This window comes from Anomaloglossus baeobatrachus, chromosome 5 (genome assembly GCF_048569485.1).
Source record: "Anomaloglossus baeobatrachus isolate aAnoBae1 chromosome 5, aAnoBae1.hap1, whole genome shotgun sequence".
Classification (NCBI taxonomy): domain Eukaryota; kingdom Metazoa; phylum Chordata; class Amphibia; order Anura; family Aromobatidae; genus Anomaloglossus; species Anomaloglossus baeobatrachus.
In genome coordinates this window covers 354,554,601-354,626,689 of record NC_134357.1, presented here as the reverse complement: position 1 = coordinate 354,626,689, position 72,089 = coordinate 354,554,601, and the positions used below count along the sequence as shown (strand labels likewise).

At 48.5% G+C, this 72,089-nt stretch overlaps 1 protein-coding gene across 1 annotated transcript; it reads right to left on the bottom strand.

Annotated features, from left to right (window-relative positions):
* Positions 1–25,397: 25,397 nt before the first annotated feature.
* Positions 25,398–55,306, bottom strand: PIGT (phosphatidylinositol glycan anchor biosynthesis class T). Its single transcript, XM_075349925.1, has 12 exons — positions 55,063–55,306; positions 50,399–50,576; positions 44,708–44,835; positions 39,447–39,547; positions 39,275–39,361; positions 29,703–29,790; positions 29,398–29,492; positions 28,659–28,827; positions 28,202–28,402; positions 26,799–26,964; positions 26,622–26,705; positions 25,398–25,943 (listed from the first exon to the last, which is right to left on the bottom strand). Exons 1-12 carry the CDS (start codon positions 55,247–55,249, stop codon positions 25,691–25,693), a joined length of 1,737 nt encoding a protein of 578 aa, XP_075206040.1. The 5' UTR covers positions 55,250–55,306; the 3' UTR covers positions 25,398–25,690.
* Between the last annotated feature and the right edge of the window lie 16,783 nt (positions 55,307–72,089).

The following is a 72,089-nucleotide window of genomic DNA, read 5'->3' as shown; positions in this document are numbered from 1 at the left end:
ACTGAAAACAATCACTGGGCTCAGTGGTGATGCCGAAGTAGCGGGCGTGATACTGCTGAGCCTAAGTAGACAACTCTTAATATGTATGAGCAACATGTGCTACTAATATTATTTTACTTGTGTTGTACTTGAATACTGTACTAAAATCCAGAATCAGGTAATAAGATACCTACTATTACTTGGTTAAACTCTACCTGAAAATATATGGCTGACAGAGTGCATACGGGCATACTATATGTATATTTAAAGGGAACCAGTCACCAGATTTGGGGACTATTAGCTGCGGCCACCACCATTAGGCTCTTATATACATCATTCTAACATGCTGTATATAAGAGCCCAGGCCGCTGTGTAGAACATAAAAATCACTTTATAATACTCACCTAAATCATCGGTGCGGTGCAGACTAGTCGAATGAGTGTCTCCGTTCTCCAGGTCCAGCGCCTCCTCTTTCGGCCATCTTTCTTATGAAGCTGGCGTGCATGACGCGTCCTACATCATTCACACAGGCCGGCATTAAGGTCCTGCGCAGGTGCTCATTGATCTGCCTTGAGCAGGACAGATCAAAGTATTGTAATGCGCATGCGCAGGACCACAATGCTAGCCTGTGTGCATGCTGTAGGATGCGTCATGCACCCAGGCTTCAGAAGGAGGAGGATAAAGATGACCGAAAGAGGAGGTGTGACGCCCTGGGCAAGCCAGGGGTCACAGGTCATAACACCACCACACCCTACACCCCAGTTAGGAACACCTAGGCTAACCAAAAATCCTTGTTGCCTTCCTCCAGGAGCTGGTGTCCACACCAGGGGGTGGGCCAGGCGGTTGCCTCCACCCACCGAGGAGTTCACAGCTCTGGAGGCGGGAAAACCAGGCAGATAGAGTTTGGAGTTTGAAGTGGAAGGAGTAAACAGTGAGGTGGAAGGAGGAAAAGTAGAAAGTGAAGAAAGTGACAGTTTGTAAAGCCTGAAGCTGGTCCGGGTGTGTGCCCCGGACTGAGAGACAGCAAGGTCAGCAGACGGCGGTGACTGTCTGCAGGGGTGACTGCTTGGAGGTTGCTGGAAGGACCGCGGACGGGTGGTGGCCTGGCGGTACCGGAGCGGTATACGAAGAGCAGTCAGCACCAGTGGCAGGGGCCTTTCGGATCCCGGCAAGGCTAGGAGTCGCCATAATTTGCCAAATCCGTCAGTGAAGGGGACGTCTGTCTCCCAACAACCAAGTCCCGATTGAAGGCAACAGTCCAACCGTAACAGAGAGACACCGCCACCGCCAGGGCACCAGTTTCTCAGGGCCAGCGCCTGTGGGCAAAGTAGGGCACCTCCGGCCCATATCCAAGCCGGGGAGCGGGTTACCGGTGGGAACCCATCGCAACCATCATCATCTTAGGTGCAGGAAAAAGGGACCGTCACCGTCACCTACTGGAGAAAGCAAGTGCAGCCGTCCGTGGGAACCGTCTTTCCAGCCGTGTGTTTTACCGAGAACTGTGTCATCGTCTCAGGCTGAGCGAGTACCACAGTGCCGCAAGGCACGGAGCTGCCCCCGCGTCCCTGCACCCCACCAAGCCCTGCATCACCCATCGCATCACTGGGCCCCGGGACAACTAACCCCCTACCCACGGAGGGGAGGAATCACATCTAGCTGCGCCATACCATCACTCCCGGGATCCCCATACAGAGCAGCGGTGGTGTCAACAAATCACCACAACCGTGGGTGGCGTCACGGACAATAAACAATCCCCACACCCAAAACCCCCCTTTCACTCACGGGCGAGGAACGCCGCTAGAGTCCCCGGGATCCGGCCCATCGCTCGAGCCACCGAGCAGCAGCGGGCCGCAGCAGCCGCGGCAGCCGGACCCGAGCAGTGGGAGAGCGCGGCGTCCCCTCCTCCGCCCGCGACAACTTGGCGTCACGAACAGGATCTTACCACTCTGCCGTTGGGTAGAGGTGCGCCTTGTGACCACCGGAGGTGTCCGGCCAGAAAATTTCAGAAGCCGCCATCTTTGGCGCGAAGAGTTCCCGCTCGAGCGTCTTCTCGAGTAGCGGAGGCGCGAAGGCCAAAACCCCGCCCCGATAGAGGAGGGGCCGAAAAGAAGCTAAGGGGGACTCGATGGCGGCTGGCTGCATGTGAACGCAGCTATAAGGGCAGGGACGCCAGGACTCTGCAGACATCTTGTTCCTGGGAGAGGCCGCCAGCAACATGTTCATGCCGTCCCGCAGCACCGTATCCCCCGCGCCGTGAACCGCGGCGTGGGTGGACATCCGGACCGCGCAGCTCTACCAAAGGCTGCAGGTCAAGATGCAGCTCCTCATGGAGGAGTGGGAGGCCGACATGGCGGACGTGATCGCGACCGTGCGGAGACGCGAGGAGGAAGCCGAGGAAGGGAGGGTGAGTGACCCACGCCCCGATGCCCTTGAAGGGCCGGTCATCGTGGCTGCGGGACCCGGTCCAAACCCTCTCCCCCTGCTGCCTCCCTCGCCACCCGTCCCGGAAGCCGTGACCCCGCCACTAGGCCCGCTACCACCGCAACCGGTAGCCATACCCAGCATCCCCGCCCAGGCGGGCCGACCTGCAGCCGGAGCCCGTAGTCGACCGGAGGTGTTGCCCTGGAAAGCCCCGAAAACCGAACCAGAGGCGTCTCCCGAGAAAGTCCCCGAGCCGGAGCTGATGACCCGTTCCGAGCCGGAGGCCCAGCAGCGGAAAGCCCCTGTGCCCATCCCCCACAACTCGGCTGAGGTAGCGCCGGGTTGTCGCTGCAAGGCGGCGCCCAAGGCCAAGACACCGTGGGACCCGCCGCCCAGATCCCTGACGGTGGGCAGCGTCCAGAATGTCCCGCGGGGCCCGACCCGTGCGCCGGAGCTCGCAGCAGCGCCGTATTGGGACAGGGAGCCGGTACCGCTGGGCCTGGAGATCGGTGAGAGAGAGAGGAAGAAGGCGGAGCTGGTGGCCCGAGCAATCAAGGAAAAAGAGAGCCTCCGTCAGGCAACGTTCCATGTCCGGGGCCCGCTGTACGAAGGGCAGGTGAGGCGGTTTGATGAACGCCGGGGCTATGGGTTTATATATGAACTGGGCCCGGAGGCCGAGGTGTTTATAGCCCGGCGGGATGTGAATGCCCACCTGCCTGATCAGCATCCCGGCCATAACCTGATGCCGGGTGACATCGTGCAGTACACCCGGCACTGTAAGGAGAGGGGGTGGTGCGCGCCGGACGCTAAGCTAAGCTAAGGGGCAGCCAGGAGTCCCGTGTAAGCGCCGCGCCCCCTCCCTCAGGTGATGTTGAGGACTCGGAGTAAAGGCAGCGGATGCCCGCTGCAGGAATCCCCGTAGGGACCATCAGTGAGTTTTGTTTGAAAAAGTTTTAAAGTTGCAAATGATAAGTAAAATGAAACTGTGAAGTTCACCTGATTCAACCGTGATTGGGAACCGGCCGTTGCCGGCATTGTTGTCCCCGTGGGGACCGTTTAAAAGGTTGCATGGATGACTTTCCATGGACAAGCCCGTGAACTTGCAGGGCAACCACAGACGCTAGTGGCTTGTAAATAAGTTGTTTTACCGTTACCGTTTCCGCAGTGCCGCCTCCGGAGAGGCAGGTTGGAGGGAGGGCCCGCAGTAGAGCCGGCTGGGGCCCAGCCACCACAGGAACCGGTGGCTACCCTCTGGAGGGGAAGGACAGATCCCGCTCGGGTAACTTGTGCTAGACTGGGGTCAAGGGGTGCTGCCTGGGTTTTAGGGGCAGCATCAGGGCCAGGTTGCTTGGGTGGGAGAGAGCGGAGACCGTAACCGTAAACCGTTTGCAACGTTTAAGAAATGTGCCTCCCGATGTGTTATGATGTCATAAATTGTTATGTTTACCGTTTTACCTTTTATATATTTTCAGAAAATAAAACCGGTGTTGGACGGGCAGCCCGCGGACGGTCTGCATTTTGCTAAGGGGGAATGTGACGCCCTGGGCAAGCCAGGAGTCACAGGTCATAACACCACCACACCCTACACCCCAGTTAGGAACACCTAGGCTAACCAAAAATCCTTGTTGCCTTCCTCCAGGAGCTGGTGTCCACACCAGGGGGTGGGCCAGGCGGTTGGCTCCACCCACCGAGGAGTTCACAGCTCTGGAGGCGGGAAAACCAGGCAGATAGAGTTTGGAGTTTGAAGTGGAAGGAGTAAACAGTGAGGTGGAAGGAGGAAAAGTAGAATGTGAAGAAAGTGACAGTTTGTAAAGCCTGAAGCTGGTCCGGGTGTGTGCCCCGGACTGAGAGACAGCAAGGTCAGCAGACGGCGGTGACTGTCTGCAGGGGTGACTGCTTGGAGGTTGCTGGAAGGACCGCGGACGGGTGGTGGCCCGGCGGTACCGGAGCGGTATATGAAGAGCAGTCAGCACCAGTGGCAGGGGCCTTTCGGATCCCGGCAAGGCTAGGAGTCGCCATAATTTGCCAAATCCGTCAGTGAAGGGGACGTCTGTCTCCCAACAACCAAGTCCCGATTGAAGGCAACAGTCCAACCGTAACAGAGAGACACCGCCACCGCCAGGGCACCAGTTTCTCAGGGCCAGCGCCTGCGGGCAAAGTAGGCCTCCTCCGGCCCATATCCAAGCCGGGGAGCGGGTTACCGGTGGGAACCCATCACAACCATCATCATCTTAGGTGCAGGAAAAAGGGACCGTCACCTACTGGGGAAAGCAAGTGCAGCCATCCGTGGGAACCGTCTTTCCAGCCGTGTGTTTTACCGAGAACTGTGTCATCGTCTCAGGCTGAGTGAGTACCACAGTGCCGCAAGGCACGGAGCTGCCCCCGCGTCCCTGCACCCCACCAAGCCCTGCATCACCCATCGCATCACTGGGCCCCGGGACAACCAACCCCCCTACCCACGGAGGGGAGGAATCACATCTAGCTGCGCCATACCATCACTCCCGGGATCCCCATACAGAGCAGCGGTGGTGTCAACAAATCACCACAACCGTGGGTGGCGTCACGGACAATAAACAATCCCCACACCCAAAACCCCCCTTTCACTCACAGGCGAGGAACGCCGCTAGAGTCCCCGGGATCCGGCCCATCGCTCGAGCCACCGAGCAGCAGCGGGCCGCAGCAGCCGCGGCAGCCGGACCCGAGCAGTGGGAGAGCGCGGCGTCCCCTCCTCCGCCCGCGACAGAGGCGCTGGACCCGGAGAACAGAGATACTCATCCGACTAGTCTGCACCGTACCGACTGTTTAGGTAAGTATTATAAAGTGATTTTTACGTTCTACAGAGTATTCTAGAATGCTGTATATAAGAGCCCACTGGTGGTGGCCGCAGCTTATAGTCAGCAAATCTGGTGACAGGTTCCCTTTAAAGGAGTTGTTAGGTGAAAACAAGGTATTGCATATCCACTGAACAGGTGATAACTCATTAATGTGGTTGTCCGACCTCTGGGACTTGCACGGATTGGCAGAACAAGCAACTTTTATCCCTGTAAGAATTAGTGACCGTGCGCATGCTTGTCTGCCCCTTCATTCATTTTCTATGGAGCTCTTGGAAAAACTGTACGAAGAAAGGAAAAAATAGACATCACACCCAGTGCAAATGAAAATTGAATGAAGGTACGGTGCTTGGATGATTCCTGGGGCAGCTACCAGGCAGTAAGCAAGAAAGAAAGGAAGGGGGTGATCCAGCTACCACAAGAAAAATATGTAAATTGTGAGTTCTTCTATAAAAATATTTGTTATTGCTACTTTAAAAATTCCATAAAATAATTCAGAAACTTTTCTACGCATTGAGCATTATACTCTTAGTGATAACTGATTAAGAGCATGTAACGTTTGAAACGCGCCGGTCAGGGTTTCTGAATTTTTTCATGGAATCTTTAATGTACGAATAAAGGATGTTTTTATGTTTTTATAGAAGAACGCTCACTTTTCTTTTTTTTGCGGAAGCTGGGTACATCCTTCTCCTTTCTTTCATTGCTCTTGTAAAAAGTCGAGACTCAGAAGGAGTGTGCGCACTGTCGCTTGATAAAAGTTGCCTGTTCTGTCAATTATTCAAGGTCCCAGCAGTCAGAATCCCACTGTTCAATAAACAATTCAGTTTTTACGGTCTAACCCCTTTAATTACATAGAAACCTGAAATGGATGTGAGGGGAGGTGACTGCCACCTAGTGTTCACATTTGAAGAACGCACGCCATATATGAAGCTAGAATGTAGCAGTAAAGTTGGCCTTAGGTCGGAGTCACACTTGTGAGAGACTCTTGCAAGTCTTGCATCACATTACCCGACATAGCCTGCAGCTCTCCGGACAGGAGCATCTCAGCTGCATAGAAATACATGCAGCCGACCCGCGCCTGTCAGGAGAGTGTGTGGCCATGCCGGGTAATGCAATGTGAGACTCGCGCGAGTCTCTCGCAAGTGTGACTCCAGCCTTACACATAAGATAGCTGTCGGATGAACGTTCATTTGGAAGACTTATTTCTCTCCTGCCTTCCTAATACACATGAGCTCATGTGTTTTCAATGGGGAGAGACGCCAGTGTCAGACAGCCTTGAAGTCAAGAGTATCAAGCACTGCAATTTCAACTGGCTGATCTTTCTATTCCTTGACATCATCTGGCAGGGGTGAGTTGGGAGGACCCCATACAAATCAGAATATCAGCCAGTTTCACCAAATCGGACAATTCCAGTGTATTGCAGCAGTCATCTAAGGCTGCATTCACACATGCAGTTTTCTTTTAACCCAAACAAAAGGATTTTTGTGGCTTTAGTTTACAAATGATTGGAAGACCATCTGAACAGAGATGGAACATACAACACACAATACTTTTTTTTTCTTTTAGAAACTGAAAATTTGTTGATCCCTTAATGAAGCAGAAATATTAAAGGCGAATAATGTCACTTACGGTGAGTACAAGAAGACGGGGAAAGGTGAGGGTCAGTAAATATACCTACTGCACTAATGTAGAAAATATGGATTTAATTACTGTATGTACCAGCCATAGAAAACATCTGATTAATCCTTTCCCCCGATTTGTAGGTTCTGTATTTTTTTGTGTTGGGCTGTGTTCACACATTGCGTTTTTGATGCATTATTCTTTTGATATGGAAATTAAAAGTTGCTTTTTACAGTACCAGCAAAAGCTATGAGATTTCAGCAATCTCATGCACACAATTGCGTAAATTAGGTTACTCGTTTTTATGTTTTTTGTCAGTGCGGTTTTTTTTAATCTCTTTTTGGTGTCTCATGTTTTAAAAAAAAAGCTGCTGTTTATGATACTTCCTGATATTTGGCTTGGACAAAACTTTGATATAGTAATGTGCGGATGACTTTCCGCAGCAGAAACACACTAAGGCCCTGTGCGCAGTTGCCGGTTTTTGCTGTATGTTTCGCTGCAGAAAATGTTCATAACATCTCTGCAGTGAATCACCAGAAAAACCTATGGAAAAAAATGCTGTGTGCACTAAGCGGAATTTGACAGCTGCATGTTTTGCTAGGGGATTCTCGCAGCAAAAACAATTGCATGTCACTTCTTTTCCGCACGTCGCTGCGGGATTTCACTCCCTTGACTCCAATGTAATCGTGAAATCCCGCAGGGAATAACGCAGGCAGCAAATTCTGTGCGGTTCACTGCGTTTTCCTGCATTATTCCCTGCGGTATTTCGCGGTTTACCTGCGGTAATGTACATCGCTGCCTGCGGTTTGCATGGAAGTGATGTCATTATGCCAGGAGGAGGAAGCGGAGCAGAGAGTAAACACACAGACATCACAGAGACAGAACACAGACACAGAACACAGACACAGAACACAGACACATAGAATACACATAGAAAGCAAACGGAAATATAGAAAACAAAACACGTGGGCTCCGCCGTATTTTTACCATCCAGCCGAGGTAAGCACACAGCGGCGGCCCAGTATTCTCAGGCTGGGGAGGGCGAGGGGCAGGGTTAATGTCCCCTGCCTCCCTCCCCCCTCCCGCAACCGAGAATATCAGCCGCAGCTGCCCCGGGACTGTCACATGCATTATGCGACAGTCCGGGAGTGTCCCCGGCTTTTCTTGTTACCGTGATGCAATGGCAATCAAGGTAATGTAAGGAGTTAATGGTGGCGGATCGCCGCCACTAAGTCCAGGCTTGATCATGGCAGCGTCTATGTGACAGCTGACATGATCAGCCCGTAAGTAAAGTGAAAAAACACACAAACCGAAAAATCCTTTATTTGAAATAAAACACAAAAAAGCTCCTGGTTCACCATTTTATTTACCCCCCCAAAACACACAGCTCTGGCGTAATCCACGTCCTGCGATGCTTGCATCCAGCCGCGACTGACTCTGACACAGCGCTGAATGCAGCCTCGCAGCGAGACAGCAGAGAGTAACCACAGGGCATTTCCCTCACTGTGAACTCACTGCCGACCGTGAGAAATGCAGAGTGTGCTCACAGGGACTCTATCTATTCTTTTATCTATTCTTCTGTCTATTTCTCTATCTATCTCAGAATGAAATGACTTTTTTTTTTCAATGTGCTTTATTGCCTTGAATGCAATAAAGCACATGTACCAACCCGCATGCGGCAAAACCGCAAACAATACCGCGGTAAAACTGCAGCAAACCGCATGCGGTTTTCTGGTGCGGTTTGCCGAGGTTTTTTACCGCGGGTGCGGTAATCTTTCAGACCCTGCGGAATTTTCTTGAGAAACCCTTGTGCTTTTTTTTACTTGGGGATTTTCAACATCTAATGCAAGACTGTGGGGAAAATCTGCACAGAAAACGGAGCACAAGAGAAACACACACACACAGCAGGTCAGTTTACGCTGAGTAAAGATAAAGCCCAGTGCGCATGTGAACCTACTCTGAGGTAAAGAATAGATCTACCATGTGATTATTTTTTTTTTTGCGAGATAAAGGAGGTCTATTTCTCTGGTACCTTCACCTTTCCACCAGGTACTGAAATTCCCTTTAAGGCCCCATTCAGACGTGTTTTAGGTATGTATTTTTTAACACGGATGCCACACGTACCCATGTTATTTTCTGGAGTTACGCACACGGCCGTGTTTTCACATGAACCATGTGACACCTCGTGGCCCCGCACGCACACACTGAGACTTGTCCGTTTTTCCACCAGCAGCACTGATGTGCTCCATGTGACAACAGTGGGACACGTACCTGCTTCTGACTGACACCCACCCATTAGTGCGCCAAGTGATATCAGTGGGACACGTACCTGCTTCTGACCCCCGCTCATTAGTGCTCCAAGTGATATCAGTGGGACACCTACCTGCTTCTGACCCCCGCTCAGTAGTGCTCCATGTGACATCAGTGGGACACGTATCTGCTCCTGACCCCCGCTCATTAGTGCTCCAAGTGATATCAGTGGGACACGTACCCGCTTCTGACCCCCGCTCATTAGTGCTCCAAGTGATATCAGTGGGACACGTACCTGCTTCTGACCCCCGCTCATTAGTGCTCCATGTGACATCAGTGGGACACGTACCTGCTTCTGACCCCCGCTCATTAGTGCTCCATGTGACATCAGTGGGACACGTACCTGCTTCTGACCCCCGCTCATTAGTGCTCCATGTGACATCAGTGGGACACGTACCTGCTTCTGACCCCCGCTCATTACTGCTCCATGTGACATCAGTGGGACACGTACCTGCTTCCTGACCCCCGCTCATTACTGCTCCATGTGACATCAGTGGGACAAGTACCTGCTTCTGACCCCCGCTCATTAGTGCTTCATGTGACATCATTGGGACACGTATCTGCTTCTGACCGCCGCTCACTATATTTATTGATTATTCACTGCACTGATGACCTGGAAGCCGGAGCATTGCAGTGACAGAACCGTTGACAGCACCTCTGAGGAGGACAGCATCCCGGAAAACAGCATCGCCAGTGACAGGTGAGTATTGAGCAAGCAGTGTGTGTGCAGTGACGTCCAGGAGGTCATTGGAGTTCCCAATCAAGTCTGATGAACCCATGAAGTCACCGTCATGACACCTGCTGTAGCGCGGGGGTCATCAGGAGATCATCAGAGTTGATTGGAAACTCCAATGACCTCCTGGACGTCACTGCACACACACTGCTTGCTGGATACTCACCTGACACCGCTGTCACTGCGATGCTGTCACCGCGATGCTTCGGCTTCCAGCTCCTTAGTGCAGTGAATAATCAATGAATATAATGAGCGGCGGTCAGAAGCGGGAGGCAGCAGAGCCGAAGAAAACAGCATTGGATAGAGGTGAAAATAAAAAAATCTTTTTATTTACAAGACCCGTATTTTCTCTGGTACGTGTCACACATATGCAAACACAGATGTCACACGCGTGACACACGTATGACCATACCGATGCGTATGCGTTGTACCTGATTAAACATGGACGTCTAAAAGGGGCCTAAGGGTAGGTTCACATGACAGTATTTGTAAAAAAAAATTTTTTATGAGACTTGACAGAACAAGTTACTTTTATCCCTGTAAGAATTTAGTTCCCGTGCGCTTTAGTGCACTTGTCATCTGTATACAGTCCGTAATTTTCTTTTACAGCAGCCACTTAACATTTACAGTTTCCTCTGTTACAGAACTGTAATGTATCCATAAAAATGTGTTCTCTCGCACCCATAGAATTGAATGGGCGAGTTTCATCGTATTTCAGGTTAAAATTGAGCATGCTGTGATTTTTTTTTTCACAGATTGTCAGTGAATAAAATCGGACATTAGCACTGTTCCATTGAATAACAGGGGTCAACGTGCTATCGAATAATAAAAATCGGATAGTAAATATCCAATTAATACAGTCGTCTAAACGAGCCGTAACTTACACCATTTCCACAACTAGTGTTTGGTAACTTAGAAAATCGGTTTTCCGATAGGACTTCTCTGCCCCCACGAGGTTTCCTGAATTTGGCCTAAAACATTTCTTCTATTGCCTGCAAACCTTTGCAGATTGCATGGAGCTCCCAAGAGTTTACATTTTGATTCCTGACATTCCAAGGAGTAAAGTGTGATTTACACGTTGCGACATCGCTAACGATATATCGTCGGGGTCACGTCGTTAGTAACGCACATCCGGCGCCGTTAGCGACATCGCAGCGTGTGACACCAAGGAGCAATGCTCAACGATCGCAAAAAAGAGAATTTTGTTACTTACCGTAAATTCTTTTTCTTATAGTTCCGTATTGGGAGACCCAGACCATGGGTGTTTAGCTTCTGCCTCCGGAGGACACACTCCCTCTGAGCTTATACACCCCCTGGTAGCCAGTCCTAGCCAGTTTAGTGCAAAAGCTGAAGGAGAATAGCCACCCACAAGTAGAACCGAGTAAGAACCGGAACAACCGGAGACTCTGTCCACGACAACAGCCGGTGATAACACACGGAACAAGAAAATTGCCAACAGGCAACAGGGAGGGAGCTGGGTCTCCCAATACGGAACTATAAGAAAAAGAATTTACGGTAAGTAACAAAATTCTCTTTTTCTTTATCGTTCCTTTGGGAGACCCAGACCATGGGACGTTCCAAAGCTGTCCCTGGGTGGGAATAAACAGAAAAAACTAAGAAGTAGGCGGAGCCTAATTTCACAAGTGGGCGACAGCCGCCTGAAGGATGCGTCTGCCCAAGCTCGCATGTGCCGAAGCATGAGCATGCACTTGGTAGTGCTTCGAAAAGGTATGCAGGCTAGTCCAAGTGGCAGCCTGACAGACTTGTTGAGCCGTAGCCTGGTGCCTAAAAGCCCAAGAGGCACCGACAGCTCTGGTCGAGTGTGCTTTGATCCCCGGCGAGGGAGGCGTCCGAAATGGTCGATCTAATCCAACGGGCCAAGGTCGGCTTAGAAGCAGAGAGACCCTTGCGCCGCCCTGTGGTTAGCACAAAAAGAGAGGTGCATCGCCTAAGCGCAGCGGTGCGAGACACATAGATCCGGAGAGCACGCACCAGATCTAGAGTATGCAGAGCTTTCTCAAAGCGATGAACAGGGGCCGGACAGAAGGAAGGCAAGGAAATATCCTGGTTAAGGTGGAAGGGAGAGACCACCTTAGGAAGAAAGTCAGGGGTCGGACGGAGAACTACCTTGTCTTGGTGAAAAACCAAAAAAGGTGACTCCGAGGAGAGCGCAGCCAAATCAGAGACTCTCCTGAGAGAAGTTATGGCAACTAGAAAGGCCACCTTTTGAGAAAGACGATACAAAGAAACCTCCCTAAGGGGCTCGAAAGGGGGTTTCTGCAATACCGTGAGGACCAAGTTAAGGTCCCAGGGATCCAAGGGCCGCCGATAAGGCGGAATGATGTGAGACGCACCTTGCATGAAGGTGCGGACCTGAGCCAGCCGGGTGAGACGCCGCTGGAACAGCACTGATAGAGCTGAGACTTGTTCCTTGAGAGAGTTGAGGGACAGTCCTAGCTGCAGACCGGACTGTAAAAAAGACAGAAGGGTCGGCAACGAGAATGGCCAAGGAGAATGGCCGGAAGAGCGACACCAGGACAGGAAAATTTTCCAAGTCCTGTGATAGATCTTGACGGAGGAAGATTTACGGGCCCGAGTCATAGTGGAGATGACTTCAGGAGGAATACCAGAAGCCGTCAAAATCCAGGACTCAAGAGCCACGCCGTCAATTTGAGTGCCGCAGAAATCGGGCGGAAAAACAGACCTTGCGAGAGCAGGTCTGGACGGTCCAGAAGATGCCACGGCATCTCCACGGACAGTTGGAGCAGGTCCGGATACCAAGCTCGCCTGGGCCAGGCCGGTGCAATGAGGATGACTCGACGGCCCTCCATTCTGATCTTGCGCAGGACTCTGGGCAAGAACGCTAGAGGGGGAAACACGTAGGACAGACGAAACTGGGACCAGTCTTCAACCAGAGCGTCCGCGGCGAAGGCCTGAGGATCGTGGGAGCGAGCCATGTAAACCGGAACCTTGTTGTTATGACGGCCATTAGGTCCACGTCCGGAGTGCCCCACTTGCGGCAGATTGACTGAAACACTGCCGGGTGCAGGGGCCACTCGCCACCGTCCACGGATTGACGGCTGAGATAATCTGCCTCCCAGTTTTCTACGCCAGGGATGTGGACTGCGGATATGGTGGACTTGGAGTCCTCCGCCCATTGAAGAATGCGTTGGACCTCCAACATTGCCAGGCAGCTGCGTGTACCGCCTTGGTGATTGATGTAGGCAACCGCTGTCGCGTTGTCTGACTGGACTCGAATGTGCCTTCCCGCCAACAGGTGGTGAAAGGCTAGAAGAGCTAGAAGCACAGCTCTGGTTTCCAGCACATTGATTGAAAGGGCTGACTCGGACGGAGTCCAAGTGCCCTGTGCTCTATGGTGGAGATGTACCGCTCCCCAGCCGGATAGGCTGGCATCCGTGGTGAGAATCACCCAGGACGGAGTCAGGAAGGAGCGCCCTTGGGACAGGGAGAGGGGTCGAAGCCACCACTGAAGAGAGCTCCTGGTCCGTGGCGACAGAGCCACTAACCTCTGAAAGGAGGAAGGCCGCTTGTCCCAACAGCGGAGAATGTCCAGCTGCAGAGGACGCAGATGGAACTGGGCAAAGGGAACAGCCTCCATGGAGGCCACCATTTGACCCAGCACCTGCATCAGACGCCTGAGGGTATAACGGCGGGGCCTCAGGAGAGAGCGCACCGCCAACCGGAGTGACAGCTGTTTGTCTAAGGGCAACTTCACAAGTGCCGGCAAAGTCTCGAACTGCATCCCTAGGTACGTGAGACTCTGGGTCGGAGTCAGAGTGGATTTGGGAAGATTGACAATCCACCCGAATTGGGCTAGGGTGGCGAGAGTGAGCGAAACACTCCGCTGACAGTCTGCGCTGGATGTACCGTATTTTTCGGACCATAAGACGCACTTTTTTTCCCCCAAATGTTGGGGGAAAGTTGGGGGTGCGTCTTATGGTCTGACTATAGGGCTGCGGCTGGGAATGAGGGTGCTGCAGGTCATCGGGGGCACGAGCAGGCAGCAGCAGCGCCTGCTCGTGACCACGTGGGCCCGCTCATTACATATGCACGCCCATCCTCCCGCCCATCTCTCAGCGCAGAAGCCGGCGCTGACAGGTGGGCGGAAGGATGAGCGGGGACGCGCGCATTGCAAAGAGCCGGCATGATCTCCCCTGGCAATTACAGCCTGGAGTGATCATGTGCGGCTGTATTCACTGCTCCCCGCGCGTCATTACCAGCGCGGGGTGCAGTGAATCAGTACACTCACCCGTCCCCGTGTGTGGAGCCGTCTCCCTGCAGCACGCGATGTCTTCCTGTCTGTGCCGGTCAGCTGATCTGTGCTGAGCCGGTCAGCTGATCGGCACAGACAGGAAGACATCGCGATGAAGCAGGGGAACGGCTCCACACACACACAGGTCAGCGTGCCAGAGAGGAAGATGTGATCGGTGCTGCAGGGAGTGAGGAAAAGGTGAGTATAAACGTTTATTTTTTTTCTCTGTGCTATAGGATACAGGCCATATACCAGGATGGTATATGAGCACGATGGGAGTATATGAGCAGGCTGGATGGGGGGGCATGTGAACAGGCTGGATGGGGGGGGGGGCATGTGAACAGGCTGGATGGGGGGGGGGGCATGTGAACAGGCTGGATGGGGGGGGGCATGTGAACAGGCTGGATGGGGGGGGGGCATGTGAACAGGCTGGATGGGGGGGGGGGCATGTGAACAGGCTGGATGGGGGGGGGGGCATGTGAACAGGCTGGATGGGGGGGGGCATGTGAACAGGCTGGATGGGGGGGGGCATGTGAACAGGCTGGATGGGGGGGGGGGCATGTGAACAGGCTGGATGGGGGGGCGGGCATGTGAACAGGCTGGATGGGGGGGCATGTGAACAGGCTGGATGGGGGGGCATGTGAACAGGCTGGATGGGGGGGCATGTGAACAGGCTGGATGGGGGGGCATGTGAACAGGCTGGATGGGGGGGCATGTGAACAGGCTGGATGGGGGGGCATGTGAACAGGCTGGATGGGGGGGCATGTGAACAGGCTGGATGGGGGGGCATGTGAACAGGCTGGATGGGGGGGCATGTGAACAGGCTGGATGGGGGGGCATGTGAACAGGCTGGATGGGGGGGGCATGTGAACAGGCTGGATGGGGGGGGCATGTGAACAGGCTGGATGGGGGGGGGGGGGTATGTGAACAGGATGGATGGGGGTTTATAGCAGGATCATATACAAGGCAAGAGGATCATTACCAGGATGGGGTACCTTAGTAGAGAATTTGGGGACATTACCCCCATAACAGTGTCAGCAGCAGATCCTCGCCCTATAACAGTGTGTCATGACCACATTTTTTGCTTAAAGTTTTATTTTCCCATTTTCCTCCTCTAAAACCAGGGTGCGTCTTATAGTCCGGTGCGTCTTATAGTCCGAAAAATACGGTACCCTTGACTAGAAGGTCGTCCAGATAAGGAAGCACTGCTAACACCTGGAGGTGCAGGACCGCAATCACTGCCGCCATGACCTTGGTGAATACCCGAGGGGCCGTGGCTAACCCGAAGGGGAGAGCCACGAATTGGAAATGATCCTCTCCTATCGCAAAACGTAACCAACGCTGATGTGACACTGCGATTGGCACATGTAGATAGGCATCTCTGATGTCGATGGACGCCAGGAACTCTCCTTGGGTCATAGAGGCAATGACTGATCGCAGAGACTCCATGCGAAAATGCCGCACCCGGACATGCTTGTTGAGAAGCTTGAGATCCAGGATGGGCCGGAAGGTACCGTCCTTTTTTGGAACTAGGAAGAGATTTGAGTAAAAACCTCTGAACCGTTCCTGAGCGGGAACTGGGACAATCACTCCGTTTGCCTGCAAGGACGCCACGGCCTGCGAGAAGGCGGCGGCCTTGGAGCAGGGGGGAGTTGAGAGAAAAAAATCTGTTTGGAGGGCTGCAAGAGAATTCTATCCTGTAGCCGTGAGATATGATGTCTCTCACCCACTGATTGGAGACTTGCTTTAACCAAGCGTCGCCAAAGTGGGAGAGCCTGCCACCGACTAAGGACGTGGCTGGAGCGGGCCGAGAGTCATGAGGAAGCTGCCTTAGTGGCAGAACCTCCTGCGGTCTTCTGCGGACGCGATTTTGGGCGCCAGTTGGATTTCTGATCCTTGGCTGAGTTAGCGGACGAGGCGGAAGGCTTAGAGGATGACCAGTTGGAGGAACGAAAGGAACGAAACCTCGATTGATTCCTACCCTGGGCGGTTTTCCTGGTCTTGGTTTGTGGCATGGAAGTACTCTTCCCGCCAGTAGCTTCTTTAATGATTTCATCCAGCTGTTCACCAAACAGCCGTGAACCAGCAAAAGGGAGCCCAGCAAGAAACTTCTTGGAAGAAGCATCTGCCTTCCACTCTCGAAGCCACAAAATCCTGCGGATAACAAGAGAATTAGCTGAAGCCACCGCAGTGCGGTGAGCAGCCTCTAGCATGGCAGACATGGCATAGGATGAAAAAGCTGAAGCCTGAGCAGTTAAGGTAACCATCTCAGGCATAGATTCCTTGGTGAGGGAATGCATCTCCTCTAGAGAAGCAGAGATGGCTTTGAGAGCCCACACTGCTGCAAAAGTCGGGGAAAACGCGGCCCCCGCAGCTTCATACACAGATTTGGCCAGAAGGTCAATCTGACGGTCAGTGGAATCCTTAAGTGAGGTGCCGTCAGCCACCGACACAACGATCCGGGCTGATAGCCTAGACACCGGAGGGTCTACCTTTGGGGAGTGAGACCACTCCTTGACCACCTCAGGTGGAAATGGAAACCGGTCATCAGAACCACGCTTTGGAAAGCGTTTGTCAGGGCAGGCCCTGGGTTTGGTCACAGCGGTCTGAAAACTGGAGTGGTTAAAGAACACACTCGTCACTCTCTTAGGCGAGGTAAACTGATGTTTTTCTGCCAAAGAGAGTTGCTCCTCTGACACTGGCGGATTGAGATCCAGCACAGATTTAATAGAAGCAATCAAATCACTAAGATCTGAGTCACCCTCAGAGAAATCGATGGGATACATAGCCTCCGAGCCCCCAGTGAGGGCATCCTCCTCATCTTGAGAGTCAGCTCTTGAGGCAGAGCCGTGGGATGGGGAGGGGGAGGAAACCCTGCGCCTTCTCTTAGAAGGACGGGGTCTGGGATCAGATGATGAATCCTCCGTGAGCTCCGATGGACGGAGGTCAGAGGATAGGAGTCCTCTGTCAAGAGTATTAGAGGCACCCTGTGAGGGGGGCTGATGCATATTCATCAAAGTCCTGGACAAAAGCCCCATGGACTCAGCAAATGACTGGGATATGGACCTAGAAAAGGACTCTACCCAGGCCGCGGGTTCAATCACAGGTGCAGCAGCAGCCTGAGAGACCACTGGGGGTGAGACTCCAGGCTGTGGCACCGCCAAGTTAGAGCAGACATCACAATGTGGATAGGTGCTCGGCTCAGGCAGCAGGAGCTTACATGCAGTGCATGGAGAATCAAGCTTTGGAGACTTGCTCCTTGTGTGAGACATGCTGCTGGAGTGGGGGCTTTGCAGAGAATGAACCCCAGGGAGAATATACAGAGGTCCACAACCGGAGACCGGCTGTGGCTTACCAGACCACTGAGTGCGGTGTTGTGTGCCCTCCAGATCCCGAAGCCCGGTCCCCCAGTCGCAGCACCTCAGCAGAGATGCAGAATGTCCCAGAGCATAGTGAACTCTGCCTGAGAAGAGGGCGTTCCTATAAAAGAGCGGGAACTTGAGGGCTATAGAGACCTGCCGGGAAGGAGGGACGCCCCAGCAGTGGGGAGTGTCCCTCCCCTGTGTAGAACGGCCGCCGGGAGGAGCCGAACCTGTCCCTCTGCATGAGTGACATGCGAGGGCTGGAAAATGAAGCTAGGCCTCCGGCGAAGCCAGGGCCTAAATTTAAGCGGCGAGGCCGACAAGCAGGCACCATCGGCGCGGTTCTCAGGAAAAAGCTAGAGAACCCGCCGGAAAAGTTAAAACAATCACATACAGCATACTCTCCCCTTACAAGAAAGAACCGGACCCCCAACATAAACGTCTCAGGTACTTAGCTGCTGAGACGCAGGGCCATGTCCCTGGGGATGAGTGCTCCGGTCCAACAGAATCCTCAAGGGGCTGTGGATGGAGACCGGACTCCTGCCAGGCATGGAGACCGTGCTGGCTCCCACTTCAAGCCAGAGCCCAGAAGGGATGGTGAAGGAGCGTGGCATGTAAGGCTGCAGCCTTGTAAATCAACCTTAACAACACCGCCGACACAGTGGGGTGAGAAGGGACATGCCGGGAGTCCAGACATGGACCCGCTTTTCTTCAAACTCTTTCCAAAAGTCAAACAAATCAGATGAGAATGCATGTGTGGATGTATGCCTCCTGACACAAAGCAATAAACTGGCTAGGACTGGCTACCAGGGGGTGTATAAGCTCAGAGGGAGGAGCTACACTTTTAAGTGTAGTACTTTGTGTGTCCTCCGGAGGCAGAAGCTAAACACCCATGGTCTGGGTCTCCCAAAGGAATGATAAAGAAAACGTCAAAAATCGTTGATCATTGACACGTTACTCCTTTTCATAATATCATTGGTGGTGCATGCCGCTGGTTGTTCGTTGTTCCTGTGGCATCACACATCGCTATGGCTGACGCCGCAGATACGACGAACATCTCCTTACCTGCGTCCACCGGCAATGAGGAAGGAAGGAGGTGGGCGGCATGTTCCGGCCGCTCATCTCCGTCCCTCCTCTGCTATTGGGCGGCCGCTTAGTGATGCCGCAGTGACGTCGCTATGACGCCGAACGCACCTCCCCCTTGAAGGAGGGATTGTTCGGCGGTCACAGCGACGTCGCTGAAAAGGTATGTGCGTGTGACGCTGCCATAGCGATAATGTTTGCTACGGCAGCGATCACCAAATGTCACACGAATGATGGGGGTGGGTGCTATCGCGCACAACATCGCTAGCTATTGCAGCGTGTAAAGCACCCTTAAGAATTGGCGTCAATGAGATGCTGGCCATTTTTGGAACCATGATTCTGCTCGTTTCTCAGAGGGCTAGTAGAGGAAAGATTTGCTGACTTCAGGAGTAAAAATATACTTTTCTAGAGACTAGGGCTTTTTGTTCTACCTGTATGGGATCATTTTCCAGACAGATATAACTATGCCCAAGCTACTACTGAAATACAAGACAATATGTGACCCACAATGGCCATAACTGCTCTATTCTTGTCATCTTTCTGTATAATTTTTCCCACCAGCAATAATGTATAGTGACTTTTTGTTTGCTCGCATAGCATAACAGGTTGGAATGCATGTAGATGAGCGAAGTCTCAGATTCCTTTATGAAGTAGATGAAGGTGTGTAGAAGATAGAATAATGATAAAACATGGAGAAGGAAACTCAAACTTTACAGGGCCGATTCAGCAAAGCTTTAAAGCCAGAAAACTGGGGTAAAAACTTTGAAAAATCTCAACATTTTTGAGTAACTGGGAGATGAGCAAAACTTTTGCGGCTATTGACATTTACACACCAGCTTGTACCAACTCTGCTGAAATGAGCAGAGTTGGTCAGAAGCTGGGGTAGCATTGTGGTCCCACCTGCCCAACAAATATGCCTGCATCTTGTATGCCAGAAATGCTATCTCAGTCTAAATGGAGTAGCAATTCTGGGGCGATGCATAGAGACGCACGCCACTCAGACGACGTGTGAGCTTTTTTTGTGAATTTACACCTAAACCTCAATCTACACCCATAATCAAGCCACCCCGCCAACGTCACGGCAAATCTCCTGGGGCAGTCCTAACACTAAAATATTTTTATTTAAAGTGTGCCATGTGGCCTCACATATGCAAAATTAGGACTGCACAGCACGTACCTTGTGCTTTTCAGTCACCGTCTCCATGACTGATTCATGGTTGTGGGCGGGACAGGCCCGAGCACATGCTGCTTAGAATAAATAGCCAGTGGACGGGGTTGGATGGCCAGTGTGAACAGCCACCAACCGCCAAAAATCAGGACAGATGGAAAAATAAACATGAGGTGCACTGCAAGATGAGAATCAACTGGGACCCTATATAACAAGAAAAAACAGCATAAAAACAACCTCCACTTCAAAAATATTATGTATTGCAAAGTGTGCACAGTACCAACATTCCAAGCTGTACTATTGAAAAAATGAGATTTTTGGCAAAAAATTGCAATTTTTCGAGCCACCCCGCCAACGTCACGGCAAATCTCCTGGGGCAGTCCTAACACTAAAATATTTTTATTTAAAGTGTGCCATGTGGCCTCACATATGCAAAATTAGGACTGCACAGCACGTACCTTGTGCTTTTCAGTCACCGTCTCCATGACTGATTCATGGTTGTGGGCGGGACAGGCCCGAGCACATGCTGCTTAGAATAAATAGCCAGTGGACGGGGTTGGATGGCCAGTGTGAACAGCCACCAACCGCCAAAAATCAGGACAGATGGAAAAATAAACATGAGGTGCACTGCAAGATGAGAATCAACTGGGACCCTATATAACAAGAAAAAACAGCATAAAAACAACCTCCACTTCAAAAATATTATGTATTGCAAAGTGTGCACAGTACCAACATTCCAAGCTGTACTATTGAAAAAATGAGATTTTTGGCAAAAAATTGCAATTTTTTGAGCCACCCCGCCAACGTCACGGCAAATCTCCTGGGGCAGTCCTAACACTAAATTATTTTTATTTAAAGTGTGCCATGTGGCCTCACATATGCAAAATTAGGACTGCACAGCACGTACCTTGTGCTTTTCAGTCACCGTCTCCATGACTGATTCATGGTTGTGGGCGGGACAGGCCCGAGCACATGCTGCTTAGAATAAATAGCCAGTGGACGGGGTTGGATGGCCAGTTTGCAATACATAATATTTTTGAAGTGGAGGTTGTTTTTACACCCATAATCAGCATAGGGTTATAAATACAAACACAATTTGCCCAAAGGGCAACTAGAGGTAGCCTAAACTAAAGATTAATAAAACTTAACTTTTATTCCTAAACAATTAGCTGCTTTCACACTACGTTTTTTTAAACATGCGTCCTGAATGTTTTTTTAATGCAAAAACGGATCCAGTGCAAATACGTTGTCATTTCAATGCATTTGCAATGGACTCGCATCAACATGCGTTCACCTGCGTTTGCGTGAGGTTTAGTCAGGATCCAGCGAGTTGCAGTGTTTTAACTTTTTTCAAAAACGCTACTTGTAGCGTTTTTGAGCTGCGTCCAAATACTGCAAATTGCTGGATCCTGACTATACTGCACGCAAACGCATGTGAACGGTGGCATGCTGATAAACAGGATCCTGTTTGGTCAGAAACCAGCCTGGCGTGATCACAGTCTCTCCTCTCTTTGCCTCTCTCCTCTCTTTGCCTCCCCCTTCCTCTCCTCTGCTCTCTCCTTTTTCTCTGCCCTCTCCTCTTTCTCTGCTCTCTCCTCTTTCTCTGCTTGCTCCTCTCTTCTCTGCTCGCTCCTCTCTTCTCTGCTCGCTCCTCTCTTCTCCTCTGCTCTCTCCTGTCTCTCTTCTCTTTCATCCTTTCCTCTATTTTACTCTCTCTCCTCTCTTTTGCCCCCAGCTGCATCTGAATTTCCAGTCTATCATGTTCAGTTCTCCTCACTCCCGATCATGACTCCAATGCCCGCCCATAACCTTCAAGTGACAGGATCCTGTAAAATAACACATGCGTTTCTCTTTGCAAAAACTGGATCCGCTTGTGCAGCAAAAAAATGTTCATGAGGCATGTTAAAAAAAACGTAGTGTGAAAACAGCCTAACACAGATCAATCTAAAATAAGTAGCAGGTAAAGCAACCTAACATATACTAAATCACGTATCCGGCCGCGGACCGGACACTATGAATAAGTGGACAACTGTCCTACAGTAACTATCAAGATGGTATTGCCCTACCCTGACTAATAGTAGCTTTTACAACATCCATGCACTATAAATATACATCTACAGCTTTCCCCAAGGACACCTAAAATTTTGTCTGGAATAGTTTTTTTGGCTCCTCCAACTTCAATGTGGCTTTGATAGCCTTTATAAATTCATCTATGTCCTCAGAATTCAAAGTACATTCTTTATAGACATAATTATCAGAGAAATCCTCAATTTTACTTCCATCATCAGTCCTTATGAAGGATAATAATTTTGACCACAGAAGGTGAAGGAGATGGAGACGTGCCAGCTCGGAATGGATTTGGTCTTGGATATCAGACGTGTTGACTCTACCTGGATTCAATTTATTGGTGTTGGGAGAATAATGAAATAAACTAGAGAAACTTATTTTTTTAAGTTACACTTTTAATTTACAAAATCAGATTACCCAACGACAGGCACCGAAGAAGCGGTGTAATATGAACCTTAAGGGCAAGTCCACACAGGCAGATATGGGGGAGATTTTCCTCATTTAAAATTCTGCAGGAATTCAGCATTGAGTGAAATATATTGCAAAAATTAACAAATTTGCAGCTCCATTACAAGGGGTTTTTCTATGAACAAAGGAAATTTTAATTAATATATCTTTAAGTAAAAATAATTTCCATAACTGGATGTGTTATATAAAAATGTTCCTGTGCTGAGATAATCTTATATACGTGTCCCTGCTGTGTACTGTGTAATGGCCGTGTCTGACCGTACAGGGACATGGTCTGATCACACCACAGCTCCTGGGCCGGGGAGGGTAAAAGAGTATACAGATATCGTGTGTCCCTGAAAAATAAGACAGGATCTCATATTATATTTTGCTCCGAAAGATGGGCTAGGGCTTATTTTCAGGGGATGTCTTATTTTTTTCCATGAACAACAATCCACATTTATACTTGAACAAAAAAAAAATATCTACAGTCATATTGAATTCTGGAACATCTACATAACCCTCCAAACCCTGTGTGTGTAACATCCATCCATCTATCCATACACATTCATACCTGCCTGTCTTCTCTTTAGCTTTCTGCAACTAGGAGACCTTTTGGTGACAACCTAGTCACATGATGGGATGTCAAAAAGGTCCTTAATCAGAGTTATCAGAATATAAATGCTGGCGCCCCTAGGAGAATAAGGGCCCTGTGCAATTGCCCAGTTTCCTATCCCTTTCCCCTAATGCCAATCCTGTATACCAGCCTGTTTCCTGTTCAGTTCTTTTTGACTCCTGCAATGAAGAGACCTTTGGTCACATGACTGAAGTCATAAAAGGTCCTTAAACAATCTGAACATCAGAATACAACTGCGGGCGTCCCTAAAAGAGAGGGGCCCTGAGAAATTGCAAAGTTTGACTCAGCAATGACTAACTAGGGCTTATTTTTTGAGCAGGGCTTACTCTTTTGTGTCCTCCCCGGTAGAGGGAATATGGTATAATCAGAACACATCCCTGTACAGTCAGACACAGCCATTACACAGTACACAGCAGGGACACATATATAAGATTATCTCAGTGCAGGAAAGACATTTTATATAGCACATCCAATTTCTCTCCTTTGTTCCAGTTCACTGTTATTGTAAATATGCAATGACTTTTAAATCCCAAAAAACTGCAACATTTCCAGGACCACAGAAAACAAGAAAACGGAGTATTCAAGGGCTAAATGTATAAAACATCAATTCTTTATTGAATACAAATATTAAAAAAAAAAATTCAAAATTTTTTATGCAATTATATAGTGGTGCTGATAGGTAAAAAAGGTGAAAACCCACATATTGATGGGGAGCAGGAGGCAAAAAACCACCATAGAGGAAGGGGGGTAGTCTAATAGGGAACTAAGTAAAGGAGCAATCATGAGTGGCTGGCATGTGAGGAGCCTCTATTCATAGCGTAATATATGTGTAATCACACAGGCCTGGTCAATATCCCATAGTCAAGGCAGAGAAGAGGCACCAAGCAAGTCAGTCACATAATATAAATACAAGTCCCAAGACTTACACATAATAAAGGTGGTCACCTAGAGCATCCCACACCAGCAAGAAATACCCTCCTACGCGCGTTTCGCGACACAAGTTGTATGTAGCTTCTTCAGGTAAGAACCATGTTGACCAGGCCTGTGTGATTACACATATATTACGCTATGAATAGAGGCTCCTCACATGCCAGCCACTCATGATTGCTCCTTTACTTAGTCCCCTATTAGACTACCCCCCTTCCTCTATGGTGTTTTGTTTTTTTTTGCCTCCTGCTCACCATCAATATGTGGGTTTTCACTTTTTGTTTTTACCTATCAGCACCACTATATAATTGCATAAAAAATTTTGAATTTTTTTTTTTTACTATTTCTATTCAATAAAGAATTGATGTTTTATACATTTAGCCCTTGAATACTCCGTTTTCTTGTTTTTTCTGAGCCTTTATGGAGTGGCATATATATTGATACGAGATGTGCTTGAGTTCAATCTTTTTGTGTCTAACATTTCCAGGACCTGGGAATATACCCCGAAAGAAAATGTGGCAATTGCCTTTTAAGCAACTCTCCCCTGGCACTGAAATGTAACCATACATTTATAATGTAAATTCACCTTACCTGCTGCCCTTATTTTCAGTACCAGGGTGGAAAGCCACTATAAAATGTTCATAGGTCCCTCTTAATATATATTTTTATTAAACTAAATCCTTCAGGATGTATTAAGTACTGTTGATTTCGTTAAATAGATCAATAGTGGAGATCTATGAAATTAAACAAATTGTGACACTTGTTGCACCTGGGCACGTAAGAGCTTTTTGGAGAATCCAGAATTCAGGAACTGCCATTTGTTTATTTTTTGGAAATACCACACATTACACATGCACTTAATGTGTTAAATTTGCACCCTAAGGGCCGCTTTACACGCTGCAATCTCGCTAGCGTGCGTACCCACCTCCATCGTTTGTGCGCCACGGGCAAATCACTGCCCGTGGCGCACAAAATTGTTCGGACCCGTCACACTACTTACTTGCCTAGCGACGTCGCTGTGACCGACGATCCGCCACCTTTCTAAACGGCCACCCAATCGAAGCGGAGGGGCGGAGATGAGCGGGACGTAACATCCCGCCCACCTCCTTCCTTCCTCATCACCGGTGGGTGCAGGTAAGGTGAGGTTCCTCGTGTCTGCGGTGTCACACGTAGCAATGTGTGCTGCCGCAGGAACAACGAACAACATCGTACCTGCAGCAGCAACGATAATTGGGAATAGGGGGGGCATGTCACAGATTAGCGATTTTGCACGTTTTTGCAACGATTCAAAATCGCTCATAGGTGTCACACGCAACGACATCGCTAACGCGGCCAGATGTGCGTCACAAATTCCGTGACCCCAACGACATTGCTTTAGCGATGTCGTAGAGTGTAAAGCGGCCTTAAGTGTTTGGTAACGTACATTACTCAATATCCAAAGACCGTTCCATTTCCAAATGATTACTTGTTCCCCACCGTTTAAATAAATACCCACAACATACCAAAACTCTTCCCAATATTAATCAATATAACAAAGTGTTAATTTAAAACACCTCTTTTATGGAATACCACATGTATACATCTGGCAAACTGGGCAATCTGATGTGGTCCTCCACCTAAAAAACATACCTTGGAAAAAGTAACCATCTCTGAAACCAATGGTTGTACCAACACCACCTTTGTAATTGGGATTTTGGTGGAAACTTTTAGCCAAGAATCTCTAAAAGTCTAGAGAAATCAAGTGGAGTTATGTGGCCGATGGTTTGGTAGTATTAGGCCAAAAGATGACTACAGAAACAAAACCATCTTTTTACCAGGCGCCCTTTCTACCATCATAGAGGTGCGACACCACGTAATCTGCGTATGACATTGGCTATCTTCTTGACCAATCCACCCTTGTTGTGGTCCTCCACTTGAAAAGTCCTTGTGAGCAGGTTGTAGAAGGAGCCGTAGCCCACAGCCACCACAGTACAAGTCAGACAGATGACATTATAGGGCATGCTGAAGTCAGGCGTTGGAAGGTTCACCAGTAAGGGCTCGGTGTACAGCCGCATAAAGTAACTGGACCCATCTGAGGATGGAAATCTGACAAAGAAAGACATGGACAATAAGAGGAATGAGTTCTGTGGAGATGACATGGTCACTTATATGAATAAGCAACCGCAAAACACATAGTAACACTGAGTCTGCTAGAGCGGGGACCTGAAGCTCTCTGCTCTGGTGAACAGATGTGGTCCTGGGCAGGGTCTCCTTATATGATGTCCCATTAGATTTTGTCCTAATGAATCAATTGTTTAATTAACATCACAATTTTTGCTATACACTTAGCATGTAGGCTGAGAAAATTCTGACTTTACAGCATCTTTCACAACTTTAATTTAAATGAGCATACTGTCAAGATTCCCCTATATTCCCGCTGCGAATGAGCGGTCACATGATAAGTATGCAATTTGCATATTTGCGGTCACGTGCCAAATAGATTGTCATCTGCTTCTCTCAATTTTCTATGGAGAGAAGTGGATTTGAATCTATTCGGAACGTGACTGCATGTGTGCCAATTGCATACTTGTGGATACTTGTGGTCCTGTCAGCATTTTTTGGATCATACTGTAAACGCAGACTGAAAAGACGTGAACACAGCCTACTTATTTCTTTCATATTGGTCTTCCTCTCTAGGTGACCACCTATTCATCACACATTGCTACATGTAGAGAAGTAACTTGCATTACTCCTGACAGTAAAATGAGTTGTCTAGATACTTACAGCGTAGAGAAGAGCGGGCTTGCTTCTAGCTCATCCGTCTTTACGTTCCTTAAACTGGGGATCAGGACACTCAGTACTGAAGGACTACACAAAGACATATTAGGATATTATTTGGGGAAGGGAGCAAAGGTAATGCCTCCCCCCCCAAAAAAAAAAATAAATACTTAGGTACTTCACCTGATATAAAATCCATGATTAGGGTCGGGAGGGTACTCCGTCCACTTCAGCAGTGCCCTCTCAAATTGTATACTAATCTTAGTGATCGAATTAGGAGGCAGTTGGATTAACATCTCTAGAAGATGGGGGCGCTGCCGGTCCTTGGCAGGCAAGTAGTGAATAAAGCCTTGGAATAAAATAAAGGGGGTGGTGGGGGGTAATGGTTAGACTTCAATAAGGTGTCAAGGCACCTTACATAACAGATGGCCAAAACACTTGTCCAGGAGAGTCAGAAGGGCATCATACCCTTTAGGTGATTTGCCCAGCTTTTCGAATACAGCCTTAAAAGGGGTTTCCCATAACTTATTCTTAAGGCCCCGTCACACACAAGATCGCTAACGAGATTGTTGCTGAGTCAGCGTTTCTGTGACGCAGCAACGATCTCACCAGCGTTCTCGTTATGTGTGACACCTACCAGCGATCAGGCCCCTGTTGTGAGATCGCTATTCGTTGCAGAGTGGTCCGGACCATTTTCTTCAAAGGTGATGTCCTGCTGGGCTGGACGCATCGCTGTGTTTGACACTGTGTAACAGGGTCCGAGTGACTGCCAAGATCGTTATACAGGTCGCTACTGTGACCTGTATCGTTACTGTGTCGTTGGTAAGGTCTGACTATGTGACATCTCACCAGAGACCTCCCAGCGACTTACCAGTGATCCTTATCAGGATGTATCGTTGTCAGGATCGCTGGTAAGTCGTTGTGTATGACTGGGCCTTTAGGATAGGTCAACAACACATGATCAGTGGGGTCTAGCACCCAGCACACCCACTGACTAGATAAAAACTGCTCCGTCTCTGACTTAATATTCCATTCAATTGAAATGAAGATAAGGTGTAGTACTTGGCACAGGCCACTATGTGATATAGGGGGAGGGTATATTCTGCCCTCTACATCACTTAGTCTGCTATGGTGCCCAAACAGATTTCTGCTGATCTCTGATATTGCCGACACATCAGACCCACTAATTTTGATTACCCATTCGATTGTTGAGTCCTTTACTAGATGACAGTTGTGATCCACCCCAATCTAATGACTACTTGGGTAGCCTTAATGCTCCATGATAATGGGCATACAGAGGAACCAAAGATCAGGCATATCCTAATCTTCTGAAATCCCACTGGAGAAAGCAATATATCTCCCCTTTCCTTCTCAAACACATGTCATATCAAGTTGAAGCTTCTATATTCTGTCTGTAATGAGCATAAACTTGTATTAAAAGTAAGTAAAAATCAACCCATCCTACAAAGTAACTAATATGTCGGTCACTACTGATGGTCCACTTAGTCTATATTGTTATGGTCAAGACAGGACTCATGACTGCAGCAGGTTAGGTAATAAGATTGCTTGGTATTGGACACACTTACTAGGTTTGTTTTCCTTGCCTTTGGTAGTTATGGTCAGAGTGTGGACATATAGTCGGAGATACCAGGGAACAGTTTCCAGAAACATGACAGGAAAGGCTCTGTATGGATGGTTGTTATAAATCATAGTATTAATCACTCCAGTCTGAAGACCATAGCCACTAACATAGCGTTCAGCATGGAAGACAGGGGGCTCTGGGTGACCTAATAGAAGCATACAAAGGTCTTATTGTTATTTACATGGTCTAATACAGCAGTAAGACCAAAATACATACACAACTGTCAATGTAATAACATGGCAACCCTTTCAATCTCCGGACCATGGATATCCTGGCAATTAGACTTCTAGTCTGTAGTCTAAGGCTATAGGAGTGGGACCAGCAAGCACTAACTTTTCACTGAAATGGCTGATTTCTAAGACAGTGGTGTCAACATTGTCCCTACCACTAGTAACTCTCACCTGAGTCCGAACCTCCTTTCCACTTTAGTGCTACGTTCAAGTTTCTAGAGGTGTTGAAAAGCTCTGGTTCTAGAAGGTCATACAATGTATACACCCTCTGATCTCCATGGACGGGAACCCCAATGTCCAGAGCTGATGGCGGTGTGACTTCAAAAAGGTCAATTTCTTTCTGCAAAGTTAAAGAGTTGAGTAAAGAGTATAAGGCCAGCTGCACATATGCGGCATCCATCATCCCAAGATGAGGCCTTTGAGTTTTGCTCAGTAGACCCATGGCCGGTCCATGCTCGGAACGTGAATGACAAGCATGTGTAGTCGGCCTGAGGCTGTATCAAAATATTATTTTTAGAGGCTTTATAAAAGGGATATGACCGAAGATTCTCTCCACACAAACTTCTGACATACACATTGATCCATGGCAGTATGACAATAATGTTGCATAGTTGTATTGAGAACATAGCTCCGATGAATGAATTTTTTTTGCCACAATTACAACAGATGTCCCTGAAGGTGGTTGTCCAGTTTAGAAAACCATTTAACACATTCTAACTGGAGCATCTGTCCTGTCCTGCATTACATCGACAGCTCAGTGCTTGAACAGTGTAGTAATAAAAATAACCAAAACTGTTCCGGTTGCCACTAACTTCTCGGCAGCCGCTCACGTCACTTAGATGCCATGTGATCAGCTGCTCAGAAGTGTAAAAGCTGAAGTCAAACCCAAAGTGTTAAAGCATTTGTCTACCTGGTCGTATCCAGAGTCCACATAGATTTTGCTTTGAGTTGCCAGAGGACAAGGCTCAGTTACTGTTCGAGTGAACATCTTAAAGAGCGACCAGTCTGTAGAATAAAAAAATGGAAGACTTGAGAAGTGTCTGAAGGATGGCGAGAGGGACATACACTGAGATAAATCTGTGTAGGGTGAAAGCAGGATTTTAAATGGAATATTCTTAGGGGATAGAAACCGAGAAAAGTGTAGAGCCATATACATAATATATAGGATATATATCGGTGTCCATTAGTCACAAACATTACAAAACTTGTAACTACCTCTTTTCCCCTGTCCATTGGTATACATGTCAAACACCACAGTTAAGGTTTGTCTCAACTCCCAGGAGATGGCGGAGCAATCCGCATCCTAAAAATAAAAGAAGGGAACAAGGCCATAGACATGATTGGAGAATACAAGCTGCTGCACACAGAGGCCAGTAATCTGCTGAAAGATTCACAGAACAGGTAGTAATACTGGGAATGGCTGCTTAACCCCTTCACCCCCAAGCCCATTTTTACCTTATGACCTGAGCTATTTTTTCAATTCTGACCAGAGTCACTTTCACAGGTTATAACTATGGAACGCTTTCAATGGATTCCGGTGATTCGGACAATGTTTTTTCATTACATATTCTACTTCATAATTGAGGTAAATTTAGGACAATATTTTTGCATTTATTTGTAAAAAATATCAAATTTTGCAAAGTTTATGAACATTTTGTAGTTTTCAAATTTTGAATTCTTATGCTTTTAAACCAGAGAGTTATGTCACACGAAAGAGTCACTAAATAACATTTCCCACATGTCTATGTTACAGCAGCACCATTTTTGAGACATTATTATTGTTCGGACATTAGAAGGGTTAAACGTTTATCAGCAATTTCTCATTTTTACAACAAGATTTACAAAACCTTTTTTTAGGGACCACATCACATTTGAAGTGAGTTTGAGAGACCTAGGTGACAGAAAATACCCAAAAGTGACATAATTCTAAAAACTGCAAAAATGCTCAAAACCACATCTAATAAGTTTATGAACCCTTTAGGTGCTTCACAACAACTAAAGCAATGTGGAAGGAAAAATACATTTTTTTCTTTTTTCCCACAAAAAAAGGGAATTTTGTTTACTTACCGTAAATTCCTTTTCTTCTAGCTCCTATTGGGAGACCCAGACAATTGGGTGTATAGCTTCTGCCTCCGGAGGCCACACAAAGTATTACACTTTTAAAAAAGTGTAACCCCTCCCCTCTGCCTATACACCCTCCCGTGGACCACGGGCTCCTCAGTTTTGGTGCAAAAGCAGGAAGGAGAAAACTTATAAATTGGTCTAGGGTAAATTCAATCCGAAGGATGTTCGGAGAACTGAAAACCATGAACCATAAGAACAAATCAACATCAACATCATGTGTACACAAAAGAACAACCAGCCCGAAGGGCACAGGGGTGGGTGCTGGGTCTCCCAATAGGAGCTAGAAGAAAAGGAATTTACGGTAAGTAAACCAAATTCCCTTTTTCTTTGTCGCTCCATTGGGAGACCCAGACAATTGGGACGTCCAAGAGCAGTCCCTGGGTGGGTAAAAGAATACCTCAATAAAAGGAGCCGAAAAACGGCCCCCTCTTACAGGTGGGCAACCGCCGCCTAGAGGACTCGCCTACCTAGACTGGCGTCTGCCGAAGCATAGGCATGCACTTGATAGTGCTTCGTGAAAGTGTGCAGACTAGACCACGTAGCTGCCTGACACACCTGCTGAGCCGTCGCCCGATGCCGCAAAGCCCAGGACGCACCTACGGCTCTGGTAGAATGGGCTTTCAACCCTGAAGGAAGTGGAAGCCCAGAAGAACGGTAGGCCTCGAGAATCGGTTCCTTGATCCACCGAGCCAAGGTTGACTTGGAGGCCTGAGAGCCCTTACGCTGGCCAGCGACAAGGACAAAGAGCGCGTCTGAACGGCGCAGGGGCGCCGTGCGAGACACGTATAACCGGAGTGCTCTCACTAGATCCAAAGAGTGCAAATCCTTTTCACACTGGTGAATTGGATTAGGGCAAAAGGAAGGCAAGGAGATATCCTGATTTAGATGAAAAGGGGATACCACCTTAGGGAGAAATTCCGGGACAGGACGCAGAACCACCTTATCCTGGTGGAAAACCAGGAAGGGGGCTTTGCATGACAGCGCTGCAAGCTCAGACACTCTCCGAAGTGATGTGACTGCCACCAGGAAGGCCACCTTCTGAGAAAGACGGGAGAGAGAGAGAGACATCTCGCAGCGGCTCAAAAGGCGGCTTTTGAAGAGCCGTCAGAACCCTGTTAAGATCCCAAGGTTCCAACGGACGTTTGTAAGGTGGGACCATGTGGCAAACCCCCTGCAGGAACGTGCGGACATGCGGAAGCCTGGCTAGATGCTTTTGAAAAAACACGGAGAGCGCCGACACTTGGCCCTTGAGAGAGCCGAGGGACAAACCCTTGTCCATTCCAGATTGTAGGAATGAAAGAAATGTGGGTAAAGCAAACGGCCATGGAGGAAAACCGTTTTCAGAGCACCAGGATAAGTAGATTTGCCAAGACCTGTAATAGATTTTGGCGGACGTTGGCTTCCTGGCTTCTCTCTTGGTGGCAATGACATCCTGAGATAACCCTGAAGACGCTAGGAGCCAGGACTCAATGGCCACACAGTCAGGTTGAGGGCCACAGAATTCAGATGGAAAAACGGCCCTTGTGACAGCAAGTCTGGGCGGTCTGGAAGCGCCCACGGTTGACCCACCGTGAGATGCCACAGATCCGGATACCACGACTGCCTCGGCCAGTCTGGAGCGACGAGAATGGCGCGACGGCAGTCGGACCGGATCTTGCGTAGTACTCTGGGCAGCATCGCCAGAGGGGGAAACACATATGGCAGTCGAAACTGCGACCAATCCTGGACCAGAGCGTCCGCTGCCAGAGCTCTGTGATCCTGAGACCGTGCCATGAAGGCCGGGACCTTGTTGTTGTGTCGTGACGCCATGAGATCGACGTCCGGCGTTCCCCAGCGGCGACAGATCTCTCGAAACACGTCTGGGTGAAGAGACCATTCCCCCGCGTCCATGCCCTGACGACTGAAAAAATCTGCTTCCCAGTTTTCCACGCCCGGGATGTGAACTGCGGAGATGGTGGAGCCTGTGACTTCCACCCACTGCAGAATCCGCCCGACTTCCTGGAAGGCTTGACGACTGCGAGTGCCGCCTTGGTGGTTGATGTAGGCGACGGCAGTGGCGTTGTCCGACTGGATTCGGATCTGCCTGCCCTCCAGCCACCGATGGAAAGCCAATAGGGCTAGGTATACTGCCCTTATCTCCAGAATATTGATCTGAAGGGACGATTCTATTGGAGTCCAGGTTCCTTGAGCCCTGTGGTGGAGAAAAACCGCTCCCCAACCTGACAGGCTCGCGTCCGTGGTGACCACGGCCCAGGTTGGAGGGAGGAAGGATTTTCCCCGAGACAGAGATGTGGGTAGGAGCCACCACTGAAGTGATGTTTTGGCTGCAAGTGAAAGAGAGATGTTCTTGTCGAGGGAAGCCGAACTCTTGTCCCATTTGCGAAGAATGTCCCATTGGAGTGGCCGTAGATGGAATTGCGCGAACGGCACTGCCTCCATAGCTGCAACCATCTTCCCCAGGAAGTGCATGAGGCGCCTTAAGGGGTGTGACTGACTCTGAAGAAGTGACTGCACCCCCGCCTGCAGAGCAAGCTGTTTGTCCCGCGGAAGCTTGACTAACGCTGGCTGGGTATGAAACTCCATCCCGAGGTAAGTCAGTGATTGGGTTGGCGTCAACTTGGATTTCGGGAAATTGATGATCCACCCGAACTGCTGGAGAGTCGCCAGAGTGACGGTAAGACTTCGTTGACACGCCACCCGAGAAGGGGCCCTAACTAGGAGATCGTCCAAGTATGGGATCACCGAATGGCCCTGAGAGTGCAGGACCGCCACGACGGATGCCATGACTTTGGTGAAGACCCGTGGGGCTGTTGCCAGGCCGAAGGGCAATGCGACGAACTGGAGGTGTTCGTCCCCGATGGCGAAACGCAGGAAACGATGTTCGGGTGCGATCGGCACATGGAGATACGCATCCTTGATGTCGATCGATGCTAGGAAGTCTCCTTGTGATATCGAGGCGATGACCGAGTGGAGAGATTCCATCCGAAACCGTCTGGTTCTCACATGTCTGTTGAGCAGCTTGAGGTCCAGAACGGGACGGAATGACCCGTCCTTTTTTGGCACCACGAACAAGTTGGACTAAAATCCGCGACCACGTTCCTGAAGGGGAACGGGAATCACAACTCCTTCCATCTTTAGAGCGTCCACTGCCTGAAAAAGTGCATCGGCCTGTGCGGGGGGTGGAGAGGTTCTGAAAAAACGAGCCGTAGGTCGAGAGCTGAACTCTATCCTGTAACCATGAGACAGAATGTCTCTCACCCATCGGTCTTGAACGTATGGCCACCAGGCGTCTCCAAAGCGGGAGAGCCTGCCACCGATCGAGGATGTGGCTAGATGAGGCCGAGAGTCATGAGGAGGCCGTCTTGGAGGCAGTGCCTCCTGCGGCCTTTTGGGGGCGTGACTTAGATCGCCACGCATAGGAGTTCCTCTGGCCTTTCTCCGGCCGGTTGGACGAAGAGGATTGGGGCTTGGCGGAGGGACGAAAGGACCGAAACCTCGATTGGATTTTTCTCTGCTGAGGTCTCTTAGGTTTGGACTGGGGCAAGGAGGAGTCCTTTCCCGAGGATTCCTTAATAATCTCATCCAACCGTTCGCCAAACAAACGTTCGCCAGAAAAAGGCAAACCAGTTAGGAATCTTTTGGAAGCAGAGTCTGCTTTCCATTCGCACAGCCACATGGCCCTGCGGACTGCCACGGAGTTAGCGGATGCCACAACCGTACGGCTAGCGGAGTCCAGGACGGCGTTCATGGCGTAGGACGAAAATGCTGATGCCTGAGAGGTCAAGGAAGACACATGCGGAGCAGAATTCCGCGTGACAGCATTAATCTCAGTCAGACATGCTGAGATTGCTTGGAGAGCCCACACAGCCGCAAAGGCCGGGGCAAAAGACGCGCCCGTGGCCTCATAAATAGACTTCACCAAGAGCTCTGTCTGTCTGTCAGTGGCATCCTTCAGGGATGAGCCATCGGCAACCGACACAACTGACCTAGCAGCCAATCTAGAGACTGGAGGATCCACCTTGGGAGAGTGTGCCCAGCCCTTCACGACTTCAGCTGGAAAGGGATAACACGTGTCAGTGTGCCGTTTAGCAAAGCGCTTGTCCGGGACCGCTCTGGGCTTCTGGACAGCGTCCCTGAAGTTAGAGTGATCAAAAAACGTATTGCGCGTACGTTTGGGGAATCGAAATTGGTGTTTCTCCTGCTGAGAAGCAGACTCCTCTGCAGGAGGAGGTGGTGGTGAGAGATCCAGCACCTGGTTGATGGACGAGATAAGATCATTTACTAAGGCGTCCCCCTCAGGGGTATCAAGGTTAAGGGCGAAGTCAGGGTCAGAGCCCTAAGCTCCCACGTCCGCCTCGTCTTCCTGAGAGTCCTCAAACTGGGATCCAGAGCAGTGTGAGGAGGCCGGGGAAGAATCCCAGCGAGGCCGCTTAGCAGGTCTGGGGCTGCGATCCGGGCAGGAGTCCTCCGCCTGGGACCTAGGGGCTATCCTGGGAGCGCGCTGCGGCGCGGACCGAGAAGGGCCTGGAGGAGACAAACTAACAGGGACCGGGGCCTGTGAAGAGCCCGGTCTGGACTGCAATGCCTCAAGCAGCTTAGATGACCATTTGTCCATAGACTGAGCAATGGATTGAGAAAGTGACTGAGAGAGTTTCTCAGCGAAAGAGGCCAACGCCGGTGACTCTGTCCCTGCAGCCTGCTCAGGGGGAGCAGGGGGATCTACCTGAGCCAAGGGGCCCACCATTGCCGTAGGCTCCGGCTGAGCAAGCGTGGCAGGAGTCGAGCATTGATCACAGTGAGGGTAGGTGGATCCCGCAGGCAACATAGCCCCACAAGAGGTACAGGTCGCGAAACAAAATCTGTGCCTTAGTAGCTTTGCTCCTTGTGGACGACATGCTGTAGTCTCTTAGGAGAGTGACCACTGAAGGTATATGGGAAAAGGGTATACCGCCTTTCCTAACAGATATATATATCTATTATATATATATATATATATATATATATATATATATATATATATATATATATATATATATATATATATATATATATATATATATATATATATATATATATATATATATATCCCGGCACCTTAGGGGAGACCAGCACCGGGTGACCGGTGTGGCTTACCAACCGCTCACGAGCGGAGTGTGTCCTCCAGATTCCCTGTCGTGGATCCCCCGGAGCTGCAGAGCCTTGCTGCTGAATAGCATCCACCGGCAGAATGTTAAAAATGGCTGCCGGAGCTCTCAGGGGGGGAGTGGAGCCGAGGGCGGCGCTAGCAGAGAGCGGGAATCTGGAGTCCCCAAGTGGTCAATGAGGGGGGAGGGAGACATGCAGGATGCTCCAGCCCTCAAGGCCGACGTCATGTCGGCAATCCCGCCCTTACCCCTGACAGGCAGGCTCGGGGGCGGGATTTTTCGGACTAGGCCGCGGTGAAGCCGGGGGCTAAATTTAAGGCCGCGGCCGACAAGCAGGCACGGTCGGCGCGGAGGTCCGCCGAAAAGATAACGGACGGAACCACCGCGGCTTCCGGGGAGAAGGTGCGACCCCTGTACAGTCCCCACATGAGGATACAGAGTACCTTCAAGTTGCAGGGCCCGGTCCCTGGGGATGAAGAAGCTCCGGTCCGGCAGGTTCCACCAGGGGCTACGGATGGAGCACGGTCCCAGCACATGGATGACCGCATAGGATCCCACTTCTCCCAGAGCCGCATAAGGGATGGTGAAGGAGACGGCATGTGGCTCCAGCCTCCGTACCCGCAATGGGTACCTCAACCTTAACAACACCGCCGACTTAGTGGGGTGAGAAGGGAACATGCCGGGGACCCCATTGGGGACCTCTTTTCTTCCATCCGACATAACTATGTATGAGAATGCATGAGTGGATGTGTGCCTCCTTCCACACAAAGCATAAAACTGAGGAGCCCGTGATCCACGGGAGGGTGTATAGGCAGAGGGGAGGGGTTACACTTTTTTAAAAGTGTAATACTTTGTGTGGCCTCCGGAGGCAGAAGCTATACACCCAATTGTCTGGGTCTCCCAATGGAGCGACAAAGAAATGTTAGCCCCAAATTTAGCTTTTTCTTAAGGATAACAGTAGATAATGCACCGTACAATTTGTTGTGTAATTTCTCCAGGGTAAACAGATACCGCATATGTGGTGGAAATCTACTGTTTGGGCGCACAGCAGGGCTCAGAAGGGAAGGAGCGCCATTTGAATTTTAGAGCACAAAACTATCTGGAATTGATAGCGGATGGCATGTTATTTTTTATTCACTAATTGTAAAAACAAACACTCTTTTATTAAATGTATTAAACACACAAAGTGACAATAATAGTAATGAAAAAAATCCCAATTCATGTTATTACATGCTATCTACTGTGCTTAGCCGCAGATAGCCATAAGGTGCAAGTACATATGTGCAAAAATCTGCTATGTAGCCATTAGCAATAGTATTCGTATGGCGCACTGCTACAGCACATAGAAATTGTCGACATGCGTAAATAATATTGTTCTTTATATAAAGGTATAGTCACAACAAAAAAAAAATGTTTTTTGCATTACTGTATTCTGATAGCTCCAGCTTTTTTATTTTTTCGCTGACGGAGCTGTATGGTGGCTTGTTTTTTGCAGGACAAGATGAAAAGTTCAGCAGTTTTGTTTACATATGACTTTTTTATTGCGTTTTATTCCACTTTTTTTCAGCTGTATTATGAAAAGGCAGTTTTTGCTACATTTTTTATTACGGTGTTTACTGAATGGGATAACTAGTGTGACAGTTTTATATATTAGGTTGTTCCAGACGTGGCGATACCAAATATGTGTACTTTTTAAGTTCATTTCTGTTTTTACATAAAAATATATGGATTTATTGTTATTTTTTTTTGTATTTTCTGATTTCTTTAAAAAAGTTTTTAAAAAAATTTAAAAAAAATAATTACTTAGACCCTATTTGGGATGCTACCTTTTATTGCCCTGACCACTGATATAATGTATTGCAATGTACCAGCATTGCAGTACATTATACCTGTCAGTACTGCACTGACAGAAGCCTCTTAGACGATGCTCCAGGCATGGTCTCACAGGCTAGCCATAGCTTGTCGTGACCATGGCAAGAATTGGGCTCCCGTCATCACGTCGCTGATGTCCTGATCGGGTGGGAGTGCACTCCCTTGTTCTAGCGCCCTAAATGCTGCGATCGCTATTTACTGCGGCATTTATGTGGTTAAAAAAGCCAGGGTCGGCGCACACTCCCTGTCCCAGCCCCCCAAATGCTGAGATCGCTATTTACTGCGGCATTTAGGGGTTAAACAGCCAGAGGAGGCTCAGGAACTGTCACTAGCTGTGACAGCCGAAGCTAGGCTATAACTTACGCCAGGCTCCTGGTGGTGGTTGTGCGGGAGTGTCGCCCACCTGCAGCGGTCGCCCCAGGGACACCACTCCACCTTCGGGGATGCCACAGGGTCTCCACTTGTTTGAATCTCTGGCCACAGGTATGTCAGGTTTATTTATATAGGAGTCGTGACGCCACTCACGGTTTGCGGTCAGGGTTATGGGTGACCACCACTGCAGGTTTAATGAGTGTCTGGGGCTGATTGAGTCTGCAGTCGGGTGATGTGGCCTCCCGTGAGTGAGGCAGGCCCCAGGGCCTCTGGTGTGTAGAACAACAGGTCCCAGAATAACTCAGTCTCAGTCCAAGATGTCTTTCAACTTGTTTACTCAGTTTTTGATGTGTGAGGTACCCGGGCGATGCTGAGATAAACCAGGAGGAACCAGGAGCTCCTTCAGGCCAATCTGAGGGTAACCATTAACTCGCCTTCCTAGCACTTCTTTTTTCGAATAACCCATGACTTGAAGTACCGTGGGGTCTATCCAGGGAAGTCGCTACTGCCTTTTCTCCCCTTTTTGGACCATTTGCCGGCAGCGTGGACCAGTTGAGATGGCTTCTGGCTCTGTCTCCTTATGGGTCCCCCTGTTGCTGCTGAGGCTCGGACTCTAGATGGTTGGCGAGGGACCTCCAGTCCCCTCACCGGCAGGTTTAGCAGATCAACAAATGGACTTCTACTCTAGGGAACTGTTCCCTGTGCGTGCCTAGTCACGAGCAGTCCCCGTACTTGACTGCCTCTCTTCAGGTGTCTTTCTGACTCTCTGGTAACTGTTCTCCCCCGCTAACAGCTACTTACACGTGCAGGTTCTGTCTAGGGTGTCCGTGTCACCGCATCTCTCCGCAACTGACGCACTCCACCCCCAGACTGGCTCACTCCTCCTACTTTCCTTACAGCCTCTGCAGCTTAGTTTCCAGCCCCTCCCCTCCACCCCTTTACAAGAATTGAAAGCTAGCCTCTTCCAGAGGCTACCCAAGGGTCCCATCTAATGGTGTGGGAGACCTGGTCGCTATGTGTCTGTGCGTACACACCTCATTCTGGCCTTTGGAGTCACCTGGAAGCACTGTTCCAGCATGGGTGCAGTACTCAGTGGTGCCTGACCAGGTCAGGGGCGCCATACGGGCACAGCTCTTGTACCTAGTGCGATCACCATGACGTACCTATATGTCATCGGTTGGGAACCTCTATCTGACCATGACATAAAGGGACATCAAAAGTCGCGAAGGGGTTAAAGAAAAAAATTTTGATGTAGTAAAACTACTCATAACTTACCCTACATACTGGCCGGATGTGCACAGACTGAGAGTGGTAGCTGCTGTGATACAGACGTTCTGCCTCTAGTAGAGAAGCCAGGCCGACCTATGGTGAGAAGGCAAAGTTTCATTACCCTGGACTGGACTCCACTGTGTTAGCATTATGCCATATCTCTAAGCATGGTAGTTACCTTAGAGCCACAAGGCAGTAACTTCTTCCATGGGGTGAGGTTTTCTGTGCACACGATCTCCCTAGGTAATGTGGCGTATCTCAGAAGGTGGTGATCTGTAACTGCAGAATGAAGAGTACCATCAGGCCAACAATTATCACATAACCTTGCATGCATGCACCACTCAGCCATAACATCAAAACTAATTAAGTGACACCAAAACAGCTCTGAACCTTAAGGCCCCGTCACACTAAGCAACATCGCTAGCAACATCGCTGCTAACGAACAACTTTTGTGACGTTGCTAGCGATGTTGCTGTGTGTGACATCCAGCAACAACCTGGCCCCTGCTGTGAGGTCGTTGGTTGTTGCTGAATGTCCTGGGCCATTTTTTACTTGTTGCTGTCCCGCTGTGAAGCACAGATCGCTGTGTGTGACAGCGAGACAGCAACAACTAAATGTGCAGGCAGCAGGAGCCGGCTTCTGCGGAGGCTGGTAACCAATGTAAACATCGGGTAACCAAGAAGCCCTGTCCTTGGTTACCCGATATTTACCTTTGATACCAGCCTCCGCCGCTCTCACTGCCTGTGCTGCCGGCTCCTGCTCTGTGCACATTTAGCTGCAGCACACATCGGGTAATTAACCCGATGTGTGCTGTAACTTGGAGAGCAAGGAGCCAGCGCTAAGCATTGTGCGCTGCTCCCTGCTCTGTGCACATTTAGCTGCAGCACACATCGGGTAATTAACCCGATGTGTGCTGTAACTTGGAGAGCATGGAGCCAGCGCTAAGCATTGTGCGCTGCTCCCTGCTCTGTGCACATTTAGCTGCAGCACACATCGGGTAATTAACCCGATGTGTGCTGTAACTAGGAGAGCAGGGAGCCAGCGCTAAGCATTGTGCGCTGCTCCCTGCTCTCTGCACGTGTAGCTGCGTGCGGTGGTAACCAAGGTAAATATCGGGTTGGTTACCTGATATTTACCTTAGTTACCAAGCGCAGCATCTTCCACGCGGCGCTGGGGGCTGGTCACTGGTTGCTGGTGAGCTCACCAGCAACTTGTGTAGCGACGCTCCAGCGATCCCTGCCAGGTCAGGTTGCTGGTGGGATCGCTGGAGCGTCGCAGTGTGACATCTCACCAGCAACCTCCTAGCAACTTACCAGCGATCCCTATCGTTGTTGGGATCGCTGGTAAGTTGCTTAGTGTGACTGGACCTTTAGTGAAATGAACTGCACAAAACTTTGGAAAGAGTCAATGTTCACACAACTTAAAGTGAAGGTGTCACATTTTTTATTTTTGTATTAATAATAGTGATTATGAAATCAAGTATTTTTGATAGTAACCCTTCTTAAGGCTTTATGTGGATCCTAAGGCTGTTTCCGAGTGGCATTACCCCTACTTCCCCCCTCCCTCTCTTCCCCCACCCCTTCTCCCTCTTCCACCTTTTCCTCCCCCATTTTGCTGCTATGACCTGATATCTTGATTGTGTAAAATGTGTAACTACTGCGGCTATAACTTGATATGTTATGTTTTAAATGTAAATGTTTACTATGTTACTGAAAAAGCTAATAAAAACTTTATTGCTTAAAAATGAAATCAAGTATTTTTAATAAAAAATTAAACTCACTGTTTATTTAGTTTTTATTTAATTCTATTTTTACTGACACACTGGGGGCTGCCATCTTGGATTTGCTGTGTGTAACGACAGTTACACACCTCAAATACGGCAGTTCTCTGTGCATAGAAGACCGTTTCCGCTCTCCGACCCCATCTCCTGCACGGAGTCTGCTTCCTGCTGTGACCTGGACAAGCCCCCTGGGCTGAGTGTGCGGCAGAGCATTGCGGGCATGCGTACGTGCAGCAGAGCATTGCGGCCATGTGTACGTGCAGCAGAGCATTGCAGGCGGGCGTAAGTGCGACAGAGCATTGCAGACAAGCGGACGTGCGGCAGAGCAATGCGGTCGGGCGTGTGGCAGAGCATTGCGGGCGTGCGGCACAGCATTGCGGGCGGGCGTGCGGCACAGCATTGCGGGCGGGCGTGCGGCACAGCATTGCGGGCGGGCGGCAGAGCATTGCGGTCGGGCGTGCGGGCGGCAGAGCATTGCGGTCGGGCGTGCGGGCGGCAGAGCATTGCGGTCGGGCGTGCGGGCGGCAGAGCATTGCGGGCGGGCATGCGGGCGGCAGAGCATTGCGGGCGGGCGTGCGGGCGGCAGAGCATTGCGGGCGGGCGTGCGGGCGGCAGAGCATTGCGGGCGGGCGTGCGGGCGGCAGAGCATTGCGGGCGGGCGTGCGGGCGTCCGGCAGAGCATTGCGGGTGGGCGGGCGTCCGGCAGAGCATTGTGGGCGGGCGTGCGTGCGTCAGAGCATTGCGGACGGGCGTGCGGCACAGCATTGCGGGCGGGCGTGCGGCACAGCATTGCGGGCGGGCGTGCGGCACAGCATTGCGGTCGGGCGTGCGGGCGGCAGAGCATTGCGGGCGGGCGTGTGTGCGGCAGAGCATTGTGGGCGGGCGGGCGTGCGGCAGAGCATTGCGGGCGGGCGTGCGGCAGAGCATTGCGGATGGGCGTCAGAGCATTGTGGGCGGGCGTGCCTGTGGCAGAGCGTTGCAGACGGGCGTACATGCGGCAGAGCATTGCAAGTGGGCGGGCGTGCGGCAGACCATTGCTAGACCGGGGCGTGCAGATCGCTATGTGGGGAGCACTATACAGCTGTCCTTGGTGACACTTTAGACATTTGTGGTCACCAACAAAATGGCTCCGCACTGTGTCCCTACACTTCATTCTCTATTATCTCTTGGAAACACCCAGATTGGGAGGAAGAGGTGACATCACAAAGGAGAGCAGATTCTGCCCACTTTTACTGCAGCTGTAATGTGAGCTAGTTCTACAGTAGCTCTGCAGCAGGATTTCAGCAGCTGCTCCCCCTAGTGGTTAACCCCTTCACGAACGGCTTATTTTTCGCTTTCAGGTTTTTTTTTCGCCATTCTTCTTCCGAGACACACAACTTTTTTATTTTTCAGTCAATATGGTAATGTGAGGGCTCATTTTTTGTGTAACGAGCTGTACTTTTAAATTAAACCATAAGTTTTACCATATAGTGTACTGGAAAACTGTAAACAAATTCCAAATGCGGAAAAATTGCAAAAAAAAGTGTGATAGCACGATTGTTTTTGAGTTATTTTATTCAGTATGTTCACTATATGGTACAACTGATGTGTTGTTGTGATGCCTCAGGTCAGTGCGAGTTCGTAGACACCAAACATACATAGGTTTATCGAAGGGGTTTAAAAAAAAAAAAATCAGACATTTGTCCGAAAAAAGTGGCGCACGTTTTACGCAATATTCCGTGACCCGTAGCTTTCTCATTTTTTGTGATCTATGGCTCAGTGACTGCTTATTTTTTGCGTCTCGAGCTGACGTTTTTAATGGTACCATTTTTGCGCAGAAGATACGTTTGGATCACCTGTTATTGCATTTAGTACAAAATTTGTGGCGACCAAAAAACTTAATTTTGGTGGTTGGATTTTTTTGGCCGCTATGCCGTTTACTGATCAGATTAACTGATTTTATATTTTGATAGGTCGGGCGTTTCTGAACGCGGCGATACAAAATATGTGTATAATTTTTTAACCCTTTAATTTTCAATGGGGCAAAAGGGAGGTAATTTGAATGTTTAGGTTTTTTTATTTTTTTTTTAATTTAAAACTTTTTTTTAACTTTTTTGTATTTTACTAGTTCCCCTAGGGAACTATAAGAATCAGCAGTCTGATTGCTCTGCTGTATGTGCTGATGACAGCTACACAGCTGTAAACACCAGATATGCTCATTTTATGTCTCACCCAGCTCTCGGCCGGGTGAAACAGAAAGTGAGTCATATGAGCTACAGGAGTGATCACATGACCCTATGCTACCATGACAACCACTGGAAGTCACGTGATCAGGTCACGTGACTTCCAGTATCGACCAGTGAGTAAATGTTTACTGCCGATGCCATTACAATGGCACTGTAACATATTGACAGCGCCATTTAAGGGGTTAAACGGCACGAGCAGATAACAATTCCGCTCGTGCCTGGCAGGCACACATCTCAGCTGTAAAAAATCAGCTGAGATGTGCGCCGATCGCTGCATGCTGCCGGCAGCAGATCGCGGGCAGTAACACTATGACTGCTAGGATGTAATATTACTGCCCGCGGTCGTTAAGGGGTTAAGAGTGGAAAATATTCATATTTTTTTTTTATATTTTGCCCAATTAAAAACAAATAATATTTAAACAAAACATTAAAACATGAATACTTTACATTTTTTCAGTTATTGACTTTTTTTTGTTTTGGACGACACCTTCCCTTTAAGATATTTTCCAGTATCTTTACACTGATGATCTCTACAGGAGTGGACATATCCTTGGTGCAACACACAGGGACCCAAGAATTAAGGGGGCCCATTTCCATCTCTAAAACAGGTGGAATTGGACATTATGAGGAGCTATTGGACTGCAAAGTGCCCATATATTGTTCATGCTCAGGATCCTCTTCTGTGTGTGTCCACCAGTGGATCTCTATATAGATCATCATTATCAAAGACATAAAACAATCCCTGAATATTGGTGCTCAGAAGCTTTCAGAGGTGGACAGGTGTGTGCACGGGATAACCTGCCTGCTGTGCTGTGTGTTCTCACACTTCTACTATCGGTAGTGTTACGTTTTACAGCGATTTGTGTTACTGAACCAGACAGGATGGCCTCTGCTGACCACACACAAGAGTCTTGGGTGCCCTCGATCCTTCTTGAGGTGGCTTTACACACTGTAACATCGCAAACGACATCGCTGTAACGTCACCGGTTTTGTGACGTAATAGCGACCTCCCCAGCGACATTGCAGTGTGTGAAACACATCAGCGACCTGGCCCCTGCTGTGAAGTTGTGATCGCTACAAATCGTTCAGGACCATTCTTAGGTCCTTTGTTTCCCGCTGTGCAGCAAAGTCTCAGTGTGTAAAGGGGACTTTACAGAGACTTCCCTTTGAAAAAGCTGCTTTACAACGTCCCCAATGACTAGCTAGGTCGTTCTGCAGGTCCGGATCGCTGTTGCGTCGTTGGCCAGGTTTGCCTGTTTGACAGCTCACCAGAGACTTTGTAGCGATCCCGGCCAGGTTGGGATCGCTGGTGGGATCGCTAGAAAGTTTCAGTGTGTAAAGGGGCCTTTGGACCATCAGAGCTCAGGTTTGTTAGAAAGCTACAGAGAAGGAATTAGTAGAAGACATGCTGAGCGCAGATACTTATACACCGACCATTGGCCAATCCCAAAGGCTTGAAGGATGCGGTTGGAGTCACGGTGTTAGTGGAGTCTATGAAGTTTAGTGATGCGCAGAAGATTCCAGATAAGATGTTAGTCAGCTCCTTCCAATTTCTGTCCACACTGAAATCACAAATGTAACCTCATCAATATTAAGAAGGAGGCCATCAAGCTGCACCAAGATTATCAGAGCAGGGGACTGTACAATCAAGCTCTTCTTACGACACATCAGAATAAACAATGGATCTAAAAAGTCTACAAACCCCTTACAACGCCAAGTTTGTAGACTTTTTAGAAAATGATACTAAAGGTACCGTCACACTAAGCGACGCTCCAGCGATCCCACCAGCGACCTGACCTGGCAGGGATCGCTGGAGCGTCGCTACATGGTCGCTGGTGAGCTGTCATACAGGCAGATCTCACCAGCGACCAGTGACCAGCCCCCAGCGACGCGTGGAAGCGATGCTGCACTTGGTAACTAAGGTAAATATCGGGTAACCAAGGAAAGCCTTCGCTGATTACCCGATATTTACCTTGGTTACCAGCGCACACCGCTTAGCGTTGGCTCCCTGCACTCCTAGCCAGAGTACACATCGGGTTAATTACCCGATGTGTACTCCAGCTACGTGTGCAGGGAGCCGGCACTGACAGCGAGAGCGGCGGACGCTGGTAACGAAGGTAAATATCGGGTAACCAAGGTAAGGGCTTCTTGGTGGTTACCAGCGTCCGCAGAAGCCGGCTCCTGCTCCCTGCATATTTAGTTGTTGCTGTCTCGCTGTCACACACAGCGATCTGTGCTTCACAGCGGGAGAGCAACAACTAAAAAACGGTCCAGGACATTCAGCAACAACCAGCGACCTCACAGCAGGGGCCAGGTTGTTGCTGGATGTCACACACAGCGACATCACTAGCAAGATTGCTGTTGCGTCACAAAAGTCGTGCCTCAGCAGCGATGTTGCTAGAGATGTTGCTTAGTGAAACGTTGCCTTAAGAAGAAGAATTTCAGAAAATTTTTCACCTTTAAATGTCTCTCATAATCTTACAACTCAATGGAGAAACAAACTGAAATCTGGTGGAAACATAAAAATAAAGAAGTAAAATAATGTGGTTGTATAAATATGCACACCCTTCGGGCTCGCTCCCATTTGTGTATAAATCACACAAGTGCTATTCAATATTTGATAGCATAGCGCTTTCTCCAATGTTATACTATGGGGAGGGCCAATAACTGCATGCTGCATCTGGCAGCGAGTCTCAGATCACTCGCACCCATACAAGTCTATGGGTGCATGTGACACATCGGACTGCACTGATGACATCTGAGTGCAGTGCGATATACGCACAGGCTGACAATGGAGGATATGGAGAAATTAATCTCTTCTTCCTTTCCTCACCTGTACTGTGAGAATTAAGTGTGCTTTACATGCTGCAACATCGCTAACGATATATCGTCGGGGTCACGTCGTTAGTGACACACATCCGTCACCGTTAGCGACATCGCAGCGTGTGACACCAATGAGCGACGATCAACGAGCGCAAAAACATGAAAAATCGTTGCTCGTTGACACGTCGCTCCTTTCCCAAATATCGTTGCTGCTGCAGGTACGATGTTATTCGTCGTTCCTGCGGCAGCAAACATGTGTGACACCGCAGGAACAACGAACATCTACTTACCTGTGTCCACCGGCAATGAGGAGGGAAGGAGGTGGGCGGGATGTTCCGGCCGCTCATCTCCGACCCTCCTCTGCTATTGGGCGGCCGCTTAGTGACGTCGCTATGACACCGAACCCACCTCCCCCTTGAAGGAGGAATTGTTGGCCGGTCACATCGATGTCGCTGAAAAGGTATGTGCGTGTGATGCTGCCGTAGAGATAATGTCACCAAATGTCGCACGAATGACGGGGGCGGGTGCTATCGCTAGCGATGTCACAGCGTGTAAAGCACACTTTAAATCACAGTGTGTGACACTCGGTTACGGTCGCAGCATCAGCATGGCACATTCAGAATTGGCAATCTTTTCCCACTCTTCCTTGCAGTAGAGCTTCACATGTTACATTGTGAGGGCATCTCATGTGTACATCGCCCTCTACAGGTCAATCCACAGATTTTCAATTGGATTCAGGTCTGGGTCATTTAAAATATTGATCTTCTGGTGAAGTCATTCCTTTCTGGATTTGGAGGTATGCGTCAGGTTGTTGTTGTGCTGAAAGTTGAAATTGTACTTCATCCTTCTGGCAGAGGCCTAAAGGTTTTGTTGCAAAATCAACTCATTTGCAACTGTTCATAATTCCCTTCACCTTGACTAAAGCCCCAGTTAGAGCTGCCAAAAAACAGCCCCAAATCATAATGCTGCCACCTTCACCATGCTTCACTGTGGGTATGGTGTTCTTTTGATGATGTGCAGTGTAGGTTTTAAGCCAAACATACCTTTTAGAATTATGGACAAAAAGGTATACCTGGGTCTTATCAGACCATAACACGTTTTTCAACGTTTTTGGCCAACTTGATGAAGCTTTTGGCAAAACATTGCTGGGCTTGAATGTCTTTTTTTGTGTAAGAAAAGGCATCTGTCTTGCCCCACTAATCCACTGGCCAGACATATGAAGAATACAGGAGGTTATTATCATATGCAGTACACAATCAGTGCTTACCAGAAATTCTTGAACCTCCTTTAATGTTACTGTGGGCCTCTTAGTGGCCTCACTGATCATTTTTTCTTTTTAGCAAATTTTGAGGGACGGACAGTTCTCAGTAAGGCCACTGTTGTCACATTTATATCACTTGATGACCGTCTTTACATTGTTCCTTTGTATAGAAATTCTTTTGTACCATTTTCCTGACTGATAACTTTTAACCATGAGATCCCTGTGCTGTGTTGTAAGCTGGTTATGGCTTTTGCTGTAAAGCTAGGGTCACACGTAACGACGCAGCAGCGATCACGACGGACGACCTGACCTTATCAGGATCGCTGCTGCGTCGTTACATGGTCGCTGGTGAGCTGTCAAACAGGCAGATCTCACCAGCGACCAGCCAGCAGCGACGCATGGAAGCGATGCTGCGCTTGGTAACTAAGGTAAATATCGGGTAACCAAGCAAAATACTTTGCTGGTTACCCGATATTTACCTTGGTTACCAGCGCACACCGCTTAGCGCTGGCTCCCTGCACTCCTAGCCAGAGTACACATCGGGTTAATAAGCAAACCTTTGCTTATTTACCCGATGTGTACATTGGCTACGCGTGCAGGGAGCAGGGAGCCGGCACTGGCAGCCTGAGAGCGGCGGACGCTAGTAACTAAAGGTAAATATCGGGTAACCAAGGAAAGGGCTTCTTGGTTACCTTGGTTACAGCTTACCGCAGGCTGCCAGAAGCCGTCTCCCTGTTCCCTGCTCGCTTCAGTTCGTCGCTCTCTCGCTGTCACACACAGTGATGTGTGCTTCACAGCGGGAGAGCAACATCCAAAAAATGAAGCAGGACATTCAGCAACGAGCGGCGACCTCACAGCAGCGGCCAGCTCGTTGCTGGATGTCACACACAGCGACAGGATGTCGCTGCTACATCACAGAAAATGGTGACTTAGCAGCGACGTCGTTGTGTGTGACACCACCTTATAATGCAACTGAGAAAATTTCAACTAAATGTTGTAATATGAGATTAATCAGAATAACTGTAAATGACGGAAGCTGTGTACCGACTACTATTTATCATGATTGATTGGCTAATTCTGAACACAACCACATCCCCAATTATAAGAGGGGGTTCACACTTATGCAACTACATTATTTTAGTTTTATTTTTATCCCCCACCTAAAAATAATTACAGTTTGTTTCTTAATGGTTTGTAAAGATTATGGGAGACATTAAAAGGGTACGTGCATAAGCTAAGTAGTTGGTGCAGAAATTTCTACAGCCACTACAAGTCTAGAAGGGATTGAACTCCACATGCTCAGCTGATACTACTGGGCAAACTATGGGTAATATACAGTGGGTACGGAAAGTATTCAGACCCCTTTACATTTTTCAGTCTTTGTTTCATTTGGTAAATTCCAAAAAGTTCATTTTTTTTCTCATTAATGTGCACTCTGCACCCCATCTTGACAGAAAAAAACCCAGAAATGTAGACATTTTTTCAAATTTATTAAACAAGAAAAACTGAAATATCACACGGTCATAAGTATTCATACCCTTTGCTCAGTATTGAGTTGAAGAACCCTTTTGAGCTAGTACAGCCATGAGTCTTCTTGGGAATAATGCAACAAGTTTTTCACACCTGGATTTGGGCATCCTCTGCCATTCTTCCTTGCAGATCCTCTCCAGTTCCATCAGGATGGATGGCGAACATTGGTGGAAAGCCATTTCCATGTTTCTCCAGAGATGCTCAATTGGGTTTAGGTCAGGGCTCTGGCTGGGACCGTCAAGAATGGTCACAGAGTTGTTCTGAAGCCACTCCTTTGTTATTTTAGCTGTGTACTTAGGGTCATTGTCTTGTTGGAAGGTGAACCTTTGGCCAAGTCTGAGGTCCAGAGCACTCTGGAAGAGGTTTTCTTCCAGGATATCTCTGTACTTGGCCACATTCATCTTTCCTTCAATTGCAACCAGTCGTCCTGACCCTGCAGCTGACAAACACCCCATAGCATGATGCTGCCACCACCATGTTTCACTGTTGGGATTGTATTGGGCAGGTGATGAGCAGTGCCTGGTTTTCTTCACACATACCGCTTAGAATTATCACAAAAAGTTCTATCTTCATCAGACCAGAGAATCTTATTTTTCATAGTCTGGGAGTCCTTCATGTGTTTTTTTGCAAACTCTATGCGGGCTTTTATATGTTTTGCGCTGAGGAGAGGCTTCCGTCGAGCCACTCTGCCATAAAGACCCAACTGGTGGAGGGCTGCAGTGATAGTTCACTTTGTGCAACTTTCTCCCATCTCCTACTGCATCTCTGGAGCTCAGGCACAGTGATCTTGGGGGTCTTCTTTTCCTCTCTCACTAAGGCTCTTCTCCCACGATTGCTCAGTTTGGCTGGATGGCCAGGTCTAGGAAGAGTTCTGGTGGTCCCAAATGTCTGCCATTCAAGGATTATGGAGGATACTGTGCTCTTAGGAACCTTGAGTACTGCAGAAATTCTTTTAGAACCTTGGCCAGATCTATGCCTTGCCACAATTCTGTCTCTGAGCTCCTTGGGCAGTTCCTTTTGACCTCATGATTCTCATATGGTCTGACATGCACTGTGAGCTGTGAGGTCTTATATAGACAGGTGTGTGCCTTTCCAAATCAAGTCCTATCAGTTTAATTAAACATAGCTGGACTCCAATGAAGGAGTAGAACCATCTCAAGGAGGATCACAAGGAAATGGACAGCAAGTGACTTAAATATGAGTGTCTGAGCAAAGGGTCTGAATACTTATGACCATGTGATATTTCAGTTTTTCTCAGGTAAGGCCAGCTTCATAGGTCCGACATTAATGGTCACAGTAAACACTGTGGGTCTTTTGATCAGAGTTCAATAGCCTCATAGTTCATGTTAGGAGACCCTCGGCCAGTCTGGACATCGCAGTCTGTACTTGACTGTGAATGTTGAAAGTGTGAAACTGGCCTAATAGATATTTGCCTCCTCTATGTCATCTATATGAGCTACCATGACCCCCTTCAGTATAGAATCTGCACCTTCACATATGTCATTACTTACTCTGTGACCGATTCTTGAAACCAGACCCACAGCTCGGCCCCCGCGGGAGCCTGCAGGAGGGGCTGCCCCCAGGATCTTGTGCGCCAGAACCCCTGGGTGAAGGACAGATGCAGCTCCTGGATGGAGTATTTGGAGATCACTTGGCCCAGAACCTTAGGAAATAACCTGTAGTGAGAGACTAAGACAGAGAACTGGAATAAGACTGAGGCAGAAGAGCGCTTATCTGCTCCAATGACATGTCAATAAGAATACCCGGGATGTATGGACGTCATAGAGGGGTGCGCCTGCTCAGGACCCCACCTGCCGGCCACAATGAAGAAATGCTAAGCCCCATGACCCTGATGGGAGATGCATGGCTGGTGGACACATGAATGACACTGATGGACAAGCCCTTTAGAGGAGTGTTCTCGTGCGTTGACTCCTGGTTGCCGGGTGGTGCTCTCCTGAAGCCTGACAGTTCCGATCAGGGGCGTGGTCGAGCTGACCGGCCACACTGACTACGGGGTCTGGTAACCATGGCAGCAAGCTGTACGCTAAAGAACTAGAAGGTCTATTCTTCAAAACAGAGAGCGTTTTTAACTTAGTGAATTGTAAAGTAGATTATTTTTATCAGCACTTTGCAATTGTACAGAATTCTGAACTTGAGACAACCCCTTTTAAGACATCCCATAGATGCAGACTGTCCAGATCTTTGTCATGTCTATGCCATCTCACTAATCACCGGGGGTCCCGCTGCTGGGACCTCTCCCAAGAATAGGTTATGGTGCACAATGCTATGCTGTATCCCACTGTAATCAACAGGAGAGTCTACATCAATGTCGTATCCTAACACTGTATACAGACAGCAGTGATGAGAACGCATAATGCAGTGACACAATCGGCTCTGCTGCATCTGGGGAGGGAAGTTACATGATTGGCTCTGCTACATCTAGGGGCAGTGACATAATTGGCTCTGCTACATCTAGGGGCAGTGACATAATTGGCTCTGCTATATCTGGGGCAGTGACATGATCGCCTCTGTGTCTCCTGGGGGCAGTGACATGATCTCCTCTGCTACATCTGGGGGAGTGACGTGATCTCCTCTGCTACATCTGGGGGAGTGACGTGATCTCCTCTGCTACATCTGGGGGGAGTGACGTGATCGGCTCTGCTACATCTGGGGGAGTGACGTGATCGGCTCTGCTACATCTGGGGGAGTGACGTGATCGGCTCTGCTACATCTGGGGGAGTGACGTGATCTCCTCTGCTACATCTGGGGGAGTGACGTGATCTCCTCTGCTACATCTGGGGGAGTGACGTGATCGGCTCTGCTACATCTGGGGGGAGTGACGTGATCTCCTCTGCTACATCTGGGGGGAGTGACGTGATCTCCTCTGCTACATCTGGGGGGAGTGACGTGATCGGCTCTGCTACATCTGGGGGAGTGACGTGATCTCCTCTGCTACATCTGGGGGAGTGACGTGATCGGCTCTGCTACATCTGGGGGAGTGACGTGATCGGCTCTGCTACATCTGGGGGAGTGACGTGATCGGCTCTGCTACATCTGGGGGAGTGACGTGATCGGCTCTGCTACATCTGGGGGAGTGACGTGATCTCCTCTGCTACATCTGGGGGGAGTGACGTGATCTCCTCTGCTACATCTGGGGGAGTGACGTGATCTCCTCTGCTACATCTGGGGGGAGTGACGTGATCTCCTCTGCTACATCTGGGGGGAGTGACGTGATCGGCTCTGCTACATCTGGGGGAGTGACGTGATCGGCTCTGCTACATCTGGGGGAGTGACGTGATCGGCTCTGCTACATCTGGGGGGAGTGACGTGATCGGCTCTGCTACATCTGGGGGAGTGACGTGATCTCCTCTGCTACATCTGGGGGAGTGACGTGATCTCCTCTGCTACATCTGGGGGGAGTGACGTGATCGGCTCTGCTACATCTGGGGGAGTGACGTGATCGGCTCTGCTACATCTGGGGGAGTGACGTGATCGGCTCTGCTACATCTGGGGGAGTGACGTGATCGGCTCTGCTACATCTGGGGGAGTGACGTGATCGGCTCTGCTACATCTGGGGGAGTGACGTGATCGGCTCTGCTACATCTGGGGGAGTGACGTGATCGGCTCTGCTACATCTGGGGCAGTGACATGATCTCCTCTGCTACATCTGGGGGCAGTGACATGATCTCCTCTGCTACATCTGGTTGGAGTGACGTGATCTCCTCTGCTACTTCTGGGGGGAGTGACGTGATCGGCTCTGCTACATCTGGGGGAGTGACGTGATCGGCTCTGCTACATCTGGGGGAGTGACGTGATCGGCTCTGCTACATCTGGGGGGAGTGACGTGATCGGCTCTGCTACATCTGGGGGAGTGACGTGATCTCCTCTGCTACATCTGGGGGAGTGACGTGATCTCCTCTGCTACATCTGGGGGGAGTGACGTGATCGGCTCTGCTACATCTGGGGGAGTGACGTGATCTCCTCTGCTACATCTGGGGGAGTGACGTGATCGGCTCTGCTACATCTGGGGGAGTGACGTGATCGGCTCTGCTACATCTGGGGGAGTGACGTGATCGGCTCTGCTACATCTGGGGGAGTGACGTGATCGGCTCTGCTACATCTGGGGGAGTGACGTGATCGGCTCTGCTACATCTGGGGGAGTGACGTGATCGGCTCTGCTACATCTGGGGCAGTGACATGATCTCCTCTGCTACATCTGGGGGCAGTGACATGATCTCCTCTGCTACATCTGGGGGGAGTGACGTGATCTCCTCTGCTACTTCTGGGGGGAGTGACGTGATCGGCTCTGCTACATCTGGGGGAGTGACGTGATCGGCTCTGCTACATCTGGGGGAGTGACGTGATCGGCTCTGCTACATCTGGGGGGAGTGACGTGATCGGCTCTGCTACATCTGGGGGAGTGACGTGATCTCCTCTGCTACATCTGGGGGAGTGACGTGATCTCCTCTGCTACATCTGGGGGGAGTGACGTGATCGGCTCTGCTACATCTGGGGGAGTGACGTGATCGGCTCTGCTACATCTGGGGGAGTGACGTGATCTCCTCTGCTACATCTGGGGGAGTGACGTGATCGGCTCTGCTACATCTGGGGGAGTGACGTGATCGGCTCTGCTACATCTGGGGGAGTGACGTGATCGGCTCTGCTACATCTGGGGGGAGTGACGTGATCGGCTCTGCTACATCTGGGGGAGTGACGTGATCGGCTCTGCTACATCTGGGGGAGTGACATGATCGGCTCTGCTACATCTGGGGGGAGTGACGTGATCGGCTCTGCTACATCTGGGGGAGTGACGTGATCTCCTCTGCTACATCTGGGGGAGTGACGTGATCTCCTCTGCTACATCTGGGGGAGTGACGTGATCGGCTCTGCTACATCTGGGGGAGTGACGTGATCGGCTCTGCTACATCTGGGGGAGTGACGTGATCGGCTCTGCTACATCTGGGGGAGTGACGTGATCGGCTCTGCTACATCTGGGGGAGTGACGTGATCGGCTCTGCTACATCTGGGGGAGTGACGTGATCGGCTCTGCTACATCTGGGGGAGTGACGTGATCGGCTCTGCTACATCTGGGGCAGTGACATGATCTCCTCTGCTACATCTGGGGGCAGTGACATGATCTCCTCTGCTACATCTGGTTGGAGTGACGTGATCTCCTCTGCTACTTCTGGGGGGAGTGACGTGATCGGCTCTGCTACATCTGGGGGAGTGACGTGATCGGCTCTGCTACATCTGGGGGAGTGACGTGATCGGCTCTGCTACATCTGGGGGGAGTGACGTGATCGGCTCTGCTACATCTGGGGGAGTGACGTGATCTCCTCTGCTACATCTGGGGGAGTGACGTGATCTCCTCTGCTACATCTGGGGGGAGTGACGTGATCGGCTCTGCTACATCTGGGGGAGTGACGTGATCTCCTCTGCTACATCTGGGGGAGTGACGTGATCGGCTCTGCTACATCTGGGGGAGTGACGTGATCGGCTCTGCTACATCTGGGGGAGTGACGTGATCGGCTCTGCTACATCTGGGGGAGTGACGTGATCGGCTCTGCTACATCTGGGGGAGTGACGTGATCGGCTCTGCTACATCTGGGGGAGTGACGTGATCGGCTCTGCTACATCTGGGGCAGTGACATGATCTCCTCTGCTACATCTGGGGGCAGTGACATGATCTCCTCTGCTACATCTGGGGGGAGTGACGTGATCTCCTCTGCTACTTCTGGGGGGAGTGACGTGATCGGCTCTGCTACATCTGGGGGAGTGACGTGATCGGCTCTGCTACATCTGGGGGAGTGACGTGATCGGCTCTGCTACATCTGGGGGGAGTGACGTGATCGGCTCTGCTACATCTGGGGGAGTGACGTGATCGGCTCTGCTACATCTGGGGGAGTGACGTGATCTCCTCTGCTACATCTGGGGGAGTGACGTGATCTCCTCTGCTACATCTGGGGGGAGTGACGTGATCGGCTCTGCTACATCTGGGGGAGTGACGTGATCGGCTCTGCTACATCTGGCGGCAGTGACATGATCGGCTCTGCTACATCTGGGGGGAGTGACGTGATCGGCTCTGTTACTCCTGGGGGTGTGACACTGCACCCCACAGCCCAGTCCCAGTGAGGAGCTGCAGTACGAGTGCGCTCCGCTCCGGCCCCGCTGTCACCTTTCTCTTTCCGGAGATCCGAGTCCAGGCGGGTCCGGAACTGGAAGGTGGCGGCGATGTCCCCGGAGCGCAGCGGGGTGAGGAGCAGCTCCTCTCGGAAGGAGTCGCCATGTGGCAGGTGCGTGGAGTCACCTCCCTGCGGGGACAGCAGCAGCAGAGCGGCCAGCAACAGGCACACCGCAGCCATAGCCCGGCCTGCTAGATCACAGCGGAAGGACCTGCGTCGGGCAGGACACGTGATCAGTCATGTGTGGGGGAGGAGTCAGAGAGTGAGGAAGTGTGACTACAGCAGTGAGTGATCATGTGGATGCTCGGTTCCGCTTGTTGCATAGCTTCCGATGCGAGAGTATCCGAGCTGATATGCTAATGACCCTCCGCTGCCAGTGTCAGCTGTGATGCGGTCTTTCAATCGGATCCCCGCTGCGGAAGGGGGGGGGCACTTTTTCCCTCTCCTGCCTGGCTCTGCTTACATCGCACTGCGGTCGGATGACATGCGAGTGCAGTGGTATGTTTCACATGCACGCATAGACTTGTACAGTCACTCTTGAACTGAGAATCGCTGCGAAATGTAGCATGCTGCTATTCATCATACCGCTATGGCATGAGAAATCAATCGCAGATGGACGCTGCCCCATAGTTTTGCATTAGAGTGAGAGCAATCCAATGTTTTATTGGATTGCACTTATTCGTGCAAAACGCAAGTGGAACCGAGCCCCTGTGAGTGTAGCAGATTTGTGTCCGGTGTAGCAGAGCTGAGTTTGCCTGTAGCGTAGCTGTGTGTGCAGCATTGTGTGTACATGTAGGGGAGCTATGTGTTTATGTAGCAGATCTGAGTTTGTGAATAGCGTGCTTGTGTAGCTTGAGTTGAGCAGTGCATGCGGAGCTGAGCTGTGTGGCGTGTGTGTGTGCGCATTGCCAAACGGTGTGTGTGCTAAGCTGTTCGGCATGTGTGAGGAGCTGTGCTGGGTGGCGTGCATGCTGAGCTATGCATAGCTGTGCAGGTGCAAGCTGAGCCGTGCTCATAGCTGAGCTGTGCAGTGGCGCACATGAGGTGCTGAACTGCGTGCGGCCTGCATGCTGAGCTGTTTTCATATTTGTCTGTGTAGACTTGCATATTGTATGTGTGCATGTCTGTGTATTGTATGTGTTCATGTCTGTGTATTGTATGTGTTCATGTCTGTGTATTGTATGTGTTCATGTCTGTGTATTGTATGTGTTCATGTCTGTGTATTGCATGTGTTCATGTCTGTGTATTGTATGTGTTCATGTATGTGTATTGTATGTGTGTATATCTGTGTAATGTATGTGTTCATGTCTGTGTATTGTATGTGTTCATGTATGTGTATTGTATGTGTGTATATCTGTGTAATGTATGTGTTCATGTCTGTGTATTGTATGTGTTCATGTCTGTGTAATGTATGTGTTCATGTCTGTGTAATGTATGTGTTCATGTCTGTGTAATGTATGTGTTCATGTCTGTGTATTGTATGTGTTCATGTATGTGTATTGTATGTGTTCATGTATGTGTATTGTATGTGTTCATGTCCGTGTATTGTATGTGTTCATGTCTGTGTATTGTATGTGTGTATATCTGTGTAATGTATGTGTTCATGTATGTGTATTGTATGTGTTCATGTCTGTGTAATGTATGTGTTCATGTCTGTGTATTGTATGTGTTCATGTCCGTGTATTGTATGTGTTCATGTCTGTGTATTGTATGTGTGTATATCTGTGTAATGTATGTGTTCATGTCTGTGTAATGTATGTGTTCATGTCTGTGTAATGTATGTGTTCATGTCTGTGTATTGTATGTGTTCATGTCCGTGTATTGTATGTGTTCATGTCTGTGTATTGTATGTGTGTATATCTGTGTAATGTATGTGTTCATGTCTGTGTATTGTATGTGTTCATGTCTGTGTATTGTATGTGTTCATGTCTGTGTATTGTATGTGTTCATGTCTGTGTAATGTATGTGTATGTGTTCATGTCTGTGTATTGTATGTGTTCATGTCTGTGTAATGTATGTGTATTGTATGTGTTCATGTCTGTGTAATGTATGTGTTCATGTCTGTGTATTGCATGTGTTCATGTCTGTGTATTGTATGTGTTCATGTCTGTGTATTGCATGTGTTCATGTCTGTGTAATGTATGTGTTCATGTCTGTGTATTGCATGTGTTCATGTCTGTGTAATGTATGTGTTCATGTCTGTGTAATGTATGTGTTCATGTCTGTGTATTGCATGTGTTCATGTCTGTGTAATGTATGTGTTCATGTCTGTGTAATGTATGTGTATTGTATGTGTTCATGTCTGTGTATTGTATGTGTTCATGTCTGTGTAATGTATGTGTATTGTATGTGTTCATGTCTGTGTATTGTATGTGTTCATGTCTGTGTAATGTATGTGTTCATGTCTGTGTATTGCATGTGTTCATGTCTGTGTATTGTATGTGTTCATGTCTGTGTATTGCATGTGTTCATGTCTGTGTATTGTATGTGTTCATGTCTGTGTATTGTATGTGTTCATGTCTGTGTATTGTCTGTGTATTGTATGTGTTTAAAAAGAAGTGGTGGGTATTGTAATACCATTACTGGCATTCCCGCACTCCCCTGCCTCCTCCTCCCGGTGGGGACGTCAGCACACTCACTCTCCTGGCTGCTCTGCTCCCGTGTTCCCTGCCGCTGACTCTCAGGACCTACGCACGCCAAGCAGCTCTTGTGGGAGTGCATTTAGGGCGCACGCAGGTTAAATGACAGCACGCCCTAACCCAGAAGTGCTTCTCAGCCTATGGCTGAGAGGAACTAAGTATTTAAGGCACCCTTCCCCTATGGGAGGTGCCCGAGCAACGTGGTCTAACCTTAGAGACACCTTCATAGTTGTCAGGTCCCTTCCCATGTCATCAAGTCCAATGCTGTATGTGTTAACACTTGTCCGTATTATCAGTGCCCACTGTACCTGCTGCAACCATTGTATCTGTGTCTGCTGTTTGTGCTACACCCATCGATACCTGCCATTGCTGCTGCATCTGCTACATCTGCCGAGTCAGCTGTACCCACTGCACCTGCCTGTGTCAGCCGACCGGCTGTACCTGATCACATCGGAGATTGTGTCCTATCCCATCATCTGAGGTCAGCTGTCACAGTATCGAGACTCAGCCAAGCCCACCCTCACCAGAAGCTATGGTGAATACCCAGTAGTCGATTAGTTACGCCACTTCAGGTTGAGCTGGTTCTGTGGCTCAGTGGTTCCACTCCCGCAAGCATAACAGTATCTATCACAATCCATAGCAAAAGACTAAATCCAAATTATTTTTTTAATCAGTAAAATATAATTTTATTGCAAAAATACCTAAAAATTGTAAAGGTAAATATATAGGAAGGAAGCACCTCAGAGCAGTGGCGGGAGATAGAGTATGAGCAGTTTAGTAGGTCAAAGTAGGTGCTGTTTCTGTATCTATGTATTAAGCTCCGTTCTGTTCCTGTATCCATGTAGTAAGCTCCGTTCTGTTCCTGTATCCATGTAGTAAGCTCCGTTCTGTTCCTGTATCCATGTAGTAAGCTCCGTTCTGTTCCTGTATCCATGTAGTAAGCTCTGTTCTGTTCCTGTATCCATGTAGTAAGCTCCATTCTGTTCCTATATCCATGTAGTAAGCTCCGTTCTGTTCTTTTATCTATGTAGTATGCTCTGTATGCTCTGTTCTGTTCCTGTATCTATGTAGTAAGCTCCGTTCTGTTCTTGTATCTATGTAGTAAGCTCCGTTCTGTTCTTGTATCTATGTAGTAAGCTCCGTTCTGTTCTTGTATCTATGTAGTAAGTTCCGTTCTGTGCCTGTATCTATGTAGTAAGCTCTGTTCTGTTCCTGTATCCATGTAGTAAGCTCCGTTCTGTTCTTGTATCTATGTAGTAAGCTCCGTTCTGTTCTTGTATCTATGTAGTAAGTTCCGTTCTGTTCCTGTATCTATGTAGTAAGCTCTGTTCTGTTCCTGTATCCATGTAGTAAGCTCCGTTCTGTTCCTGTATCCATGTAGTAAGCTCCGTTCTGTTCCTGTATCCATGTAGTAAGCTCCGTTCTGTTCCTGTATCCATGTAGTAAGCTCCGTTCTGTTCCTGTATCCATGTAGTAAGCTCTGTTCTGTTCCTGTATCTATGTAGTAAGCTCCATTCTGTTCCTGTATCCATGTGGTAAGCGCTGTTCTGTTGCTTAGGTATTGTTCTTGAATCTCCTCTTTTTCATTTTCATCATTGTTTTTAGATGTATGTTGCATATTTTTGAATAAAAACTTTTATATTTGTACTATAAGAAATGAGTAAGCTCCATTCTGTTCTTTTATCCTTCTAGTAAGCTCTATTCTGTTCCTGTATCTATATAGTAATCTCTATTCTATTCCTGTATTTATGTAGTAAGCTCTGTTCTGTTCCTGTATCTATGCAGAAAACTTCATTCTGTTCTTATATCTATGTATTAAGCGCCGTTCTGTTCCTGTATCTATGTAGTAAGCTCTATTCTCTTCCTGTATCTGTGTAGTACGCTATGTTCTGTTCCTGTATCTATGTAGTAAGCTCTATTCTCTTCCTGTATCTGTGTAGTACGCTATGTTCTGTTCCTGTATCTATGTAGTAAGCGACGTTCTGTTCCTGTATCTATGCAGTAAGCTTCATTCTGTTCTTGCATCTATTTAGTAAGCTCCTTTCTGTCCCTGTATCAATACAGTAAGATCCGTTCTGTTCTTGTATCTATGTAGTAAGCTCTGTTCTGTTTATACATATATGTTGTAAGCCCCGCTCTGTTCCTGTATATATGCAGTAAGATCCGCACTGTTCCTGTATCAATATAGTAAGCTTTGGTCTGTTCCTGTATCCATGTAGTAAGCTCAGTTCTGTTCCTGTATCCATGTAGTAAGCTCCGTTCTGTTCTTTTATCTATGTAGTATGCTCTGTTCTGTTCCTGTATCTATGTAGTAAGCTCCGTTCTGTTCTTGTATCTATGTAGTAAGCTCCATTCTGTTCTTGCATCTATGTAGTAAGCTCCATTCTGTTCCTGTATATATGCAGTAAGCTGTTCTGTTCTTGAACCTATGTATTATGTTCTTGTATCTTTGTAGTAAGGTTTGTTCTGTTCCTGTATCCATGTAGTAAGCTCCGTTCTGTTCTTGTATCTATGTAGTAAGTTCCGTTCTGTTCCTGTATCTATGTAGTAAGTGCCGTTCTATTCTTATATCTATATAGTAAGCTCTGTTCTGTTCCTGTATCTATGTAGTAAGCTCTGTTCTGTTCCAGTATCTATGTAGTAAGTTCCGTTCTGTTCTTGAATCTATGTAGTAAGCTCCGTTCTGTTCCAGTATCTATGTAGTAAGCTGCGTTCTGTTCCTGTATCTATGTAGTAAGCTCCGTTCTGTTCTTGTATCTATGTAGTAAGCTCCGTTCTGTTCTTGTATCTATGTAGTAAGCTCCGTTCTGTTCCAGTATCTATGTAGTAAGCGCCGTTCTGTTCCAGTATCTATGTAGTAAGCGCCGTTCTGTTCCTGTATCTATGTAGTAAGCTGCGTTCTGTTCTTGTATCTATGTAGTAAGTTCCATTCTGTTCTTGTATCTATGTAGTAAGCTCTGTTCTGTTCTTGTATCTATGTAGTAAGCTCTGTTCTGTTCCTGTATCTATGTAGTAAGTTCCGTTCTGTTCTTGTATCTATATAGTAAGCTGCGTTCTGTTCCTGTATCTATGTAGTAAGCTGCGTTCTGTTCTTGTATCTATGTAGTAAGTTCCGTTCTGTTCTTGTATCTATGTAGTAAGCTCTGTTCTGTTCTTGTATCTATGTAGTAAGCTCTGTTCTGTTCCTGTATCTATGTAGTAAGTTCCGTTCTGTTCTTGTATCTATGTAGCTATCAACCCTCACAGCTGAGGGTTGCAGCTCGCAGTTGTCTGTTTTACCTGTGCTGATTATCAAAAATAGGCGGGATCTATTTATTCCCTATCCAGATTTGTTTGCAGGGCAATTGTCCTGCTCTTACAACCATTTTGCTTCCCTTTGCAGCCCCCTAGCCTTACTATAACCATTTTGCAGCAGCAAATTTCGGGTCCCCATTGCCTTATATGGGTTCCAGGGTCAAGTTTGGGTCAAGTCCGGATACTGAACCAAACTTTTAACTAAAGTCTGAGCGAACCCAAACATCCATGGGTCTGCTCATCCCTAGGAATTGCTATTTAAGCAATTCATTAATTAACAAGAAATTAGAAAACACATTTTTCATGTGCAGCAGGAAGTAGATGTTATCACCAGGTCACAGCGAGACGAGTATGGAGCCCAGTATTTAACCCCTTCAGCCCCGGGGAACTTTCCGTTTTTGCGTTTTTGTTTTTTGCTCCCCTTCTTCCGAGAGCCGTAACTTTTTTATTTTTCCGTCAATCTTGCCATATGAGGGCTTGTTTTTTGCGGGACAAGTTGTACTTTTAAATGAAACCATAAGTTTTACCATATGGTGTACTGGAAAGCAGCAAAAAAATTCCAAGTGTGGAAAAATTGCAAAAAAAGTGTGATGGCACAATAGTTTTTGGGATGTTTTATTCACGGTGTTCACTATATGGTAAAACTGATGTGTGGGTATGATACCTGAGGTCGGTGCGAGTTTGTAGACACCAAACATGTATAGGTTTACTTGTATCTAAGGGGTTAAAAAAATTCACAAGTTTGTCCAATAAAAGTGGCGCACGTTTTGCGCCATTTTCCAAAACACGTAGCGTTCTTATTTTTTGGGATCTATGGCTCAGTGACGGCTTATTTTTTGCGTCTCGAGCTGATGTTTCTAATGGTAGCATTTTTGCGCAGATGCTACGTTTTGATCGCCTGTTATTGCATTTTGCGTAAAACTTGCGGCGACCAAAAAACGTAATTTTGGCGTATGGAATTTTTTTGCCACTACGCCGTTTACCAATCAGATTAATTGATTTTATATTTTGATAGATCGGGCATTTCTGAACGCGGCGATACCAAATATGTGTATATTTATTTATTTTTTAACCCTTTAATTTTCAATGGGGGGAAAGGGGGGTGATTTGAACTTTTAGATTTTTTTTTTTTTTAATTTTTTAAAACTTTTTTTTTACTTTTTTTATTTTATTTTATTAGTCCCCCTAGGGGGCTATAGCGATCAGCAATCCGATTGCTGATCGCTATCTGCTGATCACAGCTATACCGCTGTAAACAGCAGAAATAGTCACTTTCTTTTTTCCTCTGCTCCGTGCCGAGGAAGAATGAAAGTGAAACTTCGTAGCACCAGGCGTCATCACATGACCCTGTGCTACGATGACAACCACCGAACGTCACGTGATCACTCATGTGACGTCCGGAGGGGGCGGCGGTAAGTAGAAAACATGGCCGCGCGCATATAGATCTCGCTGCCAGACTTTGGCAGCGAGATCTAAGGGGTTAATGTTCCGGGTGGAATGCGATTCCACTCGGAACATGTAGGCACACGTCAGCTGTTGAAAACAGCTGATATGTGTGCCGATCCACGCCGCCTGCCCGCGGCAGGGGGCGGGGCTTACCGGGACACGATCCATGACGGAAAGATCCGTCCATGGTCGTGAAGGGGTTAAAGGGAATATGTCACCAGGTTTTTGCTCCTCCATCTTAGAGCAGCATAATGTAGAGACTCTGATTCTGGCGATGTGTCACTTATTGAGCTTTTTGCTGTCGTTTTGATAAAATCAATGTTTTCTCTGCTGCAGATCTAGCAGTTATACAGAGCTCATGAATATGCTGCACTACCTAGCAGCAGGCCAAGCAGTCTTGTAATGATAATCTACTGCTGATTAATCAGTGATTATATCAAAACTACACTAAGCAGCCCAGTAAGTGACACATTGCTGGAATCAGGATCTCTGTCTCTACAATTTGCTACTCTCAGATCAGGTGGCAAAAACCTGGTGACAAATTCCCTTTAAACCAGTAATACAGATTATGTTGGCAGGTGAAAGGTGGGCATAGATGGCAACTGGCAATAGAGTCAGCGTTTTTATTGTTGCCTTTTTCTGCGTCTGTCGCTGTCAGTCATTGATTGCTTTTCTTTTGGTGAGAGCTTTGCATCCTTCCCGGATGACTCATTATCTTTTGGGCCACGCTACTATTGGGTGAGTTGTCACCTCAGTATTTGTAAGCCAAAACAAGGAGTGGACAAAAATTGTAATAATGGTTCTCATGTTTCTATTATACTTTTCTGTGATTGTTCCACTCCTTGTTTTGGCTACAAATATTGAGGTAAAAAAAACTTACCAAATACTTAATGTGTGAACGTGGCCTTACATCCTTACAGCTACCATAAAACAGTTATGACACGCTCGCCCCAGACTCAGAATCGGGCTGGACTAGTCCGGAGACGTCAGCCGCGGCGGAGTCCGGTTCCATGACCCTGGCAGTGTCTTTTGGAATAAATAAAGGTGGTTTTAAATAAAAGAAAATAAAAAAGAGTTTTTGTCGACTATGCCACTCGGGGCCGTCGCTGCAGAGTTCTGCTGGGGCTGATGTAATATACAGCTCTGATGACTTGGACCCTCCGCAAGTAGGCCCAGGCCCCAGCAAGTGATGATGGTGGTAGTAGTGTTCGGAGCTGGTGTTGCGGTGCTGTGTGTCGGTAGTAATTCAGTCCACACGGGTGCTGCGGTTGATGTCACTTTACTCACGGTAAAAAGGTGCAGCCGCCTGGTACTGTCTTCTACCAAGGTGGACTCCAGAGAATCCCTTCTTCTCAGACTCCCGTGCCGGTACCGTGTCAGATGAACCCTTCCTACACCTTCAGTTTCACCAGCGGTTAACAGACAGAACCGGGGCTGAGCTCAGTTACCAGCCCCAGGCTACACACAGGTACTCAAGCATCTTCGGCTCCTGCCAGCTCTGGGACTGCCGCGCCACCAGACCAACTGTCCTCTCTGACCCCTCACTGCTCTTGTCCTCTGCTCCTCTCTGCCCGCTTCTCTGGTCCACCCGACACCGGTGGCTAGGCCCGACCCCAGTCCTCACATCGCCCAGACTGCGGGTCCCACAGAACTCTCCCTTCAACCTCTTTCCTGTCACAGACTTAACTGAACTCACTTCCTGCCAGCTCCCATCTACCACACCACTGTTCCCTCTCCCTGCTGGGTCTCCCCCCACAGATTCGATGCCCCATTTAACCAATGAGTGCCCATCCCTGTCCTTTGTTGCTAGGCAGTTTCCCAGCCTGGTGTTGGGGTGTAGGTTTGTACCTGATGGTGCTGGTGTGTTGTTAGTGGCTTTTAGGCTACTTTCACACATCAGTTTTTTTCCATCAGGCATAATCCGGAAAAAAACTGATAAAACGGATCCGGCGCCGGATCCGTTTATCCCCATTGATTTGTATTAGCTCCGCATTCTGCCTAATGGCCTTGCGTTGCATCCGGCTTTTGCCGGATCCGTCATAATTGCCTAAAGCGGCGGCCAGAGGCAACGTATCTTGTAACGTTTTTTTTGTCCGGCAAAAAAAACGCATCATGCCGGATCCGGCGTGATACGGCGTGTTTTACAATGGAAGCCTATGGACGCCGGATCCGGCGTAATGCGGCAAAAAACGGATGCGGCTGCCGGATCCGTTTTTGAAAACTGAGCATGCTCCAATGTTTTGAAAAAACTGATCAAGCAAAAAAACCCGGACAAAACAGATGCAAAAACGGATGCAAAACGGATCCAACTGATCCGTTTTTTTACGCATCCGGCATAACGAATTAGTTAAAAAACGGATCAGGTGGATACGGTTTTTACATTTTTTGCCGGATCCGTTGGATCAGGAAAAAAAAGGATTGTGCCTGAATGCAGAAAACTGATGTGTGAAAGTAGCCTAACCGACACATTAGTCCTTAGAATCCAGGATGGGTATCACACCTCCAGGAGATGCATTACCCTGTGGCAACCTGGTGTCTCAGGGGCGCCACAGTTATGAACTGCAGGTATAGAATATGTGCTACATATATATACAGTATGAGCTGCAGATATAGAATATGTGCTACATATATATACAGTATGAGCTGCAGATATAGAATATGTGCTACATATATATACAGTATGAGCTGCAGATATAGAATATGTGCTACATACAGTTAGGTCCAGAAATATTTGGACAGTGACACAAGTTTTGTTATTTTAGCTGTTTACAAAAACATGTTCAGAAATACAATTATATATATATAATATGGGCTGAAAGTGCACACTCCCAGCTGCAATATGAGAGTTTTCACATCCAAATCGGAGAAAGGGTTTAGGAATCATAGCTCTGTAATGCATAGCCTCCTCTTTTTCAAGGGACCAAAAGTAATTGGACAAGGGACTCTAAGGGCTGCAATTAACTCTGAAGGCGTCTCCCTCATTAACCTGTAATGAATGAAGTAGTTAAAAGGTCTGGGGTTGATTACAGGTGTGTGGTTTTGCATTTGGAAGCTGTTGCTGTGACCAGACAACATGCGGTCTAAGGAACTCTCAATTGAGGTGAAGCAGAACATCCTGAGGCTGAAAAAAAAGAAAAAATCCATCAGAGAGATAGCAGACATGCTTGGAGTAGCAAAATCAACAGTCGGGTACATTCTGAGAAAAAAGGAATTGACTGGTGAGCTTGGGAACTCAAAAAGGCCTGGGCGTCCATGGATGACAACAGTGGTGGATGATCGCCGCATCGTTTCTTTGGTGAAGAAGAACCCGTTCACAACATCAACTGAAGTCCAGAACACTCTCAGTGAAGTAGGTGTATCTGTCTCTAAGTCAACAGTAAAGAGAAGACTCCATGAAAGTAAATACAAAGGGTTCACATCTAGATGCAAACCATTCATCAATTCCAAAACTAGACAGGCCAGAGTTAAATTTGCTGAAAAACACCTCATGAAGCCAGCTCAGTTCTGGAAAAGTATTCTATGGACAGATGAGACCAAGATCAACCTGTACCAGAATGATGGGAAGAAAAAAGTTTGGAGAAGAAAGGGAACGGCACATGATCCAAGGCACACCACATCCTCTGTAAAACATGGTGGAGGAAACGTGATGGCATGGGCATGCATGGCTTTCAATGGCACTGGGTCACTTGTGTTTATTGATGACATAACAGCAGACAAGAGTAGCTGGATGAATTCTGAAGTGTACCGGGATATACTTTCAGCCCAGATTCAGCCAAATGCCGCAAAGTTGATCGGACGGCGCTTCATAGTACAGATGGACAATGACCCCAAGCATACAGCCAAAGCTACCCAGGAGTTCATGAGTGCAAAAAAGTGGAACCTTCTGCAATGGCCAAGTCAATCACCAGATCTTAACCCAATTGAGCATGCATTTAACTTGCTCAAATCCAGACTTAAGACGGAAAGACCCACAAACAAGCAAGACCTGAAGGCTGCGGCTGTAAAGGCCTGGCAAAGCATTAAGAAGGAGGAAACCCAGCGTTTGGTGATGTCCATGGGTTCCAGACTTAAGGCAGTGATTGCCTCCAAAGGATTCGCAGCAAAATATTGAAAATAAAAATATTTTGTTTGGGTTTGGTTTATTTGTCCAATTACTTTTGACCTCCTAAAATGTGGAGTGTTTGTAAAGAAATGTGCACAATTCCTACAATTTCTATCAGATATTTTTGTTCAAACCTTCAAATTAAACGTTACAATCTGCACTTGAATTCTGTTGTAGAGGTTTCATTTCAAATCCAATGCGGTGGCATGCAGAGGCCAACTCGCGAAAATTGTGTCACTGTCCAAATATTTCTGGACCTAACTGTATATGCACTGTGAGCTGCAGATACAGAATATGTGCTACATATATACAGTGTGAGCTGAAGATATAGAATATGTTCTAGGTATATACAGTGAAGGAAATAATTATTTGATCCCTTGCTGATTTTGTAAGTTTGCCACTGACAAAGACATGAACAGTCTATAATTTTAAGGGTAGATTAGTTTTAACAGTGAGAGATAGAATTTCCAAAATAAAATCCAGAAAATTACATTGTATAAATTATATAAATTTATTTGCATTTTGCAGAGAGAAATAAGTATTTGATCCCTAGGGCAAACGAGACTTAATACTTGGTGGCAAAAGCCTTGTTGGCAAGCACAGCAGTCAGACGTTTTTGTAGTTGATGATGAGGTTTGCGCACATGTCAGGAGGAATTTTGGTCCACTGCTGTTTGCAGATTATCTCTAAATCATTAAGACTTTGAGGCGGTCACTTGGCAACTCAGAGCTTCAGCTCCCTAAATACGTTTTCTATGGAATTAAGGTCTGGAGACTGGCTAGGCCAATCCATGACATTAATGTGCTTCTTTTTGAGCCACTCCTTTGGTGCCTTGGCTGTATGTTTTGGGTCATTGTCATGCTGGAAGCCCCAACCTCGACCCATTTTTAAGGTCCTGGCAGAGGGAAGGAGGTTGTCCCTCAGGATTTTAGGGTACATGACTCCATTCATTGTCCCATTCATGCAGTGAAATAGTCCTGTGCCCTTGGCAGAGAAACACCCCAAAACATAATGTTTCCTCCTCCATGCTTGACAGTGGGGACGGTGTTCTTTGGGCCATAGGCAGCATTTCTCTTCCTCCAAACACGGCGAGTTGAGTTAAGGCCGAAGAGGCCAATTTTTGTCTCATCTGACCACAGCACCTTCTCCCAATCACTCTCAGAATCATCCAGGTGTTCACTGGCAAACTTCAGATGGTCCTGCACATGTGTCTTGTTGAGCACTGGGACTTTGCAGGCACCGGAAGAATTTTAAGCCATTATGACATAATGTGTTACCAATGGTTTTCTAAGTGACAGTGGTCCCAGCTGCCTTGAGATCATTAACAAGTTCCCACCATGTATTTTAGGCTGATCTCTAAACGTCCTCATGATCCTGGATACCCCATGTAGTGAAACTTTGCATGGTGCCCCAGATCGATGTCAATTGACACTCATTTTGTATTTCTTTCATTCTATTGCACCAACAGTTGACTCTTTCTCACCTAGTATCTTACTTATGGTTTTGTAGCCCATTCCAGCCTTGTGCAGGTCTATGATCTTGTCCCTGACATCCTCAAAAAGCGCTTTGGTCTTGCCCATGTTGTAGAGGTTAGAGTCTGACTGAATAAGGCTATGTGCACACGTTGGTTTTTTTTCAGCGCGGAAAAAAACGCACCCTCTGGCAGAGGGGAGAATTGTAAACAATGCTTTTTGAGAAAAACGCATCGAAAACGCATGCGTTTTTCATGCGGTTTTCATGCGGTTTTCATGCGTTTTTTTAGGTGCGTTTTTTAAGACTTGTCAGTGTTAATAAAGTTGGTTGAACACAGACCTTTGGAAAAAAAAACCTGTGATGTCATTTCCTTCTCCACATTCTGTTTGGATAAATGGGAGGGCTTGGAATGGAAGGAGCACCATTTGAATTTTGGAAAAGTTGAAATAAACTTCGCGCACCATGTCACATTAGCAGAGCCCCTTGGGTACCTATACGTCAGAAAACCCCCACAAGTGACCCCATTTTGGAATCTGCACCCCTCAAGGATTTTATTCAGGAGTATATTAAGCATTTTGAATCCACAGCTACTTCCCCCAAAATGTTGCTGTAGCAACAATATTCTCACTTTTAGGCCCGTTTCACACGTCAGTGAAAAACACAGACGTTTTTCACTGGCGTGTAAAACACGCACATGTCCCTGCTGAATCACGGCACAAGTGGGTTGTCTAAGTGCAATCCGGGCTCCGTTCTCCGTGGCCCGTGATTGCACTCAGTAATCATCTCACCTGCGCCCGCTCCCGCTCTCCATGGTGCTGATCGCTCCCGCGGTGCAGCATCCGGCTGGTGCTGACCCCCGCAGCAGCTGCTTCCGGGTCGTCTGTGTCGCGCATCATGAATATGCGCGACAATAATGAGCCGGCTCAGAAGCAGCAAGCTGCACGGGCTGCAGAGGACATCGCTGGACGCCGGGTGAGTTAAAATGTTTATTATTTTAAATGCACGTTTTTTTCTGGCACGTGTTTCACGGATCACACCACTGCGTGGTCCGTGGAACATCAGTGATGCCAGAAAAAAAATGGACATGTGTCCGTGCGGCAATCACGCACACGCGGGTACGCTGCACGGAGACACGTGCAGTGAAAAATCACTGACGTGTGAGCAGACCCATTCATTATAATGGGTCTGCGTATGTCAGTGATTCTGGTATGTTTAAAAAAAAAGCACAAACGTACCAGAATCACTGACGTGTGAAAGAGGCCTAAGGCTATGTGGCCATGATCCAGCGACACGGCGTCTAGTACACAGTGTCAGCCTTCCTGCAGCTGCCCATGCCCACGATTTGGGTTCAGGCTGCTGTGGAGCTCTATGCTACCTGCAGAGAACACTCTCGTCTCCGCAGCATAAATTGACATGCTGAGGTTCGGGAAGCCACGCCACCGGTCAGTTTATGCTGCGGAGAAAAGAAGCACAGTGGGCATGGGATCTCCAAAAAGCCTTCCACTGTGCTTCTACTGCACAACGCAGTGTTATGGACGCAGGGAAAACACTCAGCGCCCATAACGCTGCAAACCCTGATTGTGGGCACACAGCCTAAAAAGCGTCAATGGATGAATGAATGTCAAATATATATAACGTCCCACCCCCCTGCATATTCTAAGCTGGCACCTTTAGTACCTTTCATGTGGCACTAAAGGGTGCCTAACTTAGTATTTATCCAAAAAAAAAAAACAATGAAAAAAAATGGCGTGGGGTCCCCCCTATTTTTGATAGCCAGTCAGGGTAAAGCAGACAGCTGTAGCCTGCAAACCACAGCTGGCAGCTTCATCTTGGCTGGTGATCAATTTGGAGGGCTCCCCAGGCTTTTTTTTTTTATTTATAGATAAAGAATTAAAAAAAAAAATAACGTGGGGTCCCCCCAAATTAGATCACCAGCCAAGGTGAAGCTGACAGCTGGGGTCTGGTATTCTCAGGGTGGGAAGAGCCATGGTTATTGGACTCTTCCCAGCCTAAAAATAGCAGGCCGCAGCCGCCCCAGAAGTGGCGCATCCATTAGATGCGCCAATCCTGGCGCTTCGCCCCAACTCATCCCGCGCCCTGGTGCATTGGCAAACGGGGTAATAAATGGGGTTGATACCAGATGTGTAATGTCACCTGGCATCAAGCCCAGCAATTAGTGATGTCACGGCGTCTATCAGATACCAGACATAACTGACAGTAAACAAAAGCAAAAAAAATGACAAAAAATTTTTTATTAGAAAAAACACTCCCCAAATCATTCCCTTGTTCTCCAATTTAATCAAAAAATTTGAAAAAAATGGGTACGCAGAAATCCATTTGGACGTCCCACGTCGCCTCTGGACCTTCTAGAATATGGGGGCACGTTCAGGGAACGTATCCCCCATTTTCTAGGAGGGCAGACCCTCCATTTGAGGAGAGTGGGTGCCAAAAATCTGCACCCACTCTCCCCGGGTCACAGCTGCACAGTGCCGAGCAGCCAGCACAGCTCTCTGAACACAGTGCTGGCTGTCAGCTGCTCTGCACATGTGACCGGCCGGCGTCTGCAGTGAAGGAGGAGGGGGCCGCGGGGGATCAGCGCTGCGACCGGACAGGTAAGGGGGAATACCGGGGGAATAGGAGGTGACCTGGCAGGGCCTGGGGGGCATTTTTCTGTCGCATGTCTCAAGGCACATGCGACAGAAATCATAGGAGCAGGGTGGCCGGTGCGCTACTGTGCGCGCGGCCATGTTGGATTTTCGGGAGGGGGGTCGGGGGTCGGGACGGGCACTTTGGCGACACCGGGGGCTTTCCAGGACTTTGCCAGGAAGTGAGGTCAACAGGAAACCTCTTGACCTCACTTCCAGGTAAATGCCTGCGTTCTGGCATGCCGACAAAGCCCGCGGACCGCAACAAAAAAGCAGCTCACTGCAGTGTAGCTGCGTTCTGACCCACATCATTGATTCAATGGGGAAGAGAACACAGCTACACCGCACAAAAGAAGGGACATGCTGCTTTTCTTTCCGCACCGATTTTTGGCATCCAAAACGCTGCGTTTAGAAACGCAGCGTGTGCACTGATTTTTCGGCTTTCTCATACACTTTGCTGGGAAAGCTGAACGCATGCAATTTGCCACTGAAACGCTGCGGTTCTAAACGCAGCGTTTCCGCGGTAAAAAACGCAACGTGTGCACACAGCCTAATTGAGTCTATGGACACGAGTCTTTTATGCAGGAGACAATTTAAGACATTTGTCTTTAATGCAGGTAACGAGTTGATTAGGAGCATCTAAGTGTCTGTAGGAGCCAGAACTCTTAATGGTTGGTAGGGGATCAAATACTTACTTCTCTCTGCAAAATTCAAATAAATTTTTATAATTTATACAATGTGATTTTCTGGATTTTATTTTGGATATTCTATCTCTCACTGTTAAAATTAACTTAAGGGGGCTTTACACGCAACCACATCGCTAACGAGATGTTGTTGGGGTCACGGAATTCGTGACGCACATCTGGCCTTGTTAGCAACATCGTTGCATGTCAAACGTACGAACGACCGCTAATGAGCAAAATTACTCACCTAATCGTTGATTGTTGACACGTCGTTCTAATCCCAAATATCGTTGCTGTTGCAATATGCAGGTTGTTCGTCGTTCCTGAGGCAGCACACATCGCTACGTGTGACACCCCAAGAACGACGAACAACACCGTACCTGCATCCTCCGGCAACAAGGTGGGCGTCACTTTCTTTCGGCTGCTTTCCGCCCCTCTGCTTCTATTGGACGGCTGCTGTGTGACGGCGCTGTGACGCCGCATGAACCGCCCCCTTACAAAAGGAGGCGGTTCTCCGGCCACAGCGACGTCGCTAGGCAGGTAAGTACGTGTGACGGGTCCTAGCGATGTTGTGCACCACTGGCAGCGATTTGCCCGTGACGCACAACCGACGGGGGTGTGTGCTTTCACCAGCGACATCGCTAGCAATGTCACTGCATGTAAAGCAGCCTTTACCCTTACCATTATAGACTGTTTATGTCTTTGTCAGTGAGTGGGTAAACTTGCAAAATCAGGAAG

Bases quoted from the DNA above. Each gene is read 5' to 3' on its own strand.
- PIGT (XM_075349925.1), bottom strand. From the start codon at position 55,249: ATGGCTGCGGTGTGCCTGTTGCTGGCCGCTCTGCTGCTGCTGTCCCCG. The intron at 28,403-28,658 runs GTGAGAGTTACT...TGCTTCTATTAG, and splicing joins GAAAGGAGGTTCGGACTCAG to GTCACCCAGAGCCCCCTGTC. The intron at 26,965-28,201 runs GTAAGTGTGTCC...TTTTATTCCAAG, and splicing joins AGGCAAGGAAAACAAACCTA to GCTTTATTCACTACTTGCCT.